Source organism: Acipenser ruthenus, chromosome 14 (genome assembly GCF_902713425.1).
Source record: "Acipenser ruthenus chromosome 14, fAciRut3.2 maternal haplotype, whole genome shotgun sequence".
Lineage (NCBI taxonomy): Eukaryota > Metazoa > Chordata > Actinopteri > Acipenseriformes > Acipenseridae > Acipenser > Acipenser ruthenus.
Genome location: NC_081202.1, coordinates 10,224,977 through 10,297,065, shown reverse-complemented (window position 1 = coordinate 10,297,065; position 72,089 = coordinate 10,224,977). Strand labels below are relative to the sequence as shown.

The window sequence follows — 72,089 nt, the reverse complement described above, 5'->3', positions numbered from 1 at the left end:
TGTAATGACTTATGGGACACCAAGTTGTGTAAAAGGGGTATCAGCTTCTCAATAATTTGGGTGTGGAACGGGTATTGGCAGTTTTTCCTTTCCTTATATTTTTATTGTTAATTCTGGAGTATGATACAGTTTATAATTGTGGAGCAGCTGCAAGTGCAGGCAGAGAGAGTTAGATATGGTATGCTGCTTAGAGTAGACAAGAAATAAGGAAGACAATAGCCTTATTTACTCTCCTGAAAACATACCACCAAATACAGTATACACGTTTCCTTAACCAGTACTTTAGGGGAAAAACAGTACGATACAGTTTGTATATCATTTTTTATTTAAATGGCTGCCTCATGTTATCATAAAATCCACAAATTACTGATATACTTCCACCCAGTTTTCTTTATTAGAGTCAATTTAGTCATGGGACTGGAGGACACCCACTGAATCTTCAGGGGGAATTGCTGTGGTAAGGAAATCGGGAGGAAAATAATTAATTAATACATCTTGACCAGCAATTTTTGGAGTATACTGTTATACTTTCAATACTGCATTTGAAAATGCATGTTATTTTTAACTTGGGGAGTCTTAGTCTTCAGTGGCAGAGATAGATATATTTCTCTCTTCTGTTTCCCCATGAGCCTTGCTCTGCTTTTTCTCTAAACTTTTAAAGCTAATCCATTTGCGGTGGTTTTAAAATTACAATTGAAATCTGAAGCTCAGTGTGGTGGAGGAGAAAAACAAGGAGTTTTTGTAAAACACCACATTTAAGGCTTTGCACAAAAAAAAGTTTTAGTTGCAAGTATTATATATAGTTCGAATTCACAACCAAACCTTAATGACTAAACAGTGGTGAGCAATGCTCACTGGTTCAACATATACAGATTCCGCAGGATTGTAAAATGCTCTAATACAGTCCAGGATGGGTTGTAGGTTGATCAAATGAACCCCCAAGTCAGATCAAGAATCTCTCAAACCCTTATTACAATCACATCCCATCAGAAACCTAATGTTCTTGGGATTTTCAGATTGAGATAATTCTGCCATGATTTATTTGCACTGTACAAAGATAAGCCAGTTATAGAGTAAGTGAGACACAAATGCATTACCAACACCATTTAACTGTATCACTTTAAACGTTAAGTATACCTGTAATTATTTTACTACTATTATTTTGATGCATGTAACCAAGAAGTATTTTCAGCAGCAAGTTTGCAATGTTGCCTGGATAAGCTTTATTTTTCAATTTAAGTTAATATAAATTGATTTATAAGGATTAAATGCAGTATAAATCTCTAAATTATTCACATGTATCTACAGGATATAAAACAACCTCCTTCATTATGTTTTTTAATATGATCAAATTTAATAATTCAGGGACATTATATCCACACCTTTTTGTATTGCAAATGGTATTAATGAGCCCTGCTATTTTCTCATATATGTTGACATTTATATGAATTCAAAGGCAGTAGAACGCAAATCACTCCATGAGACCCACTTCAAATCAGCAGTGCTTTGTGCAGCATCTGTCTCAGCCATCTGGACAAAGCTGGTCATTTACAACTTGGTATTGTAATTCTTCCAGCCCAAATACCTAAATGTAAAAATGGGTCTTTAATTAAAAAGAGAGAAATGTTGTCAATATTATTTAAGCATACCAGGTTAAATAATATAATGTAGCAGTTCATTTTGGAGAGGAATTACGTTTGACTATAACAAAAAAAAATGTGAATTTCAAATGATCAATCGCTTGACAAAAGGGTTCTCATGAAAACTGCAGCATTTTAAATGCAGTTTTACTGTAAATTTCTGTCTGCACTCATGGGGTGCCTGACCAGTAGGGGTTGCTTTTGCACAACAAGATCAACAGAGAGTTTGCTAGCCAACTCACAGGAGTGCAAAGCCAATGCAGCACCAAGATCTTCAACTCTGTACAACTATCATTCGTACCAGGAAGCTCCTGATTGTTTAACCATGCACTAAGGTGGGAGTGCCTTTACAGGATTAACCACTGGAGACCCTGGCTTCTGAAGCAGGAAAAATACATGGACTGTTTGATGGTGATGATCAGGACTGTAAGCTGTTGATTTTGAGTCTATTTACAGCTGTTTTTAACTATCATCGACTTCCAAAATATGCAGAATAATGGGGTTTGTTTACTAGGTGGAAAACTGAGGTTAAAATAAAATTCATATAAATGTATGTAACTTCGTCTAAACCATAAGCAGGCAAGAAGTAAGTAAACTGTTCACACAAGTATATCACAGTTGCTCTTGAATAAATTACCTCTGCTGCAACAGATTGCCTCCTACAAAGATAGTGGAGGTCGACATTGAAGAATATTAATTAGACGTATGCAGAGAATGTGGTAATATAGATCAGTCACACGTTGCAATTAACTATTTAATAGCAAAGCAGTTAAATAGTAACATGTGGAGCCATGGCTGTTACATATCATTTTGAGCTCCAGGAATGATGGTTGTTCAATGCCAATAGAGGCTTAGCTCTCTATATCCATTACATTTCAGGATTCTAGTCTATTTATCCATGTATTTTCTTATATTCTTCTATACTGTACATTATCTTTTTTTTTTCTAAAACCACAAACTTTAGGTCATCCATGGCGTGTCTGTCCTTGTAAAGTGCTGAACTATTGCCTTATTTACTTTTGTATTGCTTATATTTGATAGGTGGTTCTGCATTCTTTCATATAATGATGTACCTGTCTCTCCTACATATTTTATTTTATTATATTTTATGCAAAATATACCATATACAAGGTTGCTAACCTTGCATGATGGATTTTTAAGACTTTAGAAGGTTTCAATGTTCCTTAATGTAGCTATGATCCCTTTATGTTTACTGTGGACTAAAACGTCAGCCAAATTTGCATCCCTTCTAAAAGCTATAATCAGAAATAATATTTTTTATTTTTTCAAAATTATGAAGTATAAGTAAATGCTTCCAAACAATTTTTGAAATGTTGGGTAATAATTTAGAATATGTAATTATTAATGGTACTCTCTTAACCCTCTATTCCCATGCTTAAAGAACTTGGTAGTATGAGTTGGTTTATATTTCTGGATAGGTTTTCATCCTGATATGTATGCATTGAATGCTTTCAGAGAGTTGTAACTGCCTTCCATTGAAGTGGAACCACTATTAATACAATTGAAAATTATAAATGTATTGTATATAATATGGGAATTTGGTGTGGCTTCACCATACAAAATTAACATATAACAGAGCGTGGCCTATTGATAATAGGGTTTACTGTTGGTTGAAGGCACTCAGAGAAAGCACCAGAGGAATTCACTTACCTGGGAGCCTTTGTATTTTCCTGACTTTGAGATAGTTAAGAAAATATATATTTTGTATGTTAGTATATATTTGCAGATTGTACAATATTTTAAATAGTAATGAGACCATGTGTAAGTGCAGAAAGAAAAACATTATATAGGCTATATCATAAGCAAGCTTGTATTTACATATTTTTGCTGCTCATTTCAATGTTTAATGGAGTGACAGTCTTAAATATGTTCACATTGCATTTAATCAGGGCCCCCCTAGGTAGATTCAGAAGACTGTGCAGCTCTATATTAAGTTTATTTCTTCTTTACCAAGGAAAATACTCTTTCTGTGTCAGCAATGCTGTGTGGCAGGACTAGAAGATGCTTCACAACCATCCATAAGAGAAGGAATCAATCAGAGCCAGTGGGAGTCGAATTCAGCTGAGAAATTTCAAACAAGCTTTTCTGAAGATTGTGAGCTACCATCAGTCTCCATCCCTGTTACTCCCCAGTCTTGCAGTGTCTGGTAATTTGTGAACTCTATTAGCAACTGAGGCAGCTTTTTTCAGTTGCTATTACTGATGTGAAAGCTGTCATACAAGTTTCAATGCATTTGAAGGTGTTTTCCATTCTTTAAAGAACATCAAGAATTGAAGCTGCTTCTTTCATAATGGAAATGAATTAGCAGCTGCAACATAGTAACACATTACATATTTGTAGACCTCTAGGGGTCAATGTTTCTGAAATTAAGCAAAGTGGTGGTTCTGGCAGGGAACTCACTTTAACCTTAGATCAAATCACGTAAACATCAAACATATTTAAGGTGCTTCCAATACCAGATCAAATCGTCACTCGAATAGCTAGCATCTTATTTGTGCTATACGTCCAATGATCGTAGGAAATGTATATCTTACCTCAATCCATTACGTCCCCGCTGTGTGCCAGTTCGCCTCCTCCTCTCCTATTTTTGTGTCGTCTGCAAATTTAACAAGTTTGCTTACTATACCAGAATCTAAGTCATTAATGTAGATTAGGAATAGCAGAGGACCTAATACTGTTCCCTGTGGTACACCACTAGTTACCTCGCTCCATTTTGAGGTTTCTCCTCTAATCAGTACTTTCTGTTTTCTACATGTTAACCACTCCCTAATCCATGTGCATGCATTTCCTTGAATCCCTACTGCGTTCAGTTTGAGAAATAATCTTTTATGCGGGACTGTCAAAAGCTTTCTGGAAATCTAAATAAACCATGTCATATGCATTGCCATTATCCATTGTCGATGTTGCATCCTCAAAAAAATCAAGCAGGTTAGTTAGACACGATCTCCCTTTCCTAAAACCATGTTGACTGTCTTCCAGGATACTGTTACTGTATGGGTAATTTTCCATTTTGGATCTTCTTATAGTTTACATAAGTTTACATACAGTATAATAGAAGTCAGGCTTATTGGTCTGTAGTTACCTGGTTTGGTTTGTCTCCCTTTTTTGTGGATCGGTATTACGTTTGCAATAATCCAGTCTGTCGGTACAACCCCTGTGTCAAGAGACTGTTGCATGATTTTGGTTAGAGGTTTGTAAATAACTTCTTTCATTTCTTTGAGTACTAATGGGAGGATCTCATCCGGCCCACGGGATTTGTTTATTTAAATCATGAGTGATTAAAGATCTGGAACACCTGTCAATCTTGACTAAATAAGCCAATAATTGGTGCAATTAAATAACTGAGAACTCGGTTGAAACGAAAACCAGCAGACCCAGTAGCTCTCCAGGACCAGGGTTGGAGACCCCTGCTGTAGCTGATGATCATTTTGGATGACCCCTTTATGCTGTGGAAGGTTAATCGAAGTCAAAGAAGTGAAAGTGAAAAGTTAAACAGCAAAACATTAAGGACTTATGAGAATGTTGGTGGATAAATGCAAACCACCACAATAACAATACCAGCAAGTGTTTTGAAACTGCAGATCATGGAGGGAAATGCAGTTTTTATAACACTAAGGATGCCCATTATGAAAATACATTTTGAAGGGCACTAATAATGAAAGCTCCCCCAGGACATTGTATGCTTCATCAAACATGATTGCTGATGACTCAGAAATGATCTCTCTGTGGAACACTCCCTGCATCCTGTATTTAGTTACTAACAGTGCAAATAACTGAAATGGTTGTTTACCAGTGCTAGTCCTGGTGAATTAAATCTTAGGAAACATTGCAAAGCTGCACAACACTCCCTGGAAGGTATTATTGATGATCTAGAAATAAATGTTATCCTGCGCTAATTAGAATGTAACTTCACACACACCATTCACACATAAATATGCAATAGGTAGCAGGTGGATGTGTACAAGAGGGAATAAAACAAAGAGTGCTGGTGAAACCATTTGCAGTAGTTCTGTGTATTCTGTCAAATAAGTCTGGATATTATTAGGACAATTCAAACACTAAATCGAATTACATTTGCACACCACACAATAGCACAAGAGTGAAAAGCTTTCTTTTTTGATGTTATGTTTTCAATGAAAAGAATCATATACTGGATACATAATATTGTGAAGCAAAGAGTTCCGTCCTGAGGTCATGCAAGCATTTTGACAGTATAATACCACATTGATTACCCAGTTCAGTGCAAATCATTTAAATGCCAGTATGAACTACACAATAAGAAAAATACATACATATACTGGTAGTATTATAGTATTATAGGTCTAATTTATCATTAAATTTATCATTTAGCAAATAACATAATAGAACACAGCAGATACAAGTCACACTGGCCAAACACCTTACTCTACTAAGGCAAACAGTTACTAATTCAGCAACTCTTCACCATGTTAGAATATAAAGAAATAGAGAAAAGAAACATTTCTTACAGTATCAAAATCATGTATAGCAGGCAGAATACAATCCAAACCCCCCACGCCCCTGTTACAGAAATATAATGAATCTTCTATGTAAATCTCCCTCCTGGCCTGTGAGGGCGCTAAGCAGCGAAAGTAGAGTTCTTTGGACGGGCTGGCCTGACAGTTCTTACCCAGGGTCGGGAAGTTGGTCAGTGTGGAAGAAGGCTAGACTCCGTTGGAAGAAAGTATTGACCCGGAAGAGAAACGATGTAGCAGCTGTAGATTGTAGAGACAGCTGCACTCGTTTACCAAGGGGTCATGCGTGACAGCACAAAAGGGGATGGAGAATCGCAATCTACTCCCTTTGCTTGGTTTTTTGATATAGAGAACTAGAAGGACCGTGAGAGACCCAGTGAAAGCTGAAAATAAATATTTGTGAGTGTTTTGTTTGTTTGTTGTTGTTAGTAATTGTCTTTGTTTGTGAACCACCAGACAACTAACACATATCCGGAGCTGTCGCCTTGGGCCAGCACAAAGCCGGAACAACACTACAACACAGTCACTTAATGAATTGTTATCACCCACCACAAGCACTACTGCACGCACCCGGACTGGTGACCGTGTCCAGTATTATTGTGGGGCAGATAACGTGTATTTATTGTTTGGGCTGCAACCCGAGGTTATTGTTTGGTTGCCAGACCGGGATTTAAAAATAAAAAGACCCCGTTTCCAAACGGATTACAGTTTTCTGTCTGTGATTATTCCTGCACTGCACCTGTTCTCACTCAGCAGCCACTTTGCCCCCCCCCCACACACACACCTCGAGATTTTGTAGTTCTAAAATTATTTTTTTATCCCATGATGATGTCTAGGCTGTCAGAAAATGTCATAATGGGTCACTACAATCCCACCTCTCCGAAGCGAAGTTGCAGGATTTTGAATAGCTCTTCATAAGAACAAAGATTAAGAAATAAAGATATATTTTACAAGTTATATTTTCAATAATTGTGAGTCATGTAAGGGAAGAATAAAATCCCAGATAGCCTTGAGTGATGAAAATATAATTTTGCATTTCAGACAGTGGGCAATTACAGCTGGTAAAATAAATATCCAGATTGCTTGAGGGTTGCAGTGACCGACAGATGAATTTATACTGACAGAAGCCTTCTCTGTTTTAATTAACAGATAGCGTTGATAAATACTTAAGCTCCTGGCAATTACATTGTCACTAAAGGATAGACTCAAAGCCAGGAAACTTGCAATGGTGCATTTTAATTTTAGTTTTGTAAACCATTCAGAACAAAAATAATGATCTTTGATTTGTACCTGAACATTTTACAAAGAGAACTGTGATCACAAACATACAGTATTCATTATTTTATAAAGGCTGTAATAGTCTTAAGCTCTTAAATCTCAAATAATGTTCTTCTGGAAGCACATCTCAATGACAGTATCATTTCATTAACTTCGTTCACTGCAATAATAGGGCACACAAGGAATGCAGAAAAGGTTGAAAATGCTTAACTTATAATTTAAGTAACCATTTATTGAATTTGTTTTTTTTAAGTGCTAAGTATTTTTTGGAATATTTTATCTTTTTTTTTAATGAGTTATCAACGATAAATGCCTTTAAAATTTCACAAACACAAATATAAACAACACAAACAAATATTATGTACATATAAACTCAACAAAATCTAGTAAATAACAAAACAAACAATTTATCAACAACCTGTGCTTCAATATATGTCACAATATGCAAAAAAAAAACATGTGCACAAAGAGAACTTCAGAACAAAAAACAAGGCTCCAAACCTCTACATTCTTTTTCTGCCAGTAAGCAGGAGTTGTGATTTTGGTATGTGAAAAAAAAAGAATTCATCCCTTGAAAGGCGGAAAAATTTATCTTTTGCACTTTGAAGGGGAACTCCGGTTTCCTGAGTATTAACCAATCTCTCAAGAATCAAAATGTTGTTTAGAAACTGTAGAGGCATATTTTATTCAGAAGTGGAACTGAAGTCTTGGATGGCTTTATTAAATTGAAAGAATAAGTTATAACATCAAATGGGAAGTTGGACATTTTGAGACGACATTTAGATTCACCAAAGTGGTTTAGGGATTATAGGAATTTTCAAAAAGTAGAGTTGCTCAGAGTCGCTTTGAAGGCATCACTGGAGACAGACCTGTATAGCAGCACACAAAAGCTGCTCGCTTTATGAAAAAGCTGCTGTCATCAATCTAGATGCAGAAGGGAAAAGAGACTTCTTAGTGGGAGGGGTGCCTTGATGTAGGACATTGACCCCAATGAGCTACTAAAGAATCAATTCCTGGATGTTTTAGGCTAGGTTTTACCAGGTTATAATATTCACCCCAAGGACTGCAAATGGAAAAAAGTCAGAGAAAATGAAAGGAGACTAACCAACTGTGGAGTGGCCATAGGTGTTTCATTAAACAGATTTTTTAAAACTGATTGTTTATTGGGTGGGATTGGAAATGCAAGTAGCCTTGCTGATTTTACAATTGATTGTGCTGGGTTGGAACTATTGCTCAGACAAAGCTAAAGAAAATAATTACAACTGAAACGAAGGCTCTCCTGACAGTGTGGGCAGAAATGGCACATATACTGTAGAAAATCTTACAAAGATATGGAGATTCATGTGCTCAGAACACCTAATTAAGAGAAATAGCTGTTACATGGGGAGCAGTGAGTGATTACTTTCAGAATTCTGTCCAGCAGTATTTTTAATTGATAACACAGATCAAGAATTCAAATAATGCTATCGCTGTGTTTGGTATCCCATTACCACATATAGATTAATTTAACAAGGCAAGTAGTGTAAATCATTGAATACAATGCAGAATTCATTTTTTTATGTTTCAAGTGAATGTGGGTTACCTCTGTAGGGAGGATGCTACAGAATGAATATATGATGGGCACTGTTTTTATACTTCTAATTAGTGGAGCCTCAGGTTGTTTTATATTTAAAGTAAATTATTCAAAAGACTGAATTAAAAAAAATATTTAGAATATTCACTGGCTGCAAACAAGTGACTGTAAATTTGGCAACCTGTTAAAAAACTGGCAATAATCTACGAGTCTATCACTACAAATTTTTTAATCAGATCACTCATCCTCTCCCCTAGGCACTTTGAGCTAAGAGCATGTACTTTTATTTGCATGGTCTGGGTTGTAACATTTGTCTTTCATAGAATTCAGAATGAGGGATTATGACCAATGGACTAAGTGTTTGAGATACAGCCTTCAGTACTAATGGATATGTTTGACTGCCAAACCACTAACGGGATTTACAGGGGTTTTTTTTTTTAATGTTGTTGTAAAAAAAAAATGCACAGCTGAAACAAATACATCAGTAGCTACTTTATTTGCATAACGTAAAATTGATTGTGCTCATTTTGATTCCAGATCTGCTCCAGTCTCCTTATGCTTTAATCAACACGATCAAAACTTAAATCGACATGCAACAATATCTGTTCTATACCCTACCGCATCACTGTAAGAAAAAGGAACAACAATGCAAACAATAACCAAGACCATCTGGCATAAACAAAATAACCATTGTACCAGAAAATATTTCACCGCAATAATGACCCCTCCTTTCTAGTTAACCCAACTCGCTGTTCTCTCTTTCTTACCTTCCACCTTTCCTGGATTCCATCTTTCTCTTACCTATACAATCTCCACTTTAAACTCACTGACACATCTTATTTAGCTTTATTAAGTCCTGAATTTCACATTCTCCACCTAAGTAACCAACAGTGCCAAGCAATAGTGGAGCTATTCACTCCTTTACAAGACTAATGCTGAATACATGCAATAACCAGCATATGCTCAGTCCCCTTAATGTGACTAATTAAGAGGTTTTCATATAAGATATAAGAATGTGAACCACAGCTCATTTCAAAATAGACCTTCAACCTTCATCATTTGTTCTGGTAACAAAGTCATAGCAATTATTAAATAGAATAAATTCTGTTGCTTATTATAGCCTGGATTCCTCACATAGGTGAAAAGTTACACTATATAACACAATTTTTGTTCCTGGGTAGTAAGTGTTATTTCCTAATTGCTTATGCCTCAAAAGTATAGAAAATGGCTATTATTCCCCACAAACTTTGCTTTTGTGACCAGGACAGTGATATTTTGAAATTTACCTATTTCCAATGAGAAAACGGGCGAATTTGTGTCTTTTGAATATGAATCCAAATTAACATGTATTTATACTAAAGTAATACAAAAATGACTACAAAGTCCAGTATATCCGGTTGGAAGCGCTCGCCTTGCTCCTCCGAGTACGCTCCCATGTTCTCCTTGAATTTATCAAGATGAGCATCAAGGATATGGACTTTGAGGGACATCCTACAGCTCATTGTGCCGTAGTTCTTCACCAGAGTCTCAACCAGCTCCACATAGTTTTCGGCCTTGTGATTGCCCAGGAAGCCCCGAACCACTGCGACAAAGCTGTTCCAAGCCGCTTTCTCCTTACTAGTTAGCTTCTTGGGGAATTCATTGCACTCCAGGATCTTCTTTATCTGTGGTCCGACGAAGACACCGGCTTTGACCTTTGCCTCAGACAGCTTAGGGAAGAAGTCTTGAAGGTACTTGAAGGCTGCCGACTCCTTATCTAGAGCTCTGACAAATTGTTTCATAAGGCCCAATTTGATGTGCAGTGGTGGCATCAGCACCTTCCGGGGGTCCACCAGTGGCTCCCACTTGACATTGTTCCTCCCCACAGAGAACTCGGTCCTCTGTGGCCAGTCCCGCCTGTGGTAGTGCTCCTTGGTGTCCCTGCTGTCCCAAAGGCAAAGATAGCAGGGAAACTTGGTAAAACCGCCTTGGAGACCCATCAGGAATGCCACCATTTTGAAGTCTCCTATGACCTCCCAGCCGTACTCATCATACTTCAAGGCGTCCAGCAAGGTCTTGATGCTGTTGTAATCCTCTCTGAGGTGCACCGAGTGAGCCAGGGGAAGAGACGGGTACTTGTTACCATTATGGAGCAGCACGGCTTTGAGGCTCCTGGATGAGCTGTCAATGAAGAGGTGCCACTCATTCTGGTTACAGGCGATTCCGATTGCCTCGAACAGACTGGTCACATTGTGGCAGAAACAGAGCCCATCTTGACGGGTGAAGAAGCTGGAAAAAGGTTGGTGACGCTTCCTCTGATCTGCGACTTGCACACTTTCATCCAACAAGTTCCACTGCTTGAGCCTAGACGTCAAAAGCTCGGCATTGGACTTGGTGAGACCAAGATCTCTAATCAAGTCGTTGAGGTCTTTTTGGTTGGGGTAGTATGGGTTTCTCTCCTCAGCTCCACCTCTGAAATTGTCATCTGGATCTACAACGTCTTCCTCGCTCTCTGACTTGCTGCTCTCTTCTAAAGACGGCTGCTCTCTCTCCGGAGGAGTGGGTACGGGGAGCTCATGGCAGTGTGGCACCGGGGCGATGGATGAAGGAAGGTCCGGATACGTGATAGCAGGTGCATTCTTGCCAGTCCGACGTTTGGAAGGGTCCACCATGCAGAAGTAGCAGTTGCTTGAGTGGTCAGTGGGCTCCCGCCAAATTCTTGGGATAGCGAACTTCATGGCTCTCTTTTCCCCTCTGTACCATCCTACAAAAATACATTTATTTCACCCATGACTAATGTGTAAGAGATTCTTGCAACATTTTTCATATATGATATATTTTTTCAATAACATTGAAAATTGTAAAACATTTTAAAATTAAAAACTTTTACAACAAATAAAACTTTTTTAACAAATTTTATAACATAAAATTCCGAGCAACAATTGTCCATCTTACCTTCCAGAGTTTTTTTGCAGTGCTCGCAGGTGAAATGAGGTGCCCAGGGTTTGTCTTGATCCCCGACAGGCATGCCGAAATATGCCTTGTAGGCCTCACACATCTTAGCAGATGCTTCCACGGAGTACTTTTTCGCTCTTGTCTTGATAAATTGGCCGCAGACATAGCAAAATGCATCTGCCGGATGCTTGCAGCCTCTTGATGCCATCTCAGAAAAATGCAGATATGTATCCACTTAGGCAGCTGGAACTAAACTGAACTGGTGGGCTTAAGGCCCCTGTATTTATACTACTATTTATATTACTGGAAAGTTCTAGAAAGTTCTAGAAGTTACTCCAAGTTTACTCAGCGCTGAATCTATCTGGAATGTTCTGGAAAATAGGTAAATTTCAAAATATCACTGTCCTGGTCACAAAAGCAAAGTTTGTGGGGAATAATAGCCATTTTCTATACTTTTGAGGCATAAGCAATTAGGAAATAACACATACTACCTAGGAACAAAAAAAAAAAAAAATTGTTACACGGTGATCAGCCTACAGATGCATTTTAATAGTGTGAATTACCAGCTGATGAAATAAGACACTAAAGAAGGTGTCCTGAATAGATTATAGAAAATAATTGTGTTCTGCTAGACATATAGGTATTACAGTAAAGCAGCTTCTCACTCCTAGCGATTACAGAATTCCCCAAGAGAACAGACTATTAACAATGTAGAAAGCCTTTGACAGCTCAAACCAATATGCACCTGTGAGAATGTTTTCATTTATTTCCTTTAACATCTATTTAAAAACATTGAGGCAGCTGAGCCTGACAACTAAAAGTCTCATGAAAAGCATTATATATATATATATATATATATATATATATATATATATAATCACAATCACCTATATGGTACAAGTGATTGTCTCTTAACTTACGCCAATAAGAAGAGAATAGTTCTTCAAACTTCAGTTTCCGATGGATCCGGATAATTGAGACAGCTGAGGACGCACACTCTGGAATGTTCCTTAATGATACACACTAACTCAAAGATGAAAGATTCTTTTCATTTTATTTTGACTAACGGGAGATATAAAAGTCCACGTCCACGACACGTTTCGACTCAAATGAGTCTTCGTCAGGTGGTGAATATGAGCAGCAACTCTCTTTGTACAGGTCATCGTTAATTACATTCAATCATAATATCAATTAACAAGTTAATGGCAAGTAGAAATCTTAATACAACACTTTGTTAATACTTATTTTGTCTCTTCATTTAATTGATAAATGAATAGCCCATAATTTTTCAATTAAAATCAAACAGCAATTAGGTAGAAGCGAACCACTCACATATATCAAAACATTCCAATTACATTAATAATCATGATACCAATCACAACATTTATCAGAATGGACTTAGATCTAAATTCTCATTGAGGCCATGCGGTCCCATTGTTAAAGTAAATATCCAATAGGCTTCCCTTTTTAATAGTAACTTTACTATATTTCCCCTTCTCTCGGGTATTGACACCGTTTCGAACCCGACAAATTTAAGGCTTGAAACTGAACCATGTTTCATATTTTGATAATATCTAGCAATTGCATAGACTAAGTTATTATTGCAAATAGCTGCCTTATGTTCCGCTATCCTTGTTTTTAAATTTCGTTTAGTTTGACCAATATATACTTAGCCACAAGTGTATTTAAGCATGTAAATGACAAGACTTGTATTGCAATTGATGAAACCTTGTATTTTGTATTTTTTTGCCTGTATGTGGATGGTTAAAATACTTAGTATTAAGAGTATTGGAGCAATGTACGCATTTACCACAACGATAATTACCATGTCTAATTGCCGTTAGCCAATTGTCACTGGGAGATGATTTGTACATAGAAGAAACAATTGAATCTGTTAAGTTTCTGCCTCTTATAAAACAGAATCTCGGCGAAATAGTCGATAGTACACCCAGATTAGGGTCACATTTTTAAATACTCCAATGTCATTGTGTTCCATTACAAATGTCATTCTTTCTTCATTTGGATGGTCATTATTAACGGGTTCTATTAAATCTATTCGTTTCAATGTTTTCACTTTGTTGTATGTTTGCTGTTAAATTGCTTGAACCGACTGCTAAATCACAATGGAGTCAGTTTATTACTCACCTTAATGCATTTCAAATTATAGTGTATATTGTCTTATCAGTTTCCTTTAAAGGGGTATCCTTTACTGATGTTTTTCATTGCCATTTTAAAAAAAGTATTCTCTGTTATTAATAACTTAAAATTGTCTAAATAAAACAATTCATTCATTAATGGTTATATTCTCCTTAATTGTAAATAGTAGTCTAAGTTTTACATCAATAGCTCATTGGGCACATACATAATGTTATTTACATTTTAAATAGTGAGCAGATAGGTTTTTGATTGTTTGAGTAGTATTGCTCCTTGGGATAACAAAATACTGAGCTCAAGTCATGTGATTTAATAAAAACGGCAGGTGCTCAGTGTTTGATATTTGAGTTTGCATTAAAATTGCCAAAATGAGAATCTGTATAAATAAGATACGACCATGCCCCGCTGGAGTAATGAAGATTGCCTGGTTGCTATTGGCATGATTGAAGGCAGCCTGTGTAAGGAATAATTGATAAACAACTGAAAAACAATATTAGTGAAGTCAAAAATATGTTTATTGCTGTAATACAAGAATAGAACTATTTGAAGAAAGCAGAGACAAATGCTTCTCGGTCACAGCGGATGAAATCTGTGCCACTGAAAATGGCTGCAATCACTTTTGAATAACATACAACACTCCCCTATAATGACATCATGTAAGACCCCTCCCCACTATACCTGTGTACGTGGCAAGTTTCCAAGCCTTACAAACATTCCTTTGCATCTGTTATCTCTGAGATTCTCCCATCCCCCATGCAACCAAACAGAGCAGAGCTGTAAAACCCCCTTCACAAATGACCATAAATGGTCATATTTGCTCTCCCTCTAGTCAATCATAATCGTTTTCAGACTGCAGTAGCTACAGCACAAGACATTCCAGGAAGAAATAACCTGCGTTTCAGCAGAATGACTGAAATGAAATGAGGCCGTTCAGGGGGAACATGTTGACAGCTGAGAGACGAAATCGCCGTCTTCTGTGGGCCAGAGAACATCTGAAGTGGTGGCAGACAGTGGTGGACTGTTTCATTCACTGATGAATGCCGTTTTGCCCTTAACAGACCTGATGGAAGACAACGTGTGTGGAGAGGTCATGGTGAGAGTTATGCTGACTTTTGCATTGTTGAAGCTAACCAGTGCGGCGGTGGAAGTGTGATGATGTGGGGAGGAAGAATGCCTTTGGTACAGATTGAGGGCAACCTTGCTGCTCAGCGATACATTGACAAATTCTTTGAGGCAACAGTTTTTCCGTTCCTGCAAGCCAATCCGTGAGTGTGGATTTTCCAGCAGGACAATGCAAGTCCACACAGCACTAGGATTACAATTGCACGACTTCAAGAAAACAGTGTCAAGGTCTTGCCGTGGCCAGCTTTTTCTCCTGACCCGAGTCCAGTAGAACATCTGTGGGACCAAATCGCCAGTGCCATCCACAGGAGACAACCATGACCAGCCAACCTTCGCCAGCTGGCTGCAGCTGCACAGGAAGAGTGGTGGAACATCCCACAGCAGTCTATCCAGAGGCTAATCAGGTCCATGCATCAACGCTGCCAGGATTGTATTAATATTCAATGAGGTCATACCCAATAATAACTTTCTAATGTTTTCATTTTGACAGTGTGTCACATTTCATACTGAAAACTTATCATGATTCTTTGATCTGTATTTTTGTTCACATTTTCTGTGATTTTGTTTGATATCTGTTTAAAATATTTAATTAAATATATATATATATATATATATATATATATATATATATATATATATATATATATATATATATGACTTTCTATGCTAATGCCAACTGCACTCATTGCATTGCATGCACACGAGTATATTAAAATGGTGACACAGAGGGAATGGGTTACGGTATGCTAAGAGGGTCAAGACAGGAGTGCAATTAACGCATATGTATTGTGACAGAGCAGGGGGAGGATGTGTGCAGAGCAGAGTCTCTGCACATGGGTGCACGTGTGGGTGGGTGTCTGGTGATGGACATTGTGTTTAATTGTTTAACTGAATGATTGAGGTGTGATTGGAAAAGTGAGGAATGTGGCCAGGTGGTAATGGAATGATTGGTTGCAGAGAAGGAGATTGAAACATAGTAAGAGAGTGAAACAGAGTAGGAGAGAAAGGTACCAGTCCTGGGGGGAATTCGATCAGAAACAGTCGTGTTAAGCTGAACCTTTGACATGCAACATATTTCCAATTTTTTCCATGGCAACTGAAAGAATGACAGGTGAACTGTCAACCAATCAAGATTCTGTTAATGTATGATTCCAAGCTCAGGCTGCTCAAGTAGCATCTAGAGACCTTAGAAGCTGACAAAGAGTATATAGATAAATAAATACTGCTTCTCCAAACAGTCGTAATGACAACTTGGATTAAAAATGTTGCTCAAGTCATAGATTCAGTTGGTGGTCTTACTGGTAATGATGCCCCAAAGTAATGAAAAGCCTAAATGGGTCAGTAAGGGTCCTGTATCCAGAGACAGAGGTGATCCAATTCTAATTACCAATTATTGCCTTTTCTCATGCAGTGTAGACTTATTATAAATGCACTAAGCATTTTGGTAAATCTAGAATCTTTATTTTTCTAAAAGAAAAAAGCATAAAATGAATGTAATTATACTTTATGAAATTCTCAAGTAGAATGTATCACTAATGAATGTCAGTGTTGACATTGCAGATAGCATATAAAGCAATATCATGGATCATTATTGCTGTGTTACCTGTTTGACAATGTGGGCAATAATCCTTACACTATCAGTGCACTTGAGCGGCCATTTTGAAAATAGCTTTGTAACAGACTTTAAAGTTATAAGTGTAAAAAGTTGTCAGGATGTTAATAATGAAAAGAAAAATGACAGGTACGTTTTTTAAACAGTTGTAGCAACACGTGGGGATGTGTAACACTATATTTTTTCAGAACCCCACTACTTACTCTTTAGGCTCAATGTTAGACAAATTGCACAACATTCATGTGGTGTTCAAGCTCAAGCCACCCGCAGCGCAAGGTCAAATGTTGCACAAGGCAATAACCCCAATTAACCTCAAGAGATTGGATTTTTATCCTTTATCCTTTAAAAAAGACACATTATATTTAAGAAATGGCTTTCACATAGGCTTTGAAATACCTTATAAAAGGGTATTTATTATATAAATTGTATTTGGCTGTCCTGATATCTGGTATCAGTTGCAAATCACATATAGTTAAACCTTATATAGAAAAGGAGTCTTTTCTATATAAGGTAAGAGGTCCACTCAGTATAATGCCCATGACATGCTTAAAAAGGCTTCTGTGGAGTGTATCTTTTCTTGAACGATACAGTTATTTTATGAAATGGAAAGCCAAAGCCTTTGCAAGTCTGGATACAAAATTATCAATGAGTAAATCTGTGGAGAAAAGTGATATCCAAACAACTGTTGTCCATTTGAGCGGACATTCTGTCAATTCCTGGGGTTTAGTTTAGAACATGTGACACAATTCTAAAATGTAACCATTTTTTTCTTACCATTTATAATAAGTTAATACGTCATGTGTAGTCTTATTATAACAGAAATCATTTTGCACAGTCAAAGGGCCCAATAAGAGAAACACAGCATACAGTGTATTAGCATAAATGTAAAGCATTGGAAATACAATAGCTTGTGTGTCAGGGTGTAGTTAGGTGGTAGGATTGTTAGGTGGTAGGATTTTTAAGCTGTGGTAAAGTGATACTGTAGTAGTGTATCTAAATATCAGTATTTATCTAAATAAGATTAGTGTAATTATCTTTAATGTTGTGAGATCACACAGCACATGTAGACAGCTAGAGAATTGATCCTTTTGATCAATAAGCAGTCTCAGATAGCTTTCAAAAATGAAGCTTCTTTTGTAACATGATGGTAAAGAAGATATTGTTCGATAGTATAGCCTTGCTTGAAAACCAGATATTCTGATTGAGAGCAATAGAAAAAGCCTGGATTAATCATGTGTAATTACTGTGCTATTAAAGTACAGTTCGAGACACAAGGTCAAATCTGTAATGTGTTACATGTTCGACTGCACTCAGGAGATGGGATTTAATGGGTTACATTGTCCATCTTTTTTTAAAATTTGGCAGTGACACTACCTTTATTTATGTTGGTTGAGAAAGTTCTAAATCATCCTTCAAGAACATAAGAACATAACAAAGTTTACAAACGAGAGGAGGCCATTTGCCCATCTTGCTAATTTGGCTGTTAGTAGCTTACTGATCCCAGAATCTCATCAAGCAGCTTCTTGAAGGATACCAGGGTGTCAGCTTCAAAAACATTACTGGGGAGTTGGTTCCAGACTCACACAATTCACTGTGTAAAAAAGTGCTTCCTATTTTCTGTTCTGAATGTCCCTTTATCTAATCTCCATTTGTGACCTCTGGTCCTTGTTCCTTATTTCAGGTCGAAAAAGTCCCTTGAGTCCACATTGTCAATACCTTTTAGAACTTTGAATGCTTGAATCAGATCGCCGCATAGTCTTCTTTGTTCAAGACAATAGATTCAATTATTTTAGCCTGTCTGCACATGACATGCCTTTTAAACCCAGAATAATTCTGGTCGCTCTTCTTTGCACTCTTTCTAGAGCAGCAATATCCTTTTTGTAGCGAGGTGACCAGAACTGAAACCAATATTCTAGATGAGGTCTTACTAATGCATTGTAAAGTTTTAACATTACTTCCCTTGATTTAAATTCAACACTTTTCACAATATATCCAAGCATTTTGTTGGTCTTTTTTATAACTTCCCTACATTGTCTAGATGAAGACATTTCTGAGAACATAAACTCCTAGGTCTTTTTCATAGATTCCTTCTTCAATTTCAGTATCTCCCATATGGTATTTATAATGTACATGTTTATTGCCTGCGTGCAGTACCTTACACTTTTCTGTATTAAATGTAATTTGCCATGTGTCTGCCCAGTTCTGAATGCTGTCTAGATCATTTTGAATGACCTTTGCTGCTGCAACAGTGTTTGCCTCTCCTATTTTTGTGTTGTCTGCAAATTTAACAAGTTTGCTTAATATACCAGAATCTAAGTCATTAATGTCGATTAGGAAAAGCCGAGGACCTACTACTGATCCCTGTGGTACTCCACTGGTTACCTTGCTCCATTTTGAGGTTTCTCCTCTAATCAGTACTTTCTGTTTCTACATGTTAACCACTCCCTAATCCATTATTATTATTATTATTTATTTCTTAGCAGACGCCCTTATCCAGGGCGACTTACAATCGTAAGCAAAAACATTTCAAGCGTTACAATACAAGTAATACAATAAGAGCAAGAAATACAATAACTTTTGTTCAAGTAAAGTACAAGTTTGACAAACCACAATTCAATAATACAGCAGGTAATAGTGATAGTTACATCAGGATATGATTAAATAGTGATAGTTACATCAGGATGTGATTAAATACAAAGTACTACAGGTTAAAAACTTGGCAGATTACAGTATTCTGAAGTACAGGATTAAATGCAGTAAAATAGGGGCTGATAAGAGCAAAATAAAGCACATTTACATGAAGGGTGATAGTGTCCCAGGATACAAACAGAGGAGTTCTACAGGTGCTCTTTGAAGAGGTGAGTCTTAAGGAGGCGCCGGAATGTGGTCAGGGACTGGGCAGTCCTGACATCTGTAGGAAGGTCATTCCACCACTGCGGAGCAAGGGTGGAGAAGGAGCGGGCTTTGGAGGCAGGGGAGCGTAGCGGTGGTAGAGCTAGTCTTCTAGTGCAGGCGGAGCGGAGAGGTCGAGTGGGGGTGTAGGGAGAGATGAGGGTCTGGAGGTAGCTGGGTGCAGACTGGTCAAGGCATCTGTAGGCTAGTACAAGAGTCTTGAACTGGATGCGAGCGGTGATCGGGAGTGCATGCATTTCCTTGAATCCCTGCTGCATTCAGTTTGAGAATTAATCTTTTATGTGGGACTTTGTGAAAAGCTTTCTGGAAATCTAAATAAACCATGTCGTATGCTTTGCAATTATCCATTGTCGATGTTGCATCCTCAAAAAAATCAAGCAGGTTAGTTAGACACGATCTCCCTTTCCTAAAACCATGCTTGCTGTCTCCCAGGATACTGTTACCATATAGGTAATTTTCCATTTTGGATCTTAAGAATTAGGCTCCTTAATTGAAACTGTATCCTGGCACTTCACTATGGCATCCACAGCTGGGCTCCAATTACCCTGGCTTGTGAGGTTAGGCTCCGTCACTCTAAAAGTTTCATAGGTTTTATCAATAATACCTCACAAAGAGAACATGGTAAAGAATTTGAATGTGTCTGTGGTTTGTTAAGGAGGCATTTGCGATCAGGAAAACATTTTCCAGATAATAATAATAATAATAATAATAATAATAATAATAATAATAATAATAATAATAATAATAATAACCTACTGTACATAATAAAAGCATAATTTAATCAAGGCGTTCTGGTGAAATGTATAAACTACAAGATCAAGATAAAAAGAGTGGAGTGTCTGTGCTGTTCCGAATAGCAATCAATCCTGCCTAATATTGTGCTGCTTCCTCATTTTTTCATTAGGACTGACAACATTGAGATGTGATGAGATGTTAGTGGTATGTTGTGTGTTTTGCTCAGAAAATTTAGGAAGCATTTAAGTTTTAATATGTTAGTGTAAGTGCTGTAAATTAAATCTAATGCTAAGGCAGATGTGTGATCAAGCTGCAAAAATTGTGCGGCTTTCCAATTAGATTTTCTTTTTTCATGGGGGGGGCGTTGAAAAGTAAAAGTAATAGGCTTAATGCAGTTTAGAATGTTTGTTTTTTCTTAATTCGTTCTATTATATGATGTTTGTGCTGCTGACCGTGGAAAGCGGGAAAGTATTAAATGCATTAGCTGCAACAGAAAAAGTAAAAAATAAACACAGTTTATGTGGAATGTTTTAACACTAACAAAATGAATACATCTTTTTGCTGCACTTCACTCAAACAATGTCTTACATAATATTCAGTATGGAGAATCCGCAATGTGGATGATTTAAATTGCAGTTGCTACAAAGTGGTGGGGGGAGGAGGAGCCCAAACAAAAAAGAAACGAGATGAATGCAAGCCACACAGAGTTTTTATGACGCTTGGATATGATGTGTTGATTAATGGGCAGATTCTCCTTCCAGAAATACAACCAAGTTTTCCATTCAGTACGGAGAATCCGCAATGTGGATGATTTAAATTGCAATTGAACAGACGATTTAATGATGATAATGAATTTGGCCAGAGACCATGTCCGTGGGTGCTGACAACTATCCGCAATGTTGGCCGGCTAGCGAAAACACGAACATGTAGTCTAGTGCCGTGGATAGGAAGTGTCTCGTAGGGCCACCTCCATGCCTGAAAAAATGAAAATGATGAATGTTTACTACAACAACTGCAGTGGCGCAATGCCACCTACCCCCAAAAAATAGGAAAAGGATGCATGAAAAGTAAGCAGCTGAAATACGGGCCCGCCCCAGCACAAGAAATGCACTGAGGGAGAACCCGGCCTCTCCAGCCTGCCACCCTGCAGAAACTAAATACGAACCGCTCGGCACTCAGGTAAGGAAAAAAAACCCTACTCGCTGGTAGGAGGAAACCTTAGGGAATCCATGGCTGAGGGTAGCCCTTTCTCCAGGCTCTAAAGATGGCCGTCTCCCTGTTTGGCCTCTCCACACGTGACTGAGGCCAAACAAAAAAGAAGCGACATGAATGCAAGCCACACAGATTTTTTATGGCGCTTGGATATGACGTGTTGATTAGTGGGTGGATTGTCCTTCCAGAAATACAACCAAGTTTTCATGTATACAGATACACATATATTATTTCTATTAACAGACATCCTTAAGCAATTATTTCAATTTGTCCTATATTATATTAATCATAATCACCTGGTTTTGTTTGATTCTGGTAAAACAATGTATTCAATTAAGGTAAAATGTGACATAACTGTAAGGGGTATGGTGCAATATTTTTCACTGTGCTGTATTAAGACATAACTTATTCAATTTAATATGGACACAATATTATGCTATAATTGCAAATTCTGTAATGACACCTGTTTCATGTCTTCCCTTTATTGTTAAATTGCTTTTATTTTCATATTGTCAATTAACCTTTATTAATCAGATTAAAACCATGCTTATGAGAAAATTGCTCTCCAATGGCATGTTACTATAACATTGCAAACCTCTTTTTTTATAATAAATTCCGTTTAAGAATCACTTTTCTTGCTTTTGCAACAGCTTAAGTGTTGGAAGATATTTAATCAGTGCTGCTGCATAAATGTAAAGGCATCACGTTGTGCAGGTTCGTTATATGCTGGAATAATGGATAATTGTAACGTGTTCATACAACGTCTGTGAAAGGCTTTTCTGCTGTGCAATCATTTCTGTAATTTGGTGAGGCTTTAAACCTCCTGTCACGATGGAAGTTCTTTAATTAAAATTTTATCCCAGCTCATGTCACTTATATAAATATTACAATGAGAGTATGGTGGGTTTGCATATTAGTAATCTAAAGAAAATATTTGGTGATGGATCCTAAGGTTTCATATATTTATAAAGGGTTTAACTGTCTAGGTAGGCCACTATATAAATGAAATAATCTAAAAAAATAAATAAAAAATTAGATAGGGGTGGTCAAGGGTATTTTGTGCTCAGCCACCCCATGCTCCCTGTTAGAATGTCAAGGTCCCTTTATGAATAGATTATATGCCTTAAGCATTTTTGTCCAACAATGTTAATTATGTCATTAAAACTTTAGACCCATTAAAGATTGCGACCATTAACGGAGATTACTGTGGAATAATAACTTGCTTCCTGAGAAAAGCAATCATTCTTTCTGCAGTTCTTCAGATCTCAATTACAGCTAAAGTCATGAAAGGCAATTAAATTAAAAAGTCTATGTTTCACATGATGAACTGTTCGTGTAACATTAGTATTCACATTTCATTTTCTGTTTCAAAAACGTCCACATTGAATTCCATATGCCAGTTCTAGAATTAAAAGGAAAAAAAAAAAACTAATTCTAGTTTAAATTTGACACCTTACAATAACATTGCAATAATTCTACTTAGGGGCATTCAGTTATGTCTTTTATACTTTTTGTGTTGTATTTTTCTTCTTTTACCTAAAGAAGAGACCTCTGACATCTTGAAAGCTTGTGATTACATTATTTTTTAGTCAGTCCAATAAAGGGTATCACCTCTCCTTCTCTTTGTCTATCATCTCTGGATTGATATGGCTACCTTTTCACCTGTCTTTTATACTGAAAAATGCAACAACTGCAAATGCAAATAATTTAAAGTACCTTTTCAATTTTAAACAGACATATCTCAAGTCTGTTTACTATAGCAATTACTGAAAAAGAGTACAGTGTATAAACTTGCATACCGTAAAACTTCAAATAATTGCCGGGTCTCAAATAATCGCCTGTCTCCAATACGCGCCGGGTCTGCTGGCAAATATTGTAAATAACCGCTAGTTCTCTAGTAAACGCCAGGTCTCTAGTAAACGCCAGGTCTCTGTCATTGGCTGGGTTTACATGCACATGAAAATCGACTCTACAGTATTGACTCTGTGACGTTGTCACGCAAAACAGCAAAAGAACATCCTTTGGTCAGCGCGACTTTAAGGGCAGGGTCAATCACTTTCTCACCATAAAAATAGATGGAAAACCCATGTAAACCAGAGCAGGAATCGTGCTTGAGGCTCACGAGGTTTCAGCAGTTAAGATCCCGTTCTTCTGACACAATATCACATACCATAGCAGAATGGCCATACAAAACATAGACCCCCCCCCCCAACACACACACACACACACACACACACACACACACACACTGTACATTTATGGACTACTTCAACACTAGGACCGCCGCGGTTATACTCATACCTGCTGACAGCAGTCATTATCAAGTTACATTTTAAACATCATCAATATTAAAATGAAAGACAAACTATTGGATACAACTCAAAGGTTTTATTCAAGCACATAATATCAAACATCTGCACAGCCAAAACGCCGTACGGTAGTCAAATGAACATTAAACATAAACATTTCAAAAGAAACTAGTGTGTAAACTGGTATATGCACATACAAAACTGTAAAAACAAAAGCAGTTTTTAATCTAAAATGATAGTAACATATGATTTATCTTGCGTGTGTGTCACTTGCAGCACAGAATCCAGTTTGCAGTTTTGTGATCGAAATGTTTCTGCTGAAACGCTGTGGCTAGATTCAAGATGAAATCTCTCCTACCTTGTACAAAATGAAGAAATTGATGGCTGCCAGGTCCAGTATAGTTAACAGGCTTGTATATATATATATATATATATAAAATTGAATATTGTAGGTTATATTCAAAATAAAAACATTTATTGTAAAAGGCGGCTCTAGTGTTAATGAAATGTAACTTTTAGATGTTCCACAAACACACACACACACACACACACACACACACACATATAAATTCTAAGTAGTAAAACGTTTTACTAAAATTTTATACAACTGTGTGTGTGTGTGTGCATGCCATGCGTGTGTGTGTTGGAAAGGTAACCAGACAAACAAGTAGCTAATGTGCAGCGTAATTTAGAATGTGCGCGGCAACACAGGAATTCAGGTCTTCTTCTTTCCCTAATTAGTATGCAGACAGGGACATTTAAATATCCCTCCTCTAAATCACTGTGACTGCAGTAATTTGCATTGTCACGGCCGGATTTGTCGTCCTAAATCATAACTACATGGAAACGCAATTCCTGAGAAGTACGGCCAAAACATCGTGAGGAAAACTGTCATGACTTCTCCATGTAAACACAGTCATTGCCATTGAAGCTAAGGATTAGCTTGAGCGTAATGAACTGCTAATAAGTGACAGCGATGAAAGTGACTCTCAGGATTAATAAATAATAATAACAGAAAATGTAATTTAAGGTAGGCCTACATGTAATGCATATTTGTTTAAAGCAGTTATTATGTTATTAAAAGTTTTGATAATTTTAAGCGTGCTGAAAGTAGGCCAGATACAAACCTCCTGGTGTATTTTAACGTGTTTTGTTGTATTAACAAAGTTTGAGATTAAATGATAAATTATTTTTGATAATGATACTTATTGCTTTTATTGTTCATTTTTAAGAACATTTTAGAAGTTGTTTTCAATTAACATGCAACACTCTGTTCAATCCTAAAATGACTCTGAAATTAAATAGTGTTTACTTTGGCTAAATGAAATATTCCATTCTCTCATTAGCTTTTGCAATTTCATAGGTGAACTAGAAAGGAAGAGGCCTTAATTAAATTTAAAATTACATTTCTAGAAGCAGAATGTGTTGAGTAAATGATTTGACAAAGCACATTTTAACTTAGTTGATTATTTGTGGAATGTTAATTGATTTATCGGGGGAGTGCATGAAATGTCATTATAAATTATGTTTTGAACAGTTCATTAAAAATAAAAAATTCCTAATAAATATGATTACTTAGTTTGTTCTTGATTACCCAATTAGTCTTTTCATTCTTCATTTTGTTCAATAAACATGATGGCATTTTAAAAAATGCTATTTTTTCTTTTGAATAAAGCTCTTAAACCATATTTACAATAAGACTGATGATATCATGAGTAGACCTGACACACATAGTCCTACAAAACACAATTGCAATCTCCAGCATAATATGCTAATGCTATCTTGAATACATATATAGTTTTGTAATTTGTAAACCACAATCACTCTTCCTTTGTATATCTAATTAACATATCTCAGCCAATGGAAGATTAAATAGTCTTTCACTTGCACATAGTCATCAAGTTAAAGAATGGACTGGTTGACAGCTATTTGTATATTTCTATGAAGAAATGTTAGCATATCTTGAACATACCATCTGCAAAAAAGAACCAAAACCATCTTACTGATTGGCATCAGGTCAGCTTGAATACCCTTGAATTATCTAAAATAAAAACAGTTAAAAATCCTTATGGCTGCACAAGAGAAGATTGACTGTATTGTAGTTGATGAACATATTGTTATATATCTGCAAATACAAAGACTCATTTATGTTTGATTTTGAATCAGTGCTATATATATATATATATATATATATATATATATATATATATATAGTAGTATTGTGCTATATAAAATGAAGATTATATATATATATATATATATATATATATATATATATATATATATATATATATATATATATATATATTGTGAGACAGCAGGGAGGGGGTTAAATCCTCTCTGCAGTAAAAACATGTGCGGAATGTTTTCTGTTAATTGTTTTATTGTTAATTATCACCTGCACCTGGCTATGATTGTAAATTAGAGCCAGGTGCAGGGTTTATAAGGAGAGCAGTCAGTCTGCTCTACGCTGCTGAGTAGAAGGAGGCAGGAGAGGTGCTCGGTCTCCGAGTAGCCAGAGAAGAAGTAAGTGCGGTGTGACACCAGTGTGTTTTTGTAAGGACGGGAAAACAGCTTAGCTGTCCCGTGTTAGGAAGGGTGTTCCTGGAAGTTGAGTTAGTGCTCCAAGAGGAGCTAGGTGTTTATTTTGCTTTTGTATTTTGTGTGTTTTGTTTACTTTTGTGTTTATTAAAAATAGCGCACTAGCGCTTAAAACTCCATTTCATTGTTCTGGGTCGTATTTTTAAAGGGGCACGAACCCGAGTGAGTTGTGCTTTGTCACAATATATATATATTTGTACTTTACACTTTAAGCAGAACGTAATTCATATTCTGATGATAGCACACAAATAGACTCTAATAATAATATTGGCTTGGATTTGTACACCTTTTTATTCATCTTCAAAATGAAATATTGCATTTGCTATGAGTCTTAATCACTCTGTTAATTACGCAGTTACAGTGTTCCTTGGCTGGCACCTGTAAATGCTAATACTAGCTCAAATAAATCCAGTGCTGTATATTTTCTTTTGCTATGTGGCCAAGGACTGACACTTCACAGCTTTACTGTTTATTTTGGCAAATATACTATAGCCTTCATTTTAAGCCTCACAATAATGAAAAGTACATTTGGTCCTCCACTCAGGGGGGGGGGTTTCTTGCTGGCTTTAAAGCAACCCTTTATTGTATTCTTATCTGTTCCCAAGCAAGACAAGATATTGCCTGTCAAGATTTCACATGTTCTGGAACAACTGCTTTTGTACTCGGAGTTTATCTTAGTTGAACATTGCTTTAAAACTTTAAAAATGGTTGAAGAAATGTATTATCCTTCTACAATGAGGATGGGCTCCAGCTGTTCCATTTGAACATATTTCATCCATATTTTTGTGCAATTTTGAGCTTGTCTCATCAAATGGTAGGCTACACAATAACTATCAAATCAATAGTGCAAAAGTCAATGCAAGTTGACACTGTTGTGTCTACAACAGTAAGTGAATAGTATACAGTTTGTACACATTGTCGTGTCATTGTATTTAAAGATGATACACAGTGGGTTAGTATGTAATGATAACAGCATTTATCACAAATGAGGATGGTCTAAAAACACACCTTACCCATACATTGTAAAAATTCTGCTTCAAGCTGCCAACTCTCTATTAGTACCTATTTAATATATATATATATATATGTTTTGTTTTTAAGCTGTTGACCCAGGTGCTTTGATCTTCAGAGGTGATCTTGTTCAGCCTATCATGACGTTTCATTTATCCAGCCCATTTTGTCTCTATGCAGCTTTACCACCAAATGATGCTGTGGAAGACTATAATTGCTTGATATTTGTAGCATGCACATGATATTTTGACTATATTTGCTATATAATGTCTGCATTTACCTAGATGATTTAAATTCAGTTTGTGTCCATTTCATTTATTGATAATGGGTTGATCTGCCTTATTGAAAAAAAAATGATTGTGAGTATGTTTTCAGTGAGCAATGTTTGAAGAAAATGTTAATACCCCAAAAGGTCATGCCTGTTTGAATTCTATCATAAAAATATCAAATGGATTTACAAGTGCCCTAATAATAAGGTGTAGCACATACAGATACAATTTCATCCTTGTATCCTTGTTTGTCTTCATTCACCTGTCAGGCTTGTTTGTACTTTGAAAGCACTGTAGAGTTTTATAGTGTAATATGTATCTATATTTTGAATAGAGCTTTGTATCACTGTTTCTTAAAGGCTTTGGTGGTAATTTCTAAACCATATTTGTGTACTGTATACATTTACATGTATAAGTACATATATATATATATATATATATATATATATATATATATATATATCAGATATATAGTACTAGAGAATATACTACATATGTACCATTATATTTTCAATTATTTGGTTTATATTGAAAATAAAGGATGATTTATAATTGTATTATATTTCTGATGTATTGAAAAAGTAATGTGAAATATAACCAATGAAATACACTGTTATATACTGTGAGATTGTGTAGATGAGTATATTCCACATATATCTTAAATATATGGCTAGAATGCATTTTACAATATATTATCTCACAGTATATGTTTACAGTAGATTTTAAGGTATATGTCAATATATGGCACTACTGTATCCAATATATTGCAATATTCTTTGTTTCCCTAAGGTAGATTTTATAAATCACAATGATTGTATGCAGGAATTGTGCTGTATGTTCTATGCATGGCATAACATCTGCAATCAGGATTCATTCTACTGGAATTTTAAAAATCCCTAACACTGGATTTCACATATGTGATTTGCATCTCTGTGATTTATAAATTATTATTTTGTATAAACATTTAGCCTGCTTTTCTAATTGTAGAGCAATTAAGTAAAGGCTATGCTGAAACAAGAACATTAACATAAATACAAAGTAAAGGAAATCTCAGTTAATTGGGGTTGTATTTTTTGTAATAATTATTTTCTAACTTGTTCCCGTTTTTTTTACTCAATTATGAACTGCCAATTTGATTGTCACTTCACAGATGTAACCCACTTATTGATCCGAATGACAGAAGATCAATGGCCGACCTCAATTCCCACTGTCAAGCCAACTAGAGTTGTGTAAGTTTGGCTGATGTATTTGCCACACACTACAACTCCATTCTGAAAGCTTATGTTTACCACAAAAAAAACAAAAACAATGATGAGGAACATTAATAGTTGAACGCAGCCCAGTAGAGGCCTCTGAAGAGCTGGAGTATGATGAGGGGAACTAGCCCCAGACAACTATCCTCCATAACCCTCTGGGAGTGCAAAGGTCAGCGCAGTGCTCTTCATCCCCCACCAAGATTGGCAACATGGGATTCAAAGGGATATTCTTCTATTCCACAGGGCAAATGCTGTTAAATATATAGTACTTTATAGAGAAAGGTCACGTCTTCATTATAAGAATACTATTAAAAAGGTACCAGAACGAGGACTAGTACAAAACAGGTAACCAAAAAGCTAAACCACCAAGCCTTTGTGCAGTGCTTTGCCTTGAATCTTAATTCACGGAATAGCACTGCGTTAACAAGCTGTGCCAGATCTCATTTCAACATTATTAGAAGCCTCACAAAACACCAGGTACATGCAGTTGCAGGAAGGAACAGTTAAATTGCCTTTGCACTTGCTTCAAGTAAGCTGCTATTTTTGTATACATATTATTTTCTACTCCATTAACAGAATACCCAGACCTTAGGTGTGAGTTTCACTCTATAGTGGCAATACCACTTTGCTTGGTGGACAGACATCAACAGTTGTGAAGCGGCAAATAAAAAAAAGAAAGACCGCCCACCACCTCCCAGCGCTGCACAACAACCCCAAAAATGTGTATCATTCTTGAACTTTTACTGCTTGAACTCAGAGAGAACGACCACATCCATCTCCAGAAATTTCTATCAGGATCTAAAGTTATAAGTTCCCATATCAGAATACCGCTCAGAAATATTTGCCTTTTATTTACCTAAGGATATGTCTGTTAAATATGATATTAATTTTGGGATACAATGTGAAAGCCTTTTTCTACAAAGAAACAGCTATAATATATCCAGCACCGCACTTAACAAGACTGGACTGTGGTACTGTATCTGTAGTTATACATTGTATAGGAGCTGCTATTATTAAGGGAAAAATTGATCACATTCTTCGCAATTGTATACACAATAATCAGTCGGCTTGCAACTGGTTAATTACTTGACGTGTATATCTGACAAATGATACAGGATGTCAAGTAACTGGATTCATGCGGGGTGTAAGTGGTTAGCATTTGTTTTGGATCATTCAGTAGACCCATAACCAATGTTCTTGAAATTCTTATTTTTATAATCAAATAGCTCAGGATGCTGAGAAACTTCAGCTATGGATATTCGAGTTCATCAAGACATGATGTATCCCACACCATGGACCTGATTGGCTAGACCCAGATTTGCCGCTGCGGGAAAATGTTTGAGCAGCAAAAAATAAAAACATTTTTGCCAGTCTAAAATTCTGCTGCTGAGACACATCATTTTTTCGTCAATGTGTGTCCACTGTAATTGAAATAAAAGGTGAGCGATATGTGCGGCATTTTTCCTAGGCTTTATCCATCACAAGCAACTTCCGACACCAGTTTTGTGATACAAAGCTCATCTCTTCAGTGTTACAATTTTTTTTTGATTATCCGTCACAGCCCACTTTTTTTTTTCTCGCATGCGCAAATCAGTCTGTCTTTATTGTGCACCTTCACAGCGCTTCCTCCAGTTTTACCTGACAAAAATGCAACTAAAACAAAGTGAATGAGACTACTGTAATGTAAAACAGTTAATCATGAAACAGTTTTAGATACTGTGATGTATTTTTTGTATATCTGTGATCTTTAGTTGCTTTTGTGCAGTTTAATTTGCAAGTGAACTGTGACATTATTTATTTATTTATTTATTGCATTTATATGCCGCTTTTTAAACTAAAGTATCACAAAGCACTGTACAGTACATAGCAGAAGTAAAAGAACAAACCACACTACATTTGTATAGCATGTCACACATACAACTGCCACAGTCAGACCATTTAAATAACAGTATACACATAATAATACAAAAAAAGCCATTTTAAAGTTACATTAACAATACAACCGCCGCACCCACAAAATGTGCGGCTCCATTTTAAAACGGCTTCGATATGAAAATGTAAAACAAACAATCGGATACAACTTAATAGTTTTATTTATGAACATCATACATAACATTTTCAGAGCAGAAACACCGTATTTACATTGAAAATTAAACTTTGTTCTTATTTTTTTCAAAAAGAGCACATACACTTAAACATGAAAAACTAATAAAATAAACTTTACACAATAAACTTCTGTGTAAACAGGTGTAGAAAGCTGTATGCACATATAAAATTATAAACCATAAATAACTAGTTATGAAAATAGCATAAAACAAAAAATATAACATTACTTATGCAACGTGAAAGCACTTTGAGTGAAACAGAGTTCAAAGGCTCTGTCTGTCTGTTCAGAGTTCTATTACAGCTTTCTAAGTACAATCTACGCAGAAAACACGCTTTTCAACTGTACCGGTGCATTTGCCACAGACTGTCTTTTCACAATGGGCGGAGACATCAGAAGTTCTGTTTTTATTGCATTTAGCAACCTGGCATTGTCTTTTATTCTGTGTGCCAGTGGGTGTTGCGCTGGCTGAATGTTGAGGGGCATTTGCCAGCCGGCTTTCATGTCTCTTAGTTGGTTTTAACACTAGCACCGCCATAGCCGCTTTTTGAACGGCTTTTGCAATTCAAATTTAAATATCTCAGCGAATGTGAATATCTCGTGCATGTCCGTTACTAAAGTGTTACTAAATATTTGAATTAAATACCCATACTGTGTTTCATCTGCAGAATCGTAAAAATGAATAAGTTATAAGCACTTGCTTCTTCAACTGCCAGACCCACTGTTTATGCGGCATATTGAAATCAATACAATATACCCGACAATTTAGTCTGGGCTTTGTAATAAGGAGTGCACCGGCAATACAATCACTCGGAGGGACATCATTTTGCAGCTAGCCCTGGAGCTACGGCAGAAACATTGTGTTGCCGGTGCACTACTTGTACAAAACCAAAGCGTTGATAGTTTTATCCACACCGTACTTCGTTGCGTTGTAAAATGCAACAGTCTCTAGCTTTCGTTTAGTATCAGTTCCGATGGTCACTGATTTGTACAGAGAGCTTAGAATAAGCACATTTTAAAAAAAAATTTATACCTGTACGCACTCAGGGTGGCACAATCGTTCTGCCTGAGGAGTGTAGTGGAGTGCAGGGGGGCTCGCACGACTTGAGCTGTTGGTGGTAACTCTCGTCTTGCCTTGTTCATAATAATATATGATGACTTTCATTAGTGTTTCGATTCGACAGGGGTATATAATACGTTCTTTCACAATGACTTTGATTTTATTACAAAGCCCAGACTAAATTGTCGGGTATATTGTATTGAAATAATTGGTCTAAGTTTGGCTATATTTCTCAATTGGTAAAACGATACTTTAGTAACTTCCCTAATATGAGTCTTAAATGATAGATCAGGATCAAAGATGACCCCCAAACTCTTAATTTCTAGTTTAACTTTTGATGAGAGACTGCAAGGGTCGAGCTCATGTAATCCCACATTTCCTTTTAGTTGGTTCTGTGATCCCACTAGCATAACCTCTGTTTTATCTGAATTCAACATTAGAAAATTCTGCAACATCCAATGCTTGATGTCTGCAAGGCAAGTAACTAATAACACCCAGGCAGAAGAAATTCCTGGCTTTAGGGACAAATATAGCTGGGTATCATCAGCATAGCAATGGAAGTTCACTCCGTGTCTGCGGATAATGTCACCTAACAATAGCATATATAATGAAAACAGTAAGAGACCTAGAATGGAGCCCTGTAGAACACCACAGACAACTTCCAATAATGTCGATTTTACCTCCCCAATAGAGAAGAACTGAAACCTATTAGGAAGATAAGATTTGAACCAGTATAGGACAAGGCCAGACAGTCCTACCGTGCTTTCAAGACGATTCAGTAGGTCTACAGTATCAAAGGCAGCACTAGATCAAGAAGAATTAACCCTAGAACTACCTAGCGGTCTTACCAACGTTATATTAAAATGCGTTTAAAACTACTGCAGCGTTGCACACCACGAAACTGTTCTGTGTTAAATGTAGTCAAAACAGTGTGTTTATTTTAACATACCAAACCTAATGCTTACCTTTAATTCCGATTTCCTCACTTGTATTTTCCTATAATTTCTTTGTAGATCAATTCCTCCACCAATATGTGCTCTCTTCGTCCAGTTATGTCTGGGATATTCCACCGCAAACTCCGGCACAGCTAGCTTAATAAATTGAATATATTTTAATTGATGTCTTCAAATGTTCATCCAACTCTTTCTCCGGTGATCAATCGGAGCTAAGTTACAGATTTGATTACAAGTAATTTTAGGATTTTAGACGTCTTACGCAGCGGGCTCCCACACTAAGGGAAACACTAGGATAGTTATCTCGTATTAGAGTGTCTGAAAACGGTATCTCTGTTCCAGCTGGTTGCAGGTTGGATCTCCAGATTGTCACAGTTCAAAGACTGGTTTGTGTATCAGAACCTTGGATTTCGTGTCGGGAACACTGTTTGAGTGTCGCACTCATACTTTTGTAATGTTCTTTTTACCCCTGTGATTGGATAGTTTGGTTATTTTGGGCGGTGCCTGAGTCCACGTGGAGTGTTACTCATTGGTTGTTCTCGTTCCGATGCAACCCCTTGTTCTCCATTGGTCTGCTATTCTGCCCGCTGTCGGCTGGATTTATGTGATGGACTGGTTCCTGTCTTGGGTGTCAAAGCACCCAGAACTGTCTGGGTTGCGGCGTCATTCAGCGATTGTCAAGATAAGCCATTTGTTCAGCAGTTAGTTTATGACTCTTTTTAAAAGCATTCTTTGTAGTGGAGGAGTTTGTGACCAGAAACCAAGAAGACACAAAGAATGGTTTAAGATCCCCCTTTGTGTATTTCAATTCTGTTACTTTCATACACAGAATGATATTACAGTATAGATAGCAGATCCCCAAATTCAGTCAGAAATAGCGGGTTTGACTTACGTGGTCGATAAATAATTACAATATGAACAAAGTTTCTTCTACAACAAAGAAGAAATGTATAGTAACCATTTGTATGGTACCTTTCTTGTAGCTAGAATGCACCTGTTCGTTGAGCACAGCAATACAAATTTGTCAATGGAAAATGTATTGGAATCCTCAGGAATCAGGTGTTTTGATTGTCATCTACATTCACAGAACCCCTCTTTGTATCTAAATGATACTGGAAAATGACAGTGTCTCTCTTGATTTCAAAATAAAAATGCATCCTTCATCCTATGGAGAACACCATGTAAAACAAAGTAATGCTTTGTTTCACTAACACTATGTAATCTCTGATAGAAAATAAATCTTTCATAAAGGTAAAATATGAAGTGTGCAAAATTGCATGATTTATTATCTTCCTGAATTTCAATTTCTAGGGAAAACACACTCCCAAATGAGCCAGTGTCAACTCAATGACAGCTCTCTAAGCTCTGAATTAATACACAGTATAAAAGAGAATTCAGAGACTGCCAGGATTGATTAACGTTAAGCCTGTCTGTCTCTGTCAGTTCACTGCAAGCTAATTTGGGCAAGTGCACTGAAGTCAAATACTTCATACATTATTGGTGGTAAAATCTCTTCCCCTCCCTGCCCTTCTGAACTATCTGACTCCTAAGTAAGATACAGGTAACTAAATACGCCTCATTGCTTATCCTGCTTAGGTGTCTTGATGTTGAATAATATGGAAAAGGATATAGAAATTTCAATTGAATGATACAGAATATTCAACCAAAAAGCTCCCCTGGTATACTTAAATTTGAGTTAGATCCCAATAATCAGGAAGATTCAGGTGGAATAGAATGTGTGCTTGAGGTGGCTGATGGTTCCATCTGCTTCCCTACATTTTAGGTATTTAACCCATCTGTCATATTTACTGAAAAGTGAAGAGATGGTTCGTTTACATAATACTAAAAGTAACTTAGTTATAAAATGAGACCAACATTTTGACAATATTTTTTTTTGTTGTTGTTGTATGGTACATAGAGAAGGGGATAGAGGATCTCACCAGATCAAGCCAAGACTGTGTGCTCTTCAGGTTGAGTCACACAGTCTGAGGAGCACCTGTTTGTATCCTGGCTCTGCTGAGGTGTCATTATTGTCTGGGGATCCCATAGGGAGCATTGTATTGGCCCTTGACAGTTTTGCGGGTGGGGATGTAAAATAGGGATAGATAGGGTGATACAAAACTAATGAGGCATGTCGCTTCTGGTGTCAAAGCAACTAGAAAAAAAATGCTTTTCCTATAAATTCTACATTATAAAATGTCAAAACTGAATAATGCAGAACTGATATGGAAAGAAAACAAAATGAAGAATACAGTGGTGTAGTATCTTAAACATAGAATAGTATTTAAAAGTGATATAAATAATTTAATCACAGGGTCTACTTGCATCCTGAATACTGTAGATGTCTTATAATGACTGAGTCATGTTTTTGCAGAGTTCACTTAACTGACCCTTTTCCAATTATTCTTCAAGTAATAAAATATAAATTTAAAATTGAGGTCTCTATTGGAAAACAAATTGATGTTTATCTTTCTGTGTGGGCTGTGATCATTGGAGCAAGCTGTGTCACAAGAAATCAAACATTTCAACATTCTTGCTTGTTATGTTTATGCAGTGGGTTAGAGATCATGTTCAAATACTGCAAGATAATCCAAGGTTCTACATATAAGCTTTGTTGGTTATGAGCAGGGTTTTTTTCATTACCAGATAACCTCAATGTTCTACTTCATTGATGTAAATGGACGTTCAAATAGAGTCATAGTACTTTATAATATATAGTATAGGCGATTGTAATGAACATATTGTTTTACCTACCTGTGTGGGTCAAACTCAGAACTCGAGCATCAGAACATATTGTTCTGAGAAGTGTGAAGATAAAAGTGATTTGTGTTCCTTTGCCAAGTAGCATAAAATAAATCTATTTTTTGTCGGTTTAAGAGGACAATTTTATTTAGTTGAACTGATTGTACTTATGAAAATACTATTACAAAAGCTGTTTGGATCTTGTTTAAATTGGCTGCCTTATCTAACCCCTGGTAAATGAGAAAGGAATCTTGATCCACCTAAGCATGCAAAAAAGAAAACTGAAAATTATGTTTTTGCAAAGCCGCTTATGATCTAAAGAGACTCAAGGCACAGGCACACGATTGTGTGGCATAATAAATTAGGGGAAGAGAAAAGGTCTGCCTTTGCTCCTTGGGTGAGGATAGGTTTTCTAAGGTTACGGACAGTCAAACTCTGCTGGCCTTTTTTGACTTGAATCCTCTGCCATCATTATCTCAACTTTTTGTTTAGCATCTAATACATGGGCTGAGAGAAGCATGCAAAAGAATATTACAGAGAGAAAGCATCAGTAATCATAATGGTGGGTTGAAAAATCACTGACGCAAATATTACACCCAACTTAACAATCAAAGTACTTGCAAAGGAGATATTGCACATCAAGCTCTCCCCTTTCATACATCTGAATGAATTAATACAAACAACATATACATCAATAATGTAGTTTTTTTTTCTGGATAGCATTTGAATTCACATCTTTGGATATATTGCCATGGTGAGTCCTCTAAGGCTAGTCCTAATCATGATCTGTGAAACCAGTCATATAAATTAAATCTTTAAACTAAAGTTACCCTTAAGATAAAATTGATTTCAATGTCCGACTTTACAGTCAATGGATTTAATTAGATGACATTATTTTGGGGGTTAATGCTTACTTTTTTTTATTTTATTTCAAAAATATATATTGAACACTAAAAAACCAGGACTATAATATCATTCTTTTTCAATTTACTGTATAAACATAATTTCTTCTTTACTATATAAAATGTAGACAAATTGACATCTTGTTAAATTCAAGACTTGCTGAAGTTACTCTAGAGACCAAACTTACCTACTGTAGGTCAACTGTCTTCAAATCTGCTTGAGTGAAAGGAAACATCGTAGTCAGTCAAGTGGCACGACAACATCCTGGGGTAGCGATCACTCTCCTGACACTGCAAACTGCATGTATGGTAGGATTGCTTTTAATACCTTAACTAATGAGATGTATTTAAGGAACTTTTATTTACTGGTTCCAGAGTTTTACCAAAGCAGCATTATCCTGATACTGGGGGTGTCAGAATATAAAAAAGCACCCAAATTCAACAGCATTCCATCTCCAAAATGATTTGCATGTGATCAGTGATCTATTTTCTGCAGGACACTGTAAACTTGTCACACACAACCAATTTACAGAACCGAAATATTTTAGTCAGTGTCCTGGCTTGTTTATATCTTGTAAAATGACAAATGGTTCTAGCATTTTTTGCAATGGTATGGTATTTACAGCACTGTAAACAACAATTTTACATTCACTGTGCTCTGAAAGCCCTTGACAAGACTGACTCCACATCATAAATGGTGCAATAATCACCCTTTCATATGTTCCTTCTACTCTTAAATTACATTTATTTTCATATTACATGCCCCTTAAACTGTGATATTAAGTGTGTGAAAGCACAGTTAACTTAAAGCAATCTGCTGTCAGGCATGTGACAAGATATAGAAGGGAAGGTATTATAACATTGTGGCTGATCCTTGAGACATTTCTTTTGCAAAGCACTGAAACGAAAAGATGACTGAAGAAACATATTTGAGTGGTGTGGTGGAAAAACGTAATAAGCCATTAACATATCACATTGGAAAATCAAAATCAAGTTATATTTTATTTTGGGAACACAGAGCGTCAGCATATTTTTATAGCCCTTTTGTGGAGTTCAGAATCACCGTGTGTGAACATAGCATTGGTGACGAAAAACAATTTATCACACTATCTTTCCTAGTATTGGAAAACCCTGTGTACCCTGTGTAGGGTAGCCGTGTCGATGGCAAATTGGGATGACTAGTGCAGTCCTTCTTATACCATTCTGTTCATGTTCTGTGTTTACAGACTGATTACCACTTAATGCTTCATCATGGTAATTACTTCTTGACATCCTACACAAAAGGCACTAATGGTCCTCTACTGTGGATAAAAGTAGAAACCATAAATCTGTTGTCTATTTTTGAAAATAACCAGCTTTAATGCTAATAATTAGATAATGTCTACACAACAGAAACGTTACCATCCTTCTGCTTGAGTGATAATGCATAGTGTATATGTGATAGCATTATCTCTTGCTATTTATTAAAAAAAATGTAAAAACACCTCTCTATGTGAAACTTGAAAGACAGTTCTAAATACAGTTTGCACTCAATGGCCTGCAAGGAGTACCTGGTATCTTGTTTATTTGAGAAACAAATTGCAAAAAGCTTTTAATCTGCATACGAGTGGCCCAAAAGATAAACTTGTCTAAGAATGTCAGTTGAACAGCTCAAGAAATCCTTAACATGCTGACATGTTCTTATTATACATGACAATCACATTAGGGAAACAGCAATAGAAATGTAAATTGCATTCAAGAAAGAGAACAAGGAATACATAAACTTGAATGTATTTCAGTCTTTTCCTTTTTGCAAAAATTACATTTGCTGAATGGTTTGAATAAATCCAATGGTATATGTTCAATGTAGAGAAAAGAGATTAAATAAAGTTTGCTTTATGAATATATTACTGTATATTATTTTCCATATTATTATTTATTTTTTTGCAGACGTCCTTATCCAGGGCGACTTACAATTATACAATTATGCAAAGAATAGTCCTGTAAATAATTGTTTTGCACAACTTGTTAAAATATACTTAATTCCAGTCTAGACAAGGAAATTTGATATGCTATGCAAAATCCAAAAACAAGACTTCTTCTTCACAAGCCTTTTAAAAATAAAGTGAAAGTGGATATCCTGACACAATCAAGATTTATTTAATTCACAGTTGACATCATTGCGAACTAAACACGTACAGTCGTATGCTGTGTAAGCACCCTTCACTAATCGAATGTAATAAAAATAATGACAGTATGAAGAATTTATGGCAGTTACTTAATATTTAATATCCTCATGAACATTATATGCACCCCACAAATATTTCACATGGACTACGTCAACTTGCAGGCAGTGGGACTTCCCAGTAGTTTTCTAATCCCTTACACCCAGCACAAAATGCCTCTGCTTGATGTTCAGCAACCCAGAGATGCGGCATAAGTATTGTATTTGTTGTCCATTGAGACACAAGATAGTTATGTGATAGAATATAGACTTTCTGAAAGTAGAACAAATCCAACAAGACTTTACAGCAATAACAACAAGGTACAGTTGAACCATTTTCTATAAAGTGCTGTATGAATGTGGATGAATTTTCTATATAAGGTACAGGTGTTTGGATAATGGGGAATTTATGACTACCAGTCCACCTCTCTTACAGTTCCAAGCACCTGAGATTAAATGCTGTTGGAGAAGATGTGCCAAATGGATTGTAAAACTGTGTGACTATATTTATGAAATACACTTCAAGTGTCTAAAAGCAATTTAAGGTCACATAAACTTAGCACCTATATTTGAGGCAAATTAAAATACAGCAAGACCTGGTTTAACCAGTAACTACCATTTTATGGGTCTGGGAATATCAGTTAGTGTACTGTGCTCTCCTGCAATGTGATGTATTACTGTGAACATTACTCTTGTATGTGCCACAATTTAGCCTGTGAGTAATTTAAACACAGAAAGCAGAATGGAAACACAAACCCAGTATGCATTCTTATTGTTAGATGAGAAAGTGATGAGAGAAGTTTGTTTTAGTTTGTTTATTTCAGTTTGACTTGCATTTTATTTTGTAGCAGTCCAGTAAACAGTTGTAAATTGGGGTCATACTGATGCAATTGAGATTCTGAATAAGAGCGTTCCAGATTACCCAGTACAGTATGGTTTTACAAGGCTACAGCAGAAGCAGCACAACATACAAGGAAAGCATAGCACCATGTTCACACACAGTATTAATTACAGTATCAGTAAAACAATATATATTCATTGACCTACTGCTATTGCAATAATAACCATTTCTTTTTTAAAATTTTTAGAATGTCCAATTATTTTTACCCCCGATTTTCTCCCAATTTGGAATGCCCAATTACTATTATTATTATTATTTTTCTCCTTCACCACGGCGATTCCCCACACAGCTCAGGGACCCGAGGCTCAGTGGGTGTCCTCCGATCCCACAAGCCAATCGGCATCTTTTTACACCCAGGAACGAGAGCAGATGTCTGCAGGCTACCGGCCTCTGGAGGACAAAGACCAGCCCAGCAAATCCCGACCTCCCCCCAAGCTCACTCGGCTCATATTGAAAACTCTAATTATAACTATAAATAAAACTCTATCTCTAAATATCAGAAATTGTACTTGCTAAGTTGGTTCTAGCTTTGAAATACCAGCAGGTTTTTTTTTTTCTTTCTCTCTTTGTATTTGGCTGCTATCTAGTAGTCTTAGTATTTCATTACAATAGTGAATAGATGAAACAGTGTCATCTTATCAAAGCAAACTACTTTATTCCCATTTATTGTCCTCTTTTTGGAAATTTTAGTCCCATTCGTATAAAGTGTTGATGCAAGACAGCCCTCTTGTACACCGGAGCGCACTGTTGACAGCAACGTTAATGTTACAATATAACAAGACATGACAATTCTAAAAAATAAAGAACTTGTGAGATTAAAATAAATAGGGAGCGAGTTTTATAATGAGGTATTTCACTTTAAAGAAAAAACTATTTCTTACTTAACAAGGCAAAGGCCATCCTGTCAGAATCTGACCTCATTTGATGGTACATTCAGGGATCTGGCTCACAACCTGTGCAGTAAATTTAGTAAATCTCTAAACAACAGAGCCTGTTATCCCCATTATTTAAATGCTGAATTGAAACATTTGTATCAATGCATATTGCAGTGGACCTTCTTACATCAGAGTTTAATTTACAAAGCCTTAACATAATAGATAAAACTGTAGACCTAGGCTGTGTGGTCATATAATTCACAGAAAACTCTCTGCACCAGGACTGCCTCTGTATTACTTTACTCAAACTGGGCACCTGAAAAGCTGTGTTACCTTAGGCAATTGTACTGTTGCTGTGATGAATTACATTTAATTTAACTTTGGTGTACGTGAGTTGGAGCCATCTCTGATCTCCACATATTATTAACTAATAGATTCATACACAGCCTGAAACAAAGGTACCTCTCACACCCAGCTGGAGAGGTCTGCAGTTTAAGTTATACATCTGTGCACATTCTTTAGGATTACATTTTTGGGGTTTTACTGTATTTGAAAATTATACACAGAAATCAAGTTATTGGTGTTAATTTTATACATTTAATTTTAAATGTATTTCCAACCAGAAACCGGCAGTGAATTGGCTGACTGTCAGCTGTCATAACAATGGTACTGTTGTCCATTTATTAAAACCACCATTCATACCATGGGCAGTAAAGTATGTGAAATGACTCTAAAGTCAGCGAGGTCAGGTTTGAGGTACATTCATGAAACAATACAGGAAAAAAAACATAGCACTGTGCTTGCTCATTATCCAACTGTTATTGATTGGTATTGACAGGTGTCTTTATCTCCCAACGCTCTCAATCTGTCACTTTCCCAGTGCACTAAAATTGAGCTATCAGCATCAGCATATTACACCCAACAAATCCAACAAATGCATACTGTCATTTTACTTTGATACTGTTTTCTACTTTAAATTGAAATACTGAAGTCAGCATATGAACATTACAGTATTTTTTTATATTGGGGCACTGTATCCCATGAGCTGTGTATTTATGTACTGATTGTAATTGGTTTTATGTACACAGAAAGACAATATTGTGTTATGGGTGTGTGCATGTTAGGTGCATGTGTCTGTTCTTGTCTAGAATTACAGTACATTATTGATGTACTTGATTATTGAATTACCCATCTGAAGTGCTGCTGGATTTCATTTTGAAGTTGATTTGTGAAATATATTACATCAGTGTGCATTATTTTTCAGATTGATGTTAAAATCCAATTACTTCATGAAAGTCTTTATTTTTGAGATTTAGGAAATCTAGGCTGATACAGTCCTTCAAGTAAAATTGTAGGTGAAATAAGTGAAAATGGTTGACAACATGTTGGCTTTATTATCATTTTTGGAGAACTATCTCCCCCTAGAGGAAGAAGATGTCAGAACTATATTTGTGCAGAAGGGAGGAGGTGCATTAAGAAGCTAGAAGCTAATTTGTCAAATATTCAGTTGTTTGGCTTCCTGTCAGTGTTTCATGTTCAGCTTCATTCATAGCAAATTAGAACTACTGTATACTGCCACACTCAAGCACCCTCGCACATGACCTGAATGTCTAGTATTAAACACGGCTTTGTGTTGCTTCTCTTTTGGTTAATTTATCCAGCTAAAGATCTAATCCTGAATAGGAGGGAACGCATTAAGTGGGTCTGACTACTTATGTATGAAATACATATCATCAATGAATCGTCATTCAATCTTAAATATTCTTGATTCATTGTACTTAAACAGCGACAGTAAAATGCTGTGTTGGCCTTATTACTCCCATGAGCTAGGGAGAGAGCTGCTGGGGTTGTTTTGCTTCATCGCACTACAACTACGACTCCTGGTCAGACGCATGATGAGAGAGAGCTCCAGGCCGTCCTCTAGGTCTCAGTATCTTAGTAACATCCTCTGCCTCAGCTCGCTGGGTGATAATTGGTTAAGGGAGGAACAGTAGACGCCTGTTGATGCTTAGTCCTCCTGGATAGGTACGTCAGGTGACATTCAAATTGGGGAGAAAACATTTTATTAAAAAAAAATACCTGGTCTCCTTACATTATTTTTTATGGTTTCTCTCAGGGTCAGTATTAAAGCTGCTAAGTTTACACTTATTTGTAAACGTCTGAATTATCTGAAGTTAACTGAACAGCAGCATTTAAGAAAAATACTGGTATATTACATTAAAAAAAAGTGGCAGATAGCTTTTTTATTTGGTAAGAATATTAGGATGTCAAAAAGAAAGCCACCCACATAAAGTATTTTCTTACGACAGATGTATTACAGAGAGAGCTGTAATAAAATGTGTGTGTTGGTTTATGGCTATGTTCAAGATATTATCAAAGCAGAAAATTGCAATGTGCTATTAAATGAAAAATATATTTCAAAACATTTATAAAGAAAATACAGTAAGGCAAGTATACTAGTAGCAGCTACTCAGTACATGCATCACACTGCTTGACAAGTATTACAATATCTGTCAAGGACACTCACATCTGTAATGAGTGAGAAAAGACAGGTCCAGGTCATTGGTCGTGGAAGGGTACCAATGGCATTGTTGAAGAGTTATTGTGGTTGCACATTCAATTAGTAAACTGAATCCTCTGCTGCTGGTGAATACAAAACCTTTAATGAAGACTCAATAGGATAGCTATTCCACTGGGTATAACATTCACAGCTTAAATCAATGGGGTTGTCAACCTCTCTGTAAATAACATGTTCAAAAAATGGTGTAGTAGCACCTTAGCGTTTAGGTCACATAATAGCTCTCCCCATTTATTGCTTCTTGTTTTTAGTACTGCATTTTAATCATAACACCAATTAATGCTATTCTCAAGGGGAAGAGATGTAGCATAGGTATGTTGTTTTCAGCTTTAATAAAGTTCTAATATCATTACACATTAAATTGTTTTATGTTAAATTGTTCATACAAATGTTTACATGGCTGCACAATATAGCTAAACATTCTTAAAATGTTAAGGTTATATGCCTAATCATTAGTGTCACTTCACAATTTGAAAAGTGTTAAAATAATAAGCTGCTGTTTCCTGTGTGGTTTTTAAAATTGTATTTCTTTAAATATAGGTCTAAAATTCATGTAAATTGTTTTTTTGTTATTGTTGTTTTAACTATTCTGATGTTGTGTAAAAACCTGAAAGCTTGATTTTACAGAACTGTCAGACTCTTCAGCTTAAAGGACATTGTATCTGTTCAGATCAGATAACTGTGTGTCCCCTTTCCACCTGTTCAAATCCATGTTGTCCATGTGGTTAACAATGCTGAACACTGTATTCTTGTGCCCTCTGGTGGTTCAACAAAGGATATTTTCTTGTTTGTCTTTTAATTTGCTCTAAATCCTTTATTTGGTTGCGGGTGTGTCTGGAGTATCCTATGTGCTGTGACTGAAGAGTCTTCCTCGTTCCACTCAAATCATGTGACAATGTGACTTTGTAACTGTTAGACCCAGCCACTCTACATACACCGAGTGGGTGGGGCTGACAGTGAAAGGTCACATGGTCAAATTGGAATGAAATGAGGAAGGCTGTTCAGTCCCAGTATTTAAAATAGAGGTGCCCAATCAGTCATGGAGAGACATTCTACCTCTTAAGTAAAATTAGATAATTAACTACTTTAGTGTTTGTATGGAGGTTTAATTGTTTCAATTAAACAAGTAAGACCAGGGTTGGAACAAAGAGCAGAACTGGAAGGGCGCAACAGAACGTAGAAACACACAGAAGGACTGCACACACTATAGAATAGTACGGGAGATGTAAAAACTGAAATTAACATCACATTTGAAACTACTTACTCCATAAAATTACAAATCCCTGGATTAAGTGTTTACAAGATTACACTAAAATTCTTTAGATTTTACACATAACTATATTTTATTTTTTCACACGTGTGCATTCATCATATAAGACTCATGTACATAAATTGTATCCACAGGAATAAGTGCAAAAAAGAAAGTGCATGACAATCCAGCTGTACATGAATTGAACATTTAATATAAAACCAGCAATGAATTAAAATAATTAAGCAAACATAGGAAAAGAGAAAAGCTGGCTTGACATATTGCACATTATAAATCTATACAACACAGACTCTACAGAGGACATGAGGTAACAGAATCAAACACTACAGAAATTCAGACCATTATTGAAAGCAAATGTAGTTTGAGCCTTCCTGAGTATTAACTGATAAGGAGTATTATGTACACTTCATCATAAATCGTGTATACATTTAAACGACATCAAGGTCTACCACCTTCTGCATGTTTTAATTTTACATAAAACTAGTATGAGAAATGTGTTACCATAACCTTTAGTTTACAAATCAGATTTGGATGTTTTAAACCTGGCCATCATATTACTATTATTATATCTTTTTTTTTACTGGATCACTGAAAATAAAAAATTAAGTCTGTATATATTTACTACATTTGAGTAAAAAAGAACTACAAACAAACTAAGGTCTACTAATTGGAACTTCCTAATTGCAGGGTGTTCTAAAATGAGCCCAATATAAATTGTATTGCCTGATGATTTTTCTTTTTAGATTGTATTGAAAATGTGAGTAAATGTTGAGGTTATCTCTGCAGCGCACTATTTTAAAAAATTAGGTGTATGTGAAGAAACAATCACACTCCACTCATAACAAACTTCACTCAAGGGTTTAGATTGGCAAAATGTTAAATATATGTCTGCATTATTTAAAAAAAAAAACACACACTATAGATACTTAAATTTGATCGTTTGGTGTTAAAAACTGTACCCAACAAGGCATGAAACATTGTAACTTATGATCCTGAACAGTCTGTGTATGTGGTGACCATATTTCCTCTTCGTTGTGTGACAGTTCTGCAGTGCTGCTTCCCAGACTCTTGAAACCTGTTCTCAGTTCTTACTGTGTGCCTCCGAGTACTGTCCAAACTACTGAAGGAAAACATCTTTTCCATGTCTTCAAACATGTCGTCAAAGACCCCCCCTCCAAAAGAGAACTCTTGAAAATGTCGCTTGTGTTTCCGGTGGGCTTCCTGGTGAGCTCTGAAGTGATTTTCAAAGTGCTTTTTTTGACGAGCTTGGTGATTCTGACTGAACACATCAAAATCTTTAAACATATCATCGAAGTTAAAATTGAATGGCTGATCAAAATGATGTCCATGCCCATCTTCAGAATTTGTAAACGCCCGATAGTCAAACTGATCATACTCTTTTCTTCTTTTCTCATCTGACAAGGTCTCATATGCTGGAAATAAAATAAATTGAAAACAACTCAACAACAATGCAGTAACAATAACAACTATCTTAAATAACACTGCATGTTTATTATTATTATTATTATTATTATTATTATTATTATTATTATTATTATTATTTTAATAAACACATGCAAGTACTTACCTTCAGCTATTTCCCTGAACTTTGCCTCCGCATCAGGGCTCTTATTTTTGTCTGGGTGGTATTTCATTGCAAGCTTGTGAAAGGCCTTCTTTATCTGCCGTTCAGATGCACTTTTTGGCACACCCAGAATATCATAGTAGTCCTTTTTTGCTAATATTAATTCTGATATCATTAATATACAAATAGCAAATGCTAAGGCTGCCTGTGCTGATGCCATATTGCCCGTTGCCCTGGAGGGAAAAAAATAAATAATTTAATTAGCAAATAAATAAATAAATAAATAAATAAATAAACAATAAGAAAATAAACTAATGGATATGCTGCTTAATTTGAAAAGAAACATTATGGTTTAGGAGCAGCGATTCTGACAAACTTAATTTTCAGGTTTGGCCAGTGATCAAGCCCAATGAGTTTGATTTTTTAACTGCAGTACCACTGATAACTGGTTATATTCTTTGTTAAAGTCAAAGATTACAACTAATAAATAAAAAAAATAATAAAAAATGCTTACAATCTTTGTTTCACTACTGTTTTCATTCTGATTTGTTTGTTTTGTTTTGCAGGTAAAGCATGTATGGGTCCAATACAGAATAAGCTATACACATGACAGTCAGTGTTTAGGGTCCAAGTGCATTATACTATCCCTTGATGTTATTCTCATAATTATTCATTACTATGCAGTAATCCCACAGATTTGACTGCATGAGCGGTATTATCCACTCAGTGTTGTAATATATTTATAATTATTATGATGACTATTTTTATTATCATTATTTTAAACAGAAAAGCCATTGGGGTGATTTTATCAACAAAAAAAAAGGTTTAAACAAATCTTCACAAAAACCCTACATTGTTCAACGAGTGCATACTCCTATCCTCACACACAGCTGAACAGTTCGCTTACTTACTGGTTGGTTTTGCAGTGTGCGCAAACGTCAGAAATCCTTATTTTTAGAATTTATTTTGTTCCTGCTCTTTCAGCTGTATATTGAACTTTAAACTCGTTTGCTTTTTTTTAAATGCACGCAGCCTAGTAAGTAATTAACATTAAACAATATCCAGACATCAGTAAATTAGAATTAAGAGTAAACCTAAACGTCTGTTAACGTTAGCAGTCGCAGTCTCGTAGCATTAGCCGCTGCATTTCTCAGAATAAAATTGTATATTGCCCTGGGGTACGTACAGCTAACTTTGTTCATGTCTAGATGGCCAGTGACAGTTATAAAATCGTGCAATACAAACTCAGTATCATAAAACCAATTATAGCAATACCTTGGTTCCTTTTAACTTTTCCAAGACCTTAAAATTGTACATTATTTCAAACCAATTTAATACACTCTTTCTGTGCTGCTTTGTGATAGCATAGTTAAGGGCCAAACCATTTCTAGCTGATTTTAGTAGAACATTACATTTATATTTTTATATTGAAAATAATCTATATCGTATTTATGGTTGATATTATTTGAAATAACATGTTTAACCTACCAAAATCTGCATACGTACTCTGTTCAACGATGAAGTCTGACGCAGCTGAAGCTCCTGCAAACTGACATTCCACTTTGTGACAGTGAATTCCAGAACCGAAACAACACGAAGCGCAAACCCATTGGTTCATGGCGTTATCAGGTGACTCCTCTCGTTTCGAGCACGTGGAAGACTATTATCCGAAGCACTGACGTCACCTCCGACTCCAACGCCGATTACCCGGAATTGGTAGCTTGAAGTGTGTGAGAAGTGCAGACATCTGCATTGTTTATTTCCGTTTCTTGTATTGAACCCGCAGTTTGTGATATGCCCCGTTACTGTGCTGCAATGTTCTGTAAAAATCGCGGAGGCCTGTCTTCAAAAGATAATAGGAAAATTAGTTTCTATCCGTAAGTTTGGGAGTTTTGTTTCTTTTTAAACTACTCAATGGAGCTTTATACAAGTACTGTTATCATTAGGAACTGGTACAACTGTGTGTGTGTGTGTGTGTGTGTGTGTGTGTGTGTGTGTGTGTGTGTGTGTGTGTATATATATATATATATATATATATATATATATATATATATCATTTTTAACTCCGTTCTGTTCTGTTCATATGTGGTACTATATTGTTTGACTGAAAACTGTTTACGTTGACATTAAAAACGAATGCCTGCTTTCTTGTGGCAGAGTATGAACAAATAATCACATTTAAGGATATACACTTTCTTTAACAAGTGGTAATATAAGAAGTATTGCTTTATTCGTTTGCAAATAATACAAAATACAAGGGGAATCAATTCAGTAAGCAGCAGAAATATTGAAATGGATTTATTTTGAAAAGCAACAATTGCTGCATTTATTTTGTCGATTTAGTGTCCCGTTACATTCATTTAAAGTCCCTGCATTTTGGTAACACAATGTATCATACACAGTTCAACACAATATTTCAAAATAAAGGTGGTAAACAAAATCACAATCTGTATGGATAGAAATAGGACTTCCATTGCTATCGATCTGTTTCAGGTTTTACTGTGTGATTCTTTTTCCATGTACAGGTAAATAGGACAGGCTTATCTAAGCATAAATTAAAGCCTGTCAAGTTTCAGTCTACTCTAGTTTCCACCCACAAAATGTACCCTCCTTATGACTGGAACTCTGTGTAATAAATGAACACGTATCGGTGGTTGAGAAAAATATGCAGAAGGAAGGGATTTAAACACATCCATGCTGTGCATCTTGCAGATTAAGATTAAGATACTGTTATTGTATGACATAACTACTCTGCTGCCTGAGCATATTTCTAAACAGACAATGATAGAAAATATTTGAATATTTAAAATAGTCTGATTTACCAGGATGTGAAATGTGTGAAGGGCATTGTGATTGGCATAGTGGTTGGATAATGTTGTACAATGCCTTTTGTCTTATCTAACCAGGTATTTTTCTTTATATTTTATTTCAAAAGGTTTCCACTGCAAGATAAAGAAAGGCTTCAGAAATGGACAGTGAACATGAAACGAGGAGCGTGGCTCCCCAGTAAACATCAGTATTTATGTAGTGATCATTTCACTCCAGACTCCTTTGATGTGCGCTGGGGTATACGGTATCTGAAGCACAGTGCTGTACCTACAGTTTTTGCATTCTCGCATGATCGACATGGCTCACAAGCAGTACAGGTAATGAATACAAATAATAATGATAAATAATTCTTTTCAGACCAGTTATTGGTGTGCATTTCAAAGCATATTTGAAATGGAATAGGTTTCAGTATTTTTTTTTTTTTTTTTACATCAGAGGGTTAGAATATGTATTATGGGTTTGGACCCCCACCACCTTTGGTGAATAAAATATACATTGAAGTATGTTGTGTATTAAACTCAGCAGGATTGTACATGTATTGGTCTCAAATATATTTTTTAGATTACATTTTTGATGATATTATTTTCCAGGAGGAGTGGTCTAGGCCACATACAAGAAAGAAAAAAGCAGTGCCAAAGGAAAAGGCAGCTGATAACAATGACATAAATACATTTGTCAAACCTCCTCCTTCAACACAGAAAAAATCTTTGCTTTTAAAAAAGCAAGATAAAACAGAAAAAGCAGCCAGCCCTCAAATTGAATGTTTTGAAAAGGAAAACTCAGAGACAGCTCCCCCTGTGGAATCAGAAGGACAAAACTGCCAAAAGGAAAACATAAAACTAAATGACCAGGAAGGTGCACATTCTTTTGAGATACTTAACACCAATGCTTCAGCTGTAGACACCACAAACAGTGCTCAAGATGCAAAAGAAGAACTGAAGGAAAAGTTAATATCAGTCAAGTCTGAGCCCCCATCTGAGAATGAGTCCACTGAAAAGCAACTTGATTCAACGTCTCCAAGCACTTGGGAGTCTGTTGGAAACAGAGCTCCATGTCATTCTGTTGAACCAACAAATCAAACTTTAAATACAGACATTATTACAGGTCCTGTTGGGCATAATGAAGAAATTTGCGATTTAGTTGAACCACCTGAAACACAGCAGTGCACTGACACAGATCAGATCTTTTTTTCTGAACATTCGTATTGCAGACAGGACACTGACAAGGAACATCTATGGAAAAAAATTGCCAGTCTACATGAAAAGATAACAGAGCTGGAGAAAAATGAAGAGGAAACAGTAGCTAAACTTAACTCACTTACTAATCTTATTACACATTTAAAGCAGGAGAATATTGTTTCTGAAGAGAAGTTGAAGGTCTTGGAGAACTATTTTACAACGCTTGAGTTTTCTATGGTGCAATGATTTGAAGCAGGATACCACAACATGTTTAAGCACTGTCCTGTAAGTTGAAAGAGTGATGAAATAGCATTGGAAATTCATAACATTAAAATACATGTTTATAACATTAAAATACATGTTGTCGTAACATACTGTATGCTTCTTTCAAAACTGCACACAAGACTAACATAGCAAATACCGTAGAAGTGCTTAAGTACCCCCATTGGAAGAGGATTTTGATTCAACCAATTCACTGGAAAACAAGGCAAATTTAAAACAAATATTTAGTTCCTAGTTTAAACACAATTTGGACTATTAGTGTTATTTGTGGACCTGGATTAAACCCCCCTGCTCTAAGGTGTGGTCCCATAGGTTAGCCTTTGGAAAATTTCTTTTCTGAACAATTGCAATAGTTAAACTGATGGTCTGCCTTTAATTCAATGTACTACACGTATTCACTTAGATATTTATCAATACACATTAAAAGTACACAAATACATTTTTTGACTGGTTTCCAAATGTCTCTTGTTGGCCAACAACACCTACCTGACTTAAACCAATTAAACATTAAACCAATGTTTATTTTTTTGAGAGATAAAATCACTTCAATTGCAGACCATCTGCATAATAAGTAACGTAGTGTAATATTTTATTTTTTATATATATATTTTTTTTTTTCTGCAGTTCAAAATATTTCACAATGGACTATACAAAATATCCATATCCACTATTCTGTATGTGTGCATAGCAGTGAGGCTAACATTTATATAAGGTATATAAATGATGGACATTGATGAAATGGTTTTGGTTTCTTTTTAATCACTCGATCATTCATCCTTGACCACGACACGCTTGAGTGACTATGACTGAAGCATATTCACTTAATCACCTAATTAGTGAGACAGTTGATTGGACACTGGATATGGAGTGATTTCAGCTGTTGAATTGCAAGCTTGAATAAATGCAATAAAGAAAATCACAGAAAAAAAAAACAATATGCCACATCTGTCAAGAGAGCAGAGCCTTCGTGCAATCGGCATGTTGGAGGCTGGACTAGGGCAGCGTACAATGGCTTGCTGTCTTGGGTGCTCACAGCCAGCAATTTCAAACCTGGCGAGACAGTATAACCAGACGCACGTTGTCAATGACAAGCCACGAGCTGGGAGACCAAGAGTCACAACACCTGCCCAAGATTGACAGATTATTTTGCAGCATCTTCGTGATGTCAATTGTTAATCAGCACAATAAAAAGTCACTGCACCTGCACTAAAACAGAGTTTTTCATTTTTCGATCACATCTAGTGAATTATGATAAGTGATAAGTTTTTTTGATGCTCAGTATGTAGACTCTTTGAGCTAAAATATATATATACATATATATATATATATATATATATATACATATATATATATATATATATATATATATATATATATACACACACACACACACAAACACACAAAGTGTACATGTTCATACAACTATGAAGTATCCCTTCTTGGTATACTGTGTTCTAAAATAATTATTTTTTTCTAGATGTCCACAAGGTGGCACCTTTTCACAACTTTTTAGATGATGTACACACAGTAAACAAGTCTAACCCTAAATCCTATGAATAAAAATGATTCTAAACTATATACTGGACGACTGTCTTTTTTTAAAAAATTTTTTACTGAATTTGACAAGAACACAGTTGACTTCCAAGTTCTGCATGCTTTTCAACATAACATTATTTGTCAAACAAATATGCCACTCTAGAAAACCAACATACTGACTGGTCAAAAAATAGGTAATGGCCTTAATAGCCCACAATGAGATCCTTCTGTTTTCCTGAAATTTTCTTATTTAACTAACATTATCCCATTTATTTTGTCCAGTCAGTGCAGCTTATCCTAGTTATTCCCCAAGCTTGTTATTAATGTGACCATTGTGTCTATTGCATCCATCAACACTAACTTATGGAAACAAACTCAAAATATCAGTGAAGATTTTATTGACAAAGGAAAAAAAAAAACAGCAGAACTATGAATTATTTTATGTTACCTTTTTATTTCATCATTCATAACATTATTTGTCAATGGTGCACATGTAAAAATCTTGAGTATATTCAGACATCAATGTACAGTATAAGCTTCAGTATTACACTGACTTTCACAGAGTATATTGGTCTGTATACATAACAGTCTGTGTATGGCATTATAACCTACACAGTCATGTTTTCAGATAGTTTATTCTAATCTAATTATATTTTTTGAAACAACACAAAACTAGTGATATAAATATCCTTTGTTTGTTTCTCATCTGTTACATTTTCAGTTGTCTGTTTTTCATTTTTGTATTCATTTTGATTTGTATCATTTCAAGCCCAGAAAATAACATGACCACAAAATGTGACAAAGCTGCCTCTGAGAAAATAGCATAGAAGTGAAGTGATGGTTTTATCTGTGTGGTAAAGATGTTCTACCACAACCAAACAAAAAATGATTAAAATCTGCCTCACTGCAAGTGACATATAAATATGGCTGAAGTATGTATTTATTTATTTATTCATTTATTTTACTCAAAGAACCAAGAAAGGGATGCTGAAATTGCTTTATTTGTCTATGGTGCACATATTAAGGTCCCAGACACTGGTTTAGATAACACCGTTTTAATATTTATTAGGCAGAAATATAGAAAATAAAATCTACTGTAATTTAGCTTCCAGACTTTCATTCCACATCAAATTCATCAATGCCCCCCTCTGTCTACCCCCCTCCTAAAGCATTCCTGCAGTATCAAAAATATGTTTTTTCCCCTTTAATGATAAAGGCCATCAAATAGAATTAGCCCCTTTGTCTCCCTATGCGGAAGCCACAGAAAGCCACAAACTGGCATTTAATTCCTTCTGTGGTTCATACTCATTCCAAAACATTGATATTGTAGAGGGCTTGCTGTGAGAAAACAACAGCAAAGTGCCAACAGCAAACCTCAAGGAGTCTATATTAATCTACTTGCGTTACAGCTATAACAAAACTGCGTCAGCTTCTCTCGATTAGCTTGCACTAGCTGTAAGAGGATTCTGTGCATACTTGTACACCTTGTTTCTAACTGTCACTGAGTTGAGATTAAATCACTCCTGGTTGTTTCCGTTGGCAGCAGTGAGATAGAAGCATGACTTGAACTGGGGCACTGAGATAATGTACTGAGATAATTCGCTCCAGCCCAGTCACTCTGATGGACCAAGTATTCTAACAAGTGTCCAATCCAAAGGACAATAAAGATGGGTAAATCGTGGATCGCAGAAAAAAAGAATATTCAAGCAGAACAGAAAGCTATGATTTATCTATACACCTAAACGTTGCCTTTGCATTTACATCTTGTTTCCAGTTCTAAATATACTTCTGCAAGCCAACAAATATATAAATAAGACTGTTAAAAAAAAGAAATAATGGTATCTTTCATTAATTCTCAAGCATAGATAACATAAACTACCCATATTATGACATAATAAGCTGCAGGGGAACAGTGCATGAGTTTGAGTTGAATACATGCAGTTAAAGATCATTTTAAAAAGCAGCATACTAAAAGGGTTAAATAAATGACTGGTATTATTAATTATTTCTCAGCAGATGCCCTTATCCAGGGCAAATTACAGTTGTTACAATAAGGTAAATTACCTTGCTCAAGTGTACGGCAGCAGTGTCCCCCACCTGGGATTAAACTCACAACACTCCAGTCAAGAGTCCAGTGCCCTAACCACTACTCCACACTGCTGTATCAATATAGTGCCTAACCTGTGCAGGTACGTTACACCATAGGATTTATGGCACAAATTCAATTGCGATACGTAAAATGAAAATGAGGCTGTGGTTGAGGTTGGATTTTTTCTTTACCAACAGGTTCATAGGACCTAGTTATAGGAAATAAAAAAGTGGATTATATAACTTTAACATACTGTAATACAATTTTATAATTAAAATGCATCTTCTAGTCCATTTTATAGTACCCATTATCACTTTATTCATCCTAATGCAGTAGTTTGGCTTTGTGCTAAAAATAATCTGATTTGTTCTGCATATTATATATCAGAAGCATTTTTTTTTTTTTTAAAACCATTAATGACTAAATACCCCTATTACACACAAAAAAAAAAATCCACTGAACTTGGAAATAAAAAAAAAATCACTCTGCCTTATTTCTCGTAGTGGACTAACTTGCAACTTATTTAATGAGATATAATCTTGCATAAACAAATCATTCATAAGCATTTCTTGACATTTTCAGCAAATATTTCCTTGATAAAAACAGAGCAATGCAACAGCAACTGTTGCTCAGCAACAGGGCAACTGGTTTACTCAAATGTATTGCATGTTTCAGAACAAGCTAAGATCAGCTGAGCAGCAGTTCTTCATTCATGCAAGACTAAGCCCAGATGCAGATTAGAAATTTGTCTTTAGTTTACCTTTATTGTGATGTGATAGAATACATGAATAGTAAAGTGTTAGTCTTTGAACTGTATGGGTTGTGGTTCGAGTTCAGACCTTGCCTTTCCATTCAATTGAATGGCCTCAGATGCCAATTCATTGCAGTGGCATCCTATAGGAAGTAATCCTGACCCATGTGGTTGAAATGGGTAATATAATATCCATTCTCTTTCTGTATAAACTATAGCATGTATAGTGGCTTGGGAGACATGTGATGCTCTCAACGGTGAGTGGTCAGCGTGACGAGCCTGCCATTGAAACTCTGCACCCTTGTGTTCACTCTAAAAGGGTGAGCTTAGATTAGATGGGAATAGAATGTAAAGGATCCCCGTCTAGAGTCTGATGAGTTATTATTACTGACTTGAGCACAGCAGCCCCTCGACTGCACAACTTGCTCTTTAACTGTGGTTTGTGGTTCACGTCATGCTCTTGCCTTTCCATTCAATTCAATTGACTGAAATGCCAAGTCATTACACATGTGTTAGCACTCCTTTCAGCCTTTAAGCCAAAATAATGAACCACTGTATTACCCTGCTCAATGGCAACACTTAATCACATTTTCCAAAGGGGTGGTACATTATACAGTATGTGTTTTCAAAGGGCTTAACACAAAGGTTTCAAATTGATACACTGTTTATTTAATTAAATACAGACCTGTTGACTTTCAGTTTTATTGATGTCACAGGGATATATACATAACAGAGATGTATTATTTTATTTTTAAAAAGTGTTAACTCCTATGTGAATAGATGTATAACAAAAATCTATTACAAAGTTAATACTGTAGATATAATTTATATCCCCCTACCAGCAGGTTATAAGGGGGAGGAAGCTTTTGTCCTGATGGATACCACTACTCTTTACATATTGTAAACAATCTATACTGTCAACCAGGCCTTTCTGATTAAGTAGAGTATTGTACACTAAAGGTAAAAAATACATTATACTATAAATAACACACACAATGGAATTGTACACTAGTGTACAATTTAACTGCAGCTTTAAGTCACAAAATATCTCACTGGTTCAATGTCATGTTTTTGGCAGTCAGCATGTAAAAAAATGTAATTTACAGAAAATTGCAGACTGCAACATTTTCTTTTCTGCAGGCTATATTTTATGACTGTGAATTGCTGGACATTTATTTTTAAAAGCCAGAGATAATCTGCTATAGCGATGAGTGCTGCTAAATTATGTGTAGCAACTTGTGTCTGCAGGGAAAACGTCTTACAAGCCCACAGGGTCACAATTGTTCAGACAGCAATATAGATTTTCACCCTGTGACCTGATTTTATAGTTTGCTTCATTTATTCAACTTCTAATACATAAATGAAGAGACAAAGTTTCATGGAACACATTTGCTGAACAAGATTAATTCTGTACATTTAGAGAGTGTAATGAACTTTTAGTAACCTTCTGTTTTTAGAATCTGCCAGTGACTCATGAATAAGTGCATCTTTGGATTTTGCAGATTGTATCACGGGTTTAACCGATTTTCACTTTGAAAAATGAAATTTAATAAAATAAATGTAATAAAATAAAAAAGAACATGCTTTGAAAAATGTTGTAGCATACTGTGGTATACTATTGCTGTTACAGGAACTGAGGGTTGATACAAGTCTCACAGCAGATAGTATGTGTTCATACTGTGGACTCTATTACAACAATAACTTGGAAATAAATTAAAGATTAATTTAAAAAGGATAAAAATGATTTTTATTTTCCTTATGGTAGCCCCTACCAATACACCACAAGGTTAAGTATGCACATTTCCGATATCTAAAAAAGTATAGTACGAAGACAATATTATGACATAAAGATTCTAGAAAAACAGAGAGTTCCATTCTGGTGGAGCCTGGGGTGCCAAAAGGCATTTTAAAATTGGCCTTTGTTAACAAAATCCATTACAATGCTATTGAAATTAAGTCAGTGAGGTCTCTAGGCATTGAATCTCCCATTAAAATTGCAGGTCACAAAAAGAACATAATGAGAAATTGTTGATGAAAGTGCAATCAGTTTCAACAATAGTAACGTGATGCAGAGACTGAAGGCAATTCAGCTCTGCTTTAATAAAAATGATGAATTGAAACAGTGTCCCACTAGAGCAGGCTCAAGCCACTAAACAGCAGCAGGCAGAAAACAAAGGCAGGCATCATGGAAACAGTGACATTTGTATTTAAAAAATCTCAACAGCATGAAACACATTTCTTAGTCCATTCAGGGGACAGGAGCCAGGGCTCCGTGGAGGAAGAACCTCAGGAATTGAAATAGAAGTGTTTGTGACTCAGAAAAGAGGACAGGGTTTCCGCTTGGCTCGCAGAGAGACGCTCTCGCAGAGGTGAGACGGGACCGATCGGCCTCTAAGGCTGGGAAGCAAGTCTTACTTCCCCCAAGGATGGGCAGATAATGGAAAAACTAAAGTTAGGATAGATTTGGTGGGGGGTCTCCTCTGGCTCACAGAGAATCTTCCTGGCAGAGGATGAGGCCAGTGCCTGGGCCTCTAAGGCTGGGAAGTGAACTTCACTTGCATCCAGAGGGAGACCGTTGCAGAGGTAGAGCAGTATAGTGGAGGAGGAAGGGAGGATGGAGGAAATTAAAAACCCAAGACAGAGAATAAGGGCGTGACTTGGGGTTTAAATTGGAAGATTGATAGATATTTTGGTGGGACAGAACGGGGGAGGAGTCCTAGCTCGGTAGTTGTCATGGCAACAATGATGCAGCAGCAGAGAAATAACGGTGTAGTACATCAATGAGCTGTGTAGATGGCAGTAGTGTTGAACATTCACTTTAAGGTTCATGATTTTGTAACTATTAAACATTGTGACTTTTTGCTGTCAGTAATATCATATGTTAAACAATTTTGTGGATGCCTAACACCGTTTGCCATAATCATACAAAATAGAAGTAAGATGCAAGGGAAAGTTTTAAAAGGAAAAATCAGCAATAGCTTGCATGTGTCAGTGTATGTCCATAATGACACCCTGGGCAGATAAAAAATAAAAGCAAATGAGATATATAAATGTCTTTTGCCAAAATAAATTACATGGAAATCTTGATCTCCTTTTTAGCTTTATAGGGCTAGAAAAAACGCAACTGTCACCAGTTAGTACAAACAACTCAATAATTCCCAAACCTTTAGTAGTTATTTTCTGGTATTTTATACAATGCAAATGTTCTTTTCAAAATAGGGACACATGAGAGCCATACTGAAAAAAATATTACCATAATGCATTCAGGTCTACAATGCTATCACAAATATGATAATAATACTGAAAGAAACAAGTAAAACTCTTTGACAAACATGAAAACGTTTCGTCAAAACATTTGTCAAAGAAGTTTTATTAGCTCCTTTTAGGGTTACTAAATCTTACCATTGAATGATTTATACATTGACGGTAAAAATAAAATAATACATCTCTGTTATGTATATATCCCTGTTACATCAATATATTTGAAAGTCAACAGTTAATAACTGGCCACGTTTGTAAGTGTAGCTATGGATGATTTTTTAAAAATTGCCAATTTGAATGAAGACATTTTAAATAGCAGGCTGACTTTTATTTGAAATAGCCTATCGTGCTGATTTTGAGAAATCATGGGCAGAATTATCATGGTATTTCATACAAAAAATGTCACAGATAGATCAGGATAGTCTATTTTCATCAGCCTTTAGAACCTCTCTACACAATCTAAAAAGGGATCTCCAGTTAAGAAAGTCAGATACTTAACCATTGCAAAAGTGTTTCCCACTAATGGGTTATCACTCACCATGCCACCCACACTAAACTGGAAAGGAAATATTTCACTCTCTGCATTCTCACAACTGAGCACAAACTTTTTTTTCTTCTGGCACATGTTCTCTAGAGATAATATGGTTCTTGCACACTGATATTGCAAGTCCTTTGCTAAGGCATGTAACTGTGCTCTGTTCTGAAAATCTGATATTACTTTTCTTCAAGAAAATACATTAAATGAACCCCCCCCCCCCCCCCCCTTTCTGACATGGGCTTTTATTAGTTATTGATAGCAGCTAACAATAATCACAATGGCACTATAGAAAGACTACCCTATATATATATATATATATATATATATATATATATACTGTATATATACTGTATATATATATATATAATGTGTGTGTGTGTTATGGTAAATATCCGAATATTGGCAATTCTTAAGATTTACTGGTAAATGTCCGAAATAAACATGGTAATGCTTTATTTCGGTCAGTTACCAGTAAATCTCAAGAATAACGAAGTGGCTTTTGCTAATGACCGAATGTCTCGTTTTCGTGCATTGTAAGGTTTCAGGAGTCCTGTGTAACTCTAAGTGCCACAAGTCTACAGTCCACATGCTTCAATAAGTAAGTAAATATATCTATTCAGAGCCTGTATTTGGAGCATTTAGTGCCATATGCAAAGTACTTTACCTAGATTGCTCCAGTAAAAACCCAACTGTATAAATCGGTAATTGTATGTAAAAATAATGTGATATCTTGTAACAATTGTAAGTCACCCTGGATAAGGGCGTCTGCTAAGAAATAAAAAATAATAAAAATAATAATAACCATATTTAATTTGCATTTAACAGAATGTTATTTTTCATCAAACTACTACGTATTTGGAGTACAATATCCTTTAACACCATTGTGAATGTTTATAAGCAAATCTACCAGAATGTTGATTGTTCTACATAAGTGGATCACAATATTGTTCAGTACCATGTTGAATTGCTCAGTTGTGCATTACTGAGCTCATTAATGATTATTTTGTTAATGGAAAATGTGTATGCAGAAATAAATATATTGTTTGACATTTATGTTTTTTGTTAAAAGAACATTTGTATTCAGAAATAAATATATTCTTTGACATTAATGATTATTTTGTTAGTTGACAATTCATATGCAGTAATAAATACATTCTTCGATGATATACCTGTATTTACCAATACGCTTCGGTAAATCATAAGATAAAAACAGTAAATATCTGAAATCAGTCTATTTCTTCATAATTTCAGGTATTTACAAATAAGCTTTGGTAATCAGAAGATTAACCGGTAAATGTCTGAAAAGCAAACTATTTCTTCATAATTTCTGACATTTACCAATTCACTTTGGTAAATCTTAAAATTAGTCTGAAAGGCAATTCATTTCTCCATAATGTTGCACATTTGCCACCTTATTTGGTAAATGTTGACATTTATGGTAAAACTTAAGAATGACCAGATTCTGATTTTTGCCATGACACACATTATACTGTATGTGTATAAAATCAGATAAAATCAGATAAAAAATAAACCCATTTACTTCAACTGTTTGAAACGTTATGATGTGTGAGAAGATAAAAGGAAGTTGATTGCCCCTGAGCCGGGAGACATTTCTACAACACTCTAGTAAGACCTTGTTGACGTACTACATGGACAGTTCTCTTGGTCATAGGGGATGTGACTCAGCATGATGTAATGTTCTTGCTACAGTTTAATTCTTTTTGACAATAAATCAATTTTTTTAATGTGATAAATGTCAGATGTTCTGAGAAAGAAATTTTCAGTGACCTTTAATGGAACAGAAAAGCAAACATGAAGTATGTAAAGTATAAAGTTCCTGCCTGTGCTAGATAACAACTTCAGAGGGTATTAAAGTTGTGGGAAAACTTAAAACTCAATAGAAAAGTTATGTTGTGTAATGCTTTTAAAGGTTTTATTAAATACAATGGAGTTAATAAAATAAAATAAAATCTCTACTGTTCCAAATCTCACTGCAGTTCTGGTTCTTAACCACCCCGCAGAAGCCTCACGATCAATCATTGGATAAAAGATGAATGCATAACTAATAAGACAATGTTTTAAAACATACTGCAAATAAAGTTCTATTCTTTCTATTGACACAATCCAGATATCCAGAATGATATCTTAAAACTGACTGAAAATCCGAACCCGAATAGCTACAGTTGCATATTTATTCTCTTCTTTATCTGAAGACAAGTGTTTCAGTCAGTTTCTTGAAAGAATGAAAAACTGCTTTAATGTCAATTCTAACCCTTTCATATACTGCAAGGCAAGGCAGTCCTGATTCTTAAGGGAAAAAATCACCACGGGAACCAGGATTAGCTTTTCGGTCTTGCAGATCTGTGGAAGAGTATACAGATAAAATGGTTGTGTTATCCTATGCCACTGAGCAGTGCAAATCTGGGTCTTTAAAAGGAACCAGCTGTTAATATTGAAGACATGAAGAAGAAGAAGAAGAAGAAGAAGAAGAAGAAGAAGAAGAAGAAGAAGAAGAAGAAGAAGAAGAAGAAGAAGAAGAAGAAGAAGAAGAAGAAGAAGAAGAAGAAGAAGAAGAAGAAGAAGAAGAAGAAGAAGAAGAAGAAGAAGAAGCAACTCACTGTCCAGTGAATACATATAAAGCACATTAATTCAGAAAACACAGAACCAGTAAAAGCCCTTAAAATAATACAATGTTCACCAGCTGTGCATGTTGAAAGTATTCTTACACAGTACTGCCTCTACAGTTCATTAATATTCAAAAATACAACAGAAGCCAGCCAAATTTGGTAGGTCTGGCTGGTCTTGGAACAGCTAATAAACTTCAAACATGATGTTAATTAGAGCAATGCGACTGGAGCGTATTGGCAAGAATCAAGAATCCCACAAGGGCCTGGCAGTGATGACTCTCCAGTCAGGTGTTTACCACACCCTGCCAAGACTGGATGCTGTAATAGAACCAAATAGAAAATTACATTGAACAGCTTATGGTTTAAAACATGTGAATGATGGAAGATAGAGTTGTGACAATGTGGAGCACATTATGTATGAACTTTACATATCTTTACATGTCAGTGCTCTTTCACGAAGGTGACCATATGGCTCACTGGGTAGTTTGGGACAGTTAAGGGATTTTTTTATTCATGTGTTAATGCATTCTTGTTGCGTTTTACCTGTCTCTTTTCTTTCTTAATTGACACCCAGACTTCAAGTACCTGGACTGTTCCATATGATCATGAATCTGTGACTAATGCCTTTTAACCCATCATTGCGGTTTAGATTCTGCAAGTGGCTTCATACAGTAAAACCTTGTACATGCAATACAAACAGTATGTTTTTTGTTGGTGGATAGTGGTTAGTGTACACCTCTTTAGAGAATTATTGAAAAGGGCAAATGAAGTATAAATATCACTAGTTAGAGACCATGTGCCACATCCATACTAATGGACTGGGTTTTAAATGTAACCAAAAATGATGCCTCAAATCACATGTATTACTGTACCATCCCCAAGGCCATTTATTTGTGTAGAACATATTAACAGATTGAATTTTGTTTGCAGGTCTTGCTGATTGAATCTTTTTGTCTGGATATTCTCTGGGAATTTAGTAACAGTTTATATTAATACCATCTTGGAAAAATGCCCCACCATCTGCACACAAATTAAACACTGAGAATGCAAATGGAAGATATGTGAGGTTTTTTTTTTGTTTTTGTTTTTTTTTAATTTCTTTTAAGCCCCTTAGACATTAGGTTACAGATTCAGTAAACAAGATTAATGCATAGGATTCAATGCCAAAAATTAAAGTACAAATATGTGTTTGAGTTCATTACTTCATTATGCAGTATCTTTTAAACCTGAAGTTGAATGACCCCTTGGGACTTGAATTGCCCACTTCTGAGTTAAAGGGCAAGTTTGTCACTGTCAGAGCAATAAAACTACAGGATGTTAACAATTATTTTCTCTTTAAATTCCTGCTTAGTCACCAACATAGTGACTTTATGGTAAAATCCACTGGCCATATTAAAATTGAAGGTCGCATTTGACGACCGGGTGACCGGATTTGAACCACGTGCTTGAGAGGAATTAATTTCTTTAGCATTTAACCTGAACCTAAACCTTAAACAGCATTCTGATTCTAACCATACTGATAACTATTTGAGCCTCTCCATCACTGTCACAAGCCTTTTCATCACATCTTGCCTGAACAGCATCCCTTCTCGCACCAGTCAGCATGTGCCAAGCAAATGCAACCCACTCTAATGACCACATGCTTACCGTAGGAGGCTGTGTGGTCCAGTGGTTAAAGAAAAGGGCTTGTAACCAGATGGTCCCCCGGTTCAAATCCCAGCTCACTCACTGACTCACTGTGTTACCCTGGGCAAGTCACTGAACCTCATTGTGCTCCATCTTTCAGGTGAGACGTTGTTGTAAGTGACTCTGCAGCTGATATATACTTCACACACCCTAGTCTCTATAAGTCACCTTGGATAAAGGCATCTGCTACATAAACAAATAATAATAAGTGACAGTCAAAGAAAAGGTAAAACTATAAGTGGACTATTCTCGAAGCCTTAATTGTATGTGTTACATTTACAAAACTAGAACTGCATAGTTTCATTAACATAAAGCAGTGTGGAGTAGTGGTTAGGGCTCTGGACTCTTGACCGGAGGGTCGTGGGTTCAATCCCCAGTGGGGACACTGCTGCTGTGCCCTTGAGCAAGGTACTTTACCTAGATTGCTCCAGTAAAAACCCAACTGTATAAATGGGTAATTGTATGTAAAAATAATGTGATATCTTGTAACAATTGTAAGTCGCCCTGGATAAGGGTGTCAGCTAAGAAATAAAAATAATAAATAATAATAATAAAAAAAATAATAATAAAGCCTCTTAATTGCTCCCAAGCAGTTTCTTTTTGTATCACCTCATGCTGAGTGCATTTTGCAATTCTGTTGTCTACCAGTCTAGGCTATGAAGGTTACCTTCAATACAGTATGACACCATAGATTCACTCACATTCCTTTGTGTGGGTGTTGCCTTTTTATAACTGAAACTGGTACAAACAGTAAACCTTGCACACTGACCGCCGATATTTGTTGTCATCATTAAATATTATTATTATTCTAAAGTCATTTAGCAGACGCTTTTATCCCAAGCGATTTACAGAGACTTACAGGGGGGGTGAACAATGCATCACAACTGCTGCTGCAAAGTCACTTACAATAGGACCTCAGTTATGCGTCTCATCCGAGTAGCACGTCAATATAAGTTAAAAACATTACCTATGAGATGTAGTAGACCTTGCTTGTGTTTTTTCTGTGTTCACACTTCACTTGAAATAGCTTTCAGTGCTTTTTTAAACTAAGCTTTGTGTTACTGCCGTTCCCCCCAGGCCTGCAGCACGGTTGCAGTGTTCTATGAATGGATTGCTCAGGTCCACCTTCAGGAAGGAGGGGGCTCTCTGGTGGGAAAACAAGAGAACATCAATCCACAGCACAAACACCTTTTCAGGTAATTCATAAGGAAAAATAGGTTTAATTGGGATACCAGCTGTTCAAACTGTATGAACTATAGGATTTCTATGGATTTATTTTTATTCTTTGCACTTGCTTCTAAATAGGGTGCATCATAGTGGTTTGGTAAATGGGGGAGGTCTGTCATCTCTATCAGTAGAGCAATACAGTTGTTTATACAATGGGTGAAAAAAACTCTTTTTGTAACATGGATTTGTATGAATGTGAAAACTACAAACAACAGAGTGCTGGCATTGATTCCAAAAGAGGAATAACTAATACTTCACAACTCTATTAAAAATAAATAATGAAAGAAAATGTATTTGGAGAACAGTAGACATTGATTCCCCAGTACCTCTGTGCTGTTAACAATAAAGGTGCTGTCAGGGGTTTTGTTACAGTCCCATATAACACAGTACATTATTATATTATAACACTGTAAACCCATGCAGAGGATCTGATGGATAAATAATTGAATAACAAAAATCACTGCTGAACTTCCAGTGACACAAGCGAAAATTTCGTTTTTCAGAGCTACTCTGTGTTAGCTATCTTATAAACTAAACTGTGGATTGCATTTGAGGTGGACAACAAGAACATGACTTCCAATTGAACTCTACTGAACTCTCTGAACTTCAAATAACACTGTCAGAGAATCTGAAAACCACCAGAAACAGCAATAACATGTTTTCATATTGTACTGTACATTGGCGCAAAACAAGTGCTATTATTTTTCACTATTTATTTAATGCAACAAAAGTACACTGAACTGTCATAATTTTGAAAAGGCTTCTTCTGTAGGAATTTGGCAAAGCAGGAGGTCCAAGGTGTTTCAAAAGCCCTCATTCATTCTACATTTAGGCTTCATCAGACACAAAATGACAATTGCCCTTCCTAAGCAATGCCTTTTCTGCTCCTTGGTTATAGGCTATAGAAAAATAATAACAATTTTAGTCCATATCTGAGAGACATTATGAAGGAAATATGAATTATGAATTTTCAAAATGAAAAAAAGGCAAGCAGAGGGACTACTTCAGTTCTGTTGCTTGTGAAATGTACTTATTTGCTCACTGAAGCATTGTGATTTTTTATACAATGAAGGTAGGTTACAAGTAGTATTATGGGCACATGTCTTTCTGAGTGGACCTGATGGAAAACCACCATCTTTCAAACACTTGAATTTACATGTGACAAAAAAATAACAGCAAAAATAACTTCAAAACTGGAAATCCAATCAAATTCTAACCACCGTAGAAAATGAAGCCAGCAGAGACTGCTACCTCGCGCTGAGTTTATGTAGCTGTAGCTAATACAGTTTCTTCTCCAGGTCTGCTGAAAAATGACATTATTAACATTTTCTAAACATTTATTACTAGTAAACTAAACTGAACTGGTTACACGTAGGGGGCAGCACTGGGGAGATGCACCTTTTTGCCTGAAGTTGAATTTGGATGAGGAGGGGGTATCCTCACCAACAGTTGGATCATTACATTATGGATTCCATTTAGTGCCTTTGTTTGGAAGAAGCACGGGTTACACATGTGTGTGATGAACTGTACAAGTGATCAGTTTTATAACTACAGTAGATTACAACCATGCTGTGTCTACTCAATTAAATTAACCTGATCCTTTCCCCCTAAAGCACTGTGCTGTAAATTCAATTAAATACTATCTCTTTGGTCAGGTGTTTTATTATTTCTGACACCAGACATGTTATGCCCGCAGCTACAGTATAGAATGAGATAGTCTGAAGATGAGCACCACCCATCATTTTCAGATCAGCACTAAAGTTTATGAAGCTGGCACAGTATGTCATGCTAAAGAGCTGTGTCTGTGTTGCAGTGTGAAGCCACATTGGCCACTTCCCTAAAGATATATTGGAGAGACATAACGAGTGTCTAAGCTTTAGCAATACTGTGGAATATGAAAAATTCTGAAAGGTATTTTTTCTTTTTGTTTAACACAGTTTAGTATTAGGCTGCTGACTTTGCTGTATTAATTTGGTATTGTTTCCTACCAGTCTTGGAACATGACTGTGGCTTAAAACCAGTTGAGCCTAAGCAAGGTTTAACATAGTTAACAAATGCCATTTAAGTCCCATCAGTCATGTACACTCATTTAAGTCCCATCAGCCATATACACTCATTTGGAAGAATAGTTTGGCAACAATACAGACTGAAAGCCTGATCCAGTCCATCCGGACACATGTTTGTAATTTTCATTAAAATGCAAGGGCATTTTTATACCAAGTTGTAATATAATATGAGAGTAAATGACTGATGGGACTTGAATGGCATTTTTTATTTCGTTTATAGCCTTATCCATGTTCTTCTGGCTCAGGGGACTGCCAAAACTAGAGACATATATACAGTAAAATGTCAACAGAGCTGTAAGGAATACATATGAAAAGGTGCCCATTGTTTTTAAGATTCAGAGTATATCAGTGATTTAGGGATTTAGGAACTGCATTAATAGAGCACACTGAAGACCTGCATTTAGATATACTGTCAAGCAAACAGTGTGTCTGTGTATCTGTTTGCTTTTCTCATCAATGATGCAGAACATCACACTCTGTACTGCATTCTGATAATGGTTTCAAGTTAATACATTTATCTTTTTGAGGTCAAGCGGTCATGCAGGCAGCACCTAAAAGCAATGTCACTAAGTTGTTCATGTTTTCATTAGCAAGATAAATGTAATGTATTTTCTGGCTGAACAGATGGGTTCCTAATATTTTAAGCTTTAACTGTGTTAACAACATGTTTTGCTAAGTAGACATAGGCTGGACATCTAGTAGCAATACACTGTTAACAGTCAGCATATGGCAAGTGTGTCTCTTGCTGTCAATAAACAGAGTGGTCCTTTGGAGAAATGTCCTCACACTTCATAGCTGCTAATGGAAACCTGTTACAGATGGTAGCTGGTTGGATGTCCATTATAACAAATGCATAAATCTTGTGTGGAAAAAAACTTTCTAGCTGATACAACATGTCTCAGTAGTGTGACATATACTTCAGAAGAAATACCCTTTAAAGAAAGAAATGTTTACTAGACTGTTATCTAAAACGTGAGGGGTTAATCCATATCAAGGATTTATCAATCAGGTTGGCTTTAGGGCACCTGCTGATACATATTTCCTAAGAACAGCTTTCAGATTCAAGAAAGAAAAATAAAGCTCATTGATATTTTGATGCTGGGAGGTACTGGCTTACAAGGCTTGTCAGCATGCTGATGGTTCTGCTCACCCCTGAACTATTTTTAACAAGGCAAACTCTAAATACAATTAACATGAACTGAAGACACTGGGGGCTATATTGTCATGACTAATCATCAATAACACAAGGGAAAAATTCACCCAATAAATCTACCGAACCAGAAATCAAAATCCCTTAGACATTACAGAGAAGCGCACGAGCAGACTATCATACTTATTTAACCTCGAAAATATTGTGCTGTGCTATTGCGATAATGGCTCGAAAAGAGTAATTTGGTATTCTAAATTTGGTTTGGATTTACATTGTGTATCATTTTCTGTTTCAGTTATCAAATCCTGGTGACTTTTTTAAAATGAAAAAGTTGAAAGCACCCCTGTGGCCTCCACCTCTTTAACTGCAGCTGGTACACCAAAGTGTAACCATTAACCTGCAAACCACATAGAACCAATTTGCTATTACAGGGGTAACGCTCTGGTGTACATGTTGGATAGCTTTATTGAAGTCTGCAATCAAAAGTTTAAACAAAATACTAAAACACAAAAATGAATAGACAGTGGATGTTGAACTTTATGTTTTTTCTGTTCTGGATGCAAATGTTGAATGTGCCAGTTGAAAAGGTAACCTTTTTAAGCTTAGCGCACAATCAATTAGAGGCAGCCGAGTGAACGGACAAAATAAAAAAAACTGCTACTGTAATTTGCTTTCTCTGTTCATAGCAATTAAAAAGCAGTTTCTGCTTTTTAATTAAATGTAATTAGCACTAAGGAAAAGGTTTTGAAAGTTAAGAGTGACACTAAGGCTTGGGGGAAAGTTAAAGTAGCTAACACAATAATTACCTAAATCTTCCCTGTCATGCTCATCCATTCACTACATAGGTCTGAAACATCATAACTCATGCAGTTTTGTCCCAATGACATGGTCTTCTGCCTGCCTCACTTGTGTTTTGCCACTTAAAGGTATATTCCTATGGGCTCAGGAGCTGTATTGATCATACTCTTGCTGTGCTCTTCTTATCCTGTTGTGTAAAAGCCCTCTGTTATATGACACAAATCTAAAAAATGAAAGAAACTCAAAACTGAATTTCGGACTGTTTATGTAGTCTTCACCCCATTTGTAGAAAGCATCCATACTTAGTAATGGTAAGTTAATATACAGCAACTTATACATTTTAAAATAAAAGCATAAACATAACATCTGATTTCACTTGGGAAATGTTCCTTTAAACAAATGTAAAACCATGTCAATAGCATAATCAACTTAATTTTGTAATACAGTGGACATTGGTTCTTATTTAATAGTTAACCATTAATAAAAAAATTAAAAAATGTGAATGGACTTTAAGGATAACGGCATCATTATTATGGTAGAGATAAGATGTATGTGACAGAGCACTGACCTTTGGTAGATAGTATTGCCACTTTCCTGCAGCTTCCATTGTGCAACATAAAGTTACATTAACTGGCATCTGTACTTACTCAGAACTGTTAGGTGTGTCAAAGGCAACATACTGTCTTTAGGACAACAGATGAGCAGTGTATGTGTGTACTGTACTGTAGAGCAATGTCACTGCAGCTTAAAGAGTTTATCACTCTGGATCAAGAATCTCCTTGCATTGATGATGCTCCAGCTCCAGTCAGCCGTGTACAACACGCTGCGCAGAATGGATGTCGTAATTGAAGCAAAGGTAAGTTTGCATTGAAATCAATGGGCCACAGATTAAGTTGTGACAATGTGAAACACATAATCTGTCAATTCTAGAGGGGGTTGCCAGTGGCTGATCAATAACACATCCTAATTATTGATACCAGATTGTCCCAGTTATAACATTGGGATATGTATCACATCCTTCACTTCCAACTATAGTGGTGTGGTAGTATTTTTAGCTCTGATGCATTTTAGTTGAGTGGCTATGGCCATGTCCATGTTAATTTTGCTTGAATGCATCTATTTGCACAAAGGGGAACATTTTCCAACAGGGTAATTCATTCAAGCGCGACAAGAAAATTTCTGGTTGCTAAGAGACTTGGGAACAAGATGAACTTTTCATCTCAGGTACCAGTGTTTCCAGCAGGGAACACCAGGTATGCCGGTAACTATGTGAAATCTTAAATGGCTGTTGTAGAACAGAGACATACCCCATTACAACCGGTTTTCTCACAGAAAATTATTTGACAGGAGTTCATCACAATCAACCACACAGAGTGGCTTCTTTGGTTCCCCAACAGTAACTTGAAAGTTCACAACAAATACTTCTCGTTATCATTTTTAATTTCTCTACGATTTAGTGGTACAAACAGATTGATACATTGTGATAGTGCAATTAAGGGAGCATTGTGGTTGAATAATTATATTGTCATAAAGAACAACTGCCAGTGTGTACCAGTTACAAGCCTGTCACGTACCAGTACTAGTACGTGTACCACAGGTTGAAAACCACTACACTAGAGTATCTCAGGGTGTACAGCAGACACGCTTCCAATTAAAGGTTCTTCAAAAATCAGCAGGGCAACTGTAAATGTTTTATAGACTTTTCTTAATTTCAGTTTTCAGTTAAATAAATGTGGGATGTATTCATTTATAATTGATCAGACTAGCAAAAAGCTCAGTGTTTTTTTTTTCAAAGCACAAAAAGAAAAAACAAGTCACAGTTAATTCTCTAGCCATCGCTGTCTTTGTTGACATAATTCCAATCACTGGTAATTATCTTGAAATATTTATCATTAGTTCTGGTTGACTTGCTAATATATGCATCTTATATCAAAACGGTAATTAAGAAGGTGTCGGCTTGGTTTAGTGCTCGAATAGATGAGCTGCACTGCCTTAAAGAGTGATAACAAATGGTAAAACAAACCTATACAGTATGTATGTAACTATTAATGATACACAACTATCCTACTTATTTTGATGTCCACATTAGTTCAAATAGTACATGTATTCAAGAATAATGTTCCCCAAACCATCTTGTACTTCTTGTGTTCTGTTAAAGTATGTATACAACAGGGCTCCTGAGTGGCTCATCCGGAGTCCAGGCTATTCCACTGCTGACCACGTCCAAACAGACTTCTAGTTCAACGTTTCTCATTGAATTTATTTGTTTTCTTTTAGTTTTTCTAAATGTAGCACTATTGAATGTTTAATACTAGTGTTGGTTGAAAAAGAGGGTTCCAACCACATCAGTTCATTAGAGTACCTAATTAGAAATGGTTGCAATACAACCCGCAGATTCTGCATATCCTGTCCATACCGGGTGGCAGTCTATGTTTTGCACACCTGTCTGGCTCACCTCAGAGATCAGTTGATGACAGATCCAGTTACTGTAATGGCCAAAGCATGTTAACACCATTTAGATTTCCTGCCTATACAAATAGCCAGTGCAGAGTTTGGAAGCACGCTGTGGATTGGTTTATTTTTGTGTTTAGTTCCAGCAAATCAACAGTATGAAGGTCACTTCTGAAATCAGGACTTAAATGATGTATTGCAGTAAGAATACATCTGTTAAGAAAGGGGAACAAGACTAAAAGGCTAAACTATGCACAAAAACACAGAAATTGGACTATGGAACAATGGTCAAAGGTGCTTTGGACTGTTGATGAATGGACAATGACACCTGTGCCTTCTGCCAGTTCTGTTGTCAATTCAATGCTTGTCTTCTTTCTATTCCTTAAGGATATTATCTTCAAGTATTGCTCATCCTTGTTAGACAGCTTTTCAGGTCTTTCAGTCCTGGGTTTGTCAATTACAGATGATGTTTCTCTGTACTTGTTGATTATGCTTCAAATACCACTCCTTGAAAATTGAGTGATGAGAGCTATTTCACTCAATGTTTTTCCTTCTTTATGCAAGTCAAGGTTCTTATAATATACAGAGCATCAAAAGAAACTTATCACTAATATAACACATTTATTTTCGAAAAAATAAGGTATATAAATAATGGACACTGAATAAATGTTTTTGGTTTCTTTTTAATCACTCGATCATTCATCCTTGACCATGACACACTTGAGTGACTAAGACTGAAGCATATGCATTTAATCACCTAATTAGTGAGACAGTTGATTGGACACTGGATATGGAGTGAGTTCTGCTGTTGAAGTGCAAGCTTGAATAAAAGCATTAAAGAAAATCACAGAAAAAGAAACAATATGCCACGTCTGTCAAGAGAGCAGCTCCTTCGTGCAATCGGCATGTTGGAGGCTGGACTAGGGCAGCGTATTGTGGCTCGACATCTTGGGTGCTCACAGCCAACAATTTCAAACCTGGCGAGACGGTATAACCAGATACACTCTGTCAATGACAGGCCACGAACTGGGAGACCAAGAGTCACAACACCTGTCCAAGATCGACAGATCATTTTACAGCATTTTTGTGATGTCAATTGTTAATTGGCACAATAAAAAGTCACTGCACCTGCTCTAAAACAGAGTTGGTCATTTTTCGGTCAAATATAAGTGATAAGTTTCTTTTGGTGCTCAGATATAAGTGATAAGTTTCTTTTGATGCTCAGTATAATAGATTAGCTCAAAGAGATATAAATACTTCATGAACGTTTCTGGATTTCACTTCAAAGGGGGCAGGTTTGTTGTTAATGGCCAT

The 72,089-nt window shown here is 36.1% G+C and overlaps 2 protein-coding genes across 3 annotated transcripts; one reads left to right on the top strand and one right to left on the bottom strand.

Moving 5' to 3' along the window:
* Window positions 1–44,422: 44,422 nt before the first annotated feature.
* Window positions 44,423–47,930, bottom strand: LOC117419635 (dnaJ homolog subfamily B member 9-like). 2 transcript variants are annotated; one of them, XM_034032597.3, is made up of 3 exons: window positions 47,813–47,930; window positions 46,310–46,539; window positions 44,423–46,154 (listed from the first exon to the last, which is right to left on the bottom strand). In XM_034032597.3, exons 2-3 carry the CDS (start codon window positions 46,524–46,526, stop codon window positions 45,706–45,708), a joined length of 666 nt encoding a protein of 221 aa, XP_033888488.1. In that variant the 5' UTR covers window positions 46,527–46,539; window positions 47,813–47,930; the 3' UTR covers window positions 44,423–45,705. The 2 variants fall into 2 exon arrangements, with proteins under 2 accessions (XP_033888488.1, XP_033888487.1); XM_034032596.3 differs by having other exon boundaries at window positions 44,424–46,154; window positions 47,795–47,930.
* Window positions 47,931–47,961: 31 nt separating this feature from the next.
* On the top strand, window positions 47,962–51,906 carry LOC117420116 (THAP domain-containing protein 5-like). The gene is made up of 3 exons (XM_034033652.3): window positions 47,962–48,183; window positions 49,242–49,452; window positions 49,726–51,906. Exons 1-3 carry the CDS (start codon window positions 48,101–48,103, stop codon window positions 50,557–50,559), a joined length of 1,128 nt encoding a protein of 375 aa, XP_033889543.3. The 5' UTR covers window positions 47,962–48,100; the 3' UTR covers window positions 50,560–51,906.
* The last annotated feature ends 20,183 nt before the right edge of the window (window positions 51,907–72,089 follow it).

Coding starts and splice junctions, on each gene's coding strand:
- LOC117420116 (XM_034033652.3), top strand. CDS start 48,101: ATGCCCCGTTACTGTGCTGCAATGTTCTGTAAAAATCGCGGAGGCCTG. Junction 48,184..49,241: donor AGGAAAATTAGTTTCTATCC/GTAAGTTTGGGA, acceptor TTATTTCAAAAG/GTTTCCACTGCAAGATAAAG. Junction 49,453..49,725: donor ATGGCTCACAAGCAGTACAG/GTAATGAATACA, acceptor ATTATTTTCCAG/GAGGAGTGGTCTAGGCCACA.
- LOC117419635 (XM_034032597.3), bottom strand. CDS start 46,526: ATGGCATCAGCACAGGCAGCCTTAGCATTTGCTATTTGTATATTAATG. Junction 46,155..46,309: donor GTTCAGGGAAATAGCTGAAG/GTAAGTACTTGC, acceptor TTTTATTTCCAG/CATATGAGACCTTGTCAGAT.